Below are 62,100 nucleotides of genomic sequence, written 5' to 3' on the forward strand. Positions count from 1 at the left end.
AGAATGTAGTATAGATAGCTGTGTGTGTGTGTGTGTGTGTGTTTTCACCTCAGTGACGAGGAAAATCTCTCATATGATCCCTTACAATTCTCGCTTTGTTGTGCCCGCTCTCTGTATCTCGCTGTGCCAGGCCGATGTAAACAAAAGCCTGGAGTCAAGTGTGTGTGACAAATGTGTAAGCCGCTCCAATTTTTCCTCAAAGAATAAAAACCCCACCAGAGGGCTATTCCCTCGTCCAACTGGCCCAGGCTCTCCTCTGTCTCACTGTCACTTCTCTCTCTGATAGAATGGTCCAGGGTTCTTTCTCAGTTCGGTGGGGGGGGGGGGGGGGGGGGAGACGAGAGCACAATTAAACCATAGCCAACCCTTGCTTCACCCGTAGAGTGATGGACGAGGCTTCTCTCCCTGCTCCCAGCCTCCTCAGCCTGTCTCTCCTGCCCCTCCTGCCCATGGGATGAGGAGGCCCCATCTACCCCCCGAGCCCTTGTTGTCGAGGCTCCTCGGCCTTTGAATGGAGGTAAACAGACCATTCTAACATTCTCTCTCTGGTGACAGGCAAGAGTAAGGAAGTCCACTCGATGTGACTACGGTCATTCAGAGAAGTCTAAATGTCCCCCAGAATCCACTAAATGGAGTTAAAAGACTGGCTCTGGTGTAGAGAAAGCACTTATTTATGTAGATGTGCCTTCACCTTGCTGATGATCAGTCAGAAGGCTTTTTTTGTTTTGTTTTGTTTACTGAACATTTTGTGGGTTTACATGGTATCGTGAGAGATATTTGGTTAGACCATTGGAATGCTGTTTGGCAAATTCAGCGAAGACAAAATATATTTGTTTCACCCCTTAATGGAAAAACAACCTCTGCCACACACACACACTGAAACTCAAGGTTGCTGTGCAGAGATGTACAATAAAACATGAAAGGCATATTGTTGGAGTTGGAGAGGAGCAGACCGTAGGGAATGTTAGACAGTTATGGCCTACATGTTAATGTCATCATCATTTGTCCCTGCCATATTTCTCTTTTTTTGTTGAGTCTGTTGGCGTTTTTTCCTCTTTGTTGTGAATAGATACAACTTAATTGTCATTGCAGAGTACAAGTACCAGACAACGCAATGCAGTTCAGCATCTAACCAGTAGTGCAAATAGTTATATAAAAACATGCTATAAAAACATATAGATAGAGATAATGATAGGTACAGTATGGCAAGGACGGTAGTTTAGAGGTATATACAGTTATAAGCTATGTACAGTTAAGGTAACTTATGTACAGTATGTAATGTAAAGATGTATAAAAGAGGCTATATCAAAGAGGTACAGTATGTGCAATATGCAATAATACGGTATGTGCAAAGGTAGTAATTAATTAATTAATAATAATTTTGCCATTTAGCAGACGCCTTTATCCAAAGCGACTTACAATTACGAATTACAGGGACATTCCCCCTGGAGTAACTGAGGGCTAAGTGCCTTACCCAAGGGCACACTAGTAGTGGTGTGGCTTCAGGCGGGATTTGAACTCACAACCTTCCGATCACAAGTCCAACTCACTATCCACTAGACCACCACTACCCCACAAGGTAGTATTGTAGTGATTGTGACACATCAAACCCATGGCAGCCTCTCAACGTCCCTATCCTTCTGCTGTCAGCATACCTTTCATTGACTCATAAACTCCTCTCATGTCTCCCCATGGTTTAGTTTGAGAAGCTAACAGCCTAATAATGAACAGCCTATGTTGCTGCTGGCAGTTGATTTAATAAGAAGAGTCATTTTTCAATCTTTCTGCAGTGCTTGTTGCTAGTATATAGCCACGGTCTAGGCTTTAATACGTTGAAAATCAGAAAAATGCAGGATGTTTTTGAAGTCTCTGACATGACATTGCATAGCATGCCTGCTGCACATTGTTGCATAAGCCCCACTGTTCAGTAACTCAACTCTCTGTCCATGTCCATGCATAACTGGTTACTCCCTTTCCTTTGAACCGAGCCTGTCCTGGATCCAGTTCAACGGCGAGAGGGCCAATGAGGCGTGAGCTTCTGGGCCGAGGCAGCCTGATGTCAGTGGTATAATTTGGGGGATGTTTGACTGAACGATAATTGTTGTAATGATGATGAACATGGCTCTGTCCTTTCTTGTCTGGTTGCTGTCTGGAGGGTGTCCAGGGCGTCCCTCTCTTAGCGTCTACCTTCTGCCTCAGGGCTGGAAAACACACAGCCATGGTTACTGTATCATGGAGCTGGGATAGACATTCTGGGATGCTATGATGCTATGCAATATGCATGGTCCTCTGTGGCTCAGTTGGTAGAGCATGGTGCTAACGCCGCTTAGGTTATTATGGGTTTGGATCCTGCTGGGACCATATATACTGAGAAATGTACGCACTCACTGCAATGTAAAATAAAAGTGTCTAAATGGCATATATTATACTATTATATTACCATGGAGCGAGGATAGCCACTCTTGGATGCTTGGATGAGATAATATCAGGGAAGCTATGGCTGGGCCTCGTGAAGAATCTTTCACTTCTCATTGAAGTAGAATGGAACACATCCTGCAGAATAAAACTATTGTGCAGAATGATATTACTGGTAAAAAGTGTATATTTGATTAAAGAGGAGAGGTTTTATTTTTCTCTATTTTTTTTCTCTACAGGTGTCCTCCTGTGTTTGGCCAATCAGAAACCTGCATGTGTGACGCCACAGCCAGCAATGGAACCCTGGCCTGCAGTGGCCTGGGTCCTACTGCTGACGGTCATCGTTGATTGGCTGAAAACGGCCCAATCAAAGGACTTCACGGAACAAGACATCATCTACCTCCATCCTTCAAGTAAGAGTCTGCCTTCATAACTGAAGGCAAAAGCATTCAGTTATTTAATGGTGTCCCAGGAGGCTGGTTGAATTGGAGGACTGGCTCCATTCGCTGTAATGGAATGGAATGAGGAATGGTGTCAAACATGGTATAATAAAACACATTCCTCATTCCATACAATCCATTACAATGAGCCGGTCGTCCTCCGTTTTCTACCTCCACCAGCCTCCACTGTGTCGCATTCGTTTTCTAGAGATACCAGAGCTAAATTGGGGGGCAAAGCATCAAATCTAATTTACACTGTCCCTTTGTTTGTGTGGGTACTACATTTATTAGACTATCACTATACCAACAAGTCATTTAGAGTGAGATCATTGATGTCTGGCGCAGGCTTAGGCTGGCACGGATGCCCTGTAGATCAGTCAGAGATCCTATCCAGGATGCGACCCTCTATTATTCCAGCGGCCGGGTGTGATAAACATGAGACGGTCACGCCTCCTCCGCTATTGGTCCCGGGTGTTAAGCCCCTGACCCGACATCCATGTAGTCGAGATGTACTCTCTTGAGAACTAATAAGCCAGGGATAGCGTGAGTCCCCCCAGACCATCAGTCTCCGGTAAAACCTGTCATTAGACTGGGACTGTTATTATATACGGCAACTGTAAAGGGCCCCCCCCCCCCTTGTCCATCTCCTCTCTTTCTCACACATACGGGACACAGACACTACACAGACTCAGTCATACACACTTACACACCAACGCACTCCCACACTCATGCAGCAGGCACACACATACTTACACGCGCACACACACGCGAGCAGGTATGAACTCACAGACACACATACACAACAACGCACACAAGCAAGAACGCACGCTCGCTCGTGCGGACACACACACACACATACACACAGACAATGCACACACTTTCTCACCCCCTCGTGGTAAGACTGCTGTTAGAAGTAGCCTCTCTTTATTACATTTCCTATAATCACTGCTTACCCCTAACATGAACAGATCGCCCTATAACCCAAATGTTGTATGACGGACCCTTATGAGATATGAACCAGGCTCTCAAAGAGCTCTGCTGGGATAACTTTTAGGGGTGTATCCACTATCCAGTGAGCTGCTTCTGATCCCTAGCCAAACCAGACAGAGCCACAGCTGGTGCAGCAACTGTCTGTACTCTCCCCCACCCCACCCCTCCCCAACCCAACCCATCCCGTGCCCCTCTTTGAAGTACGGTATGGGGTCACGTGTCTCCATGCATAGCTTACCCAGCATGGTGGCCTGTGTCGTCACGGCCTCCGGCCCTTCTGCCTCCTGCCCTCTGCCCTCCTCTGTCTCATCCACACATCAGCTCCGGCTCGGGGCTGTTTTGCAGTGTCCCAGTTGTTGCAGTTGCTCACGATAGACACACTATAGAATGTTGGAATGATCTTATTTTTTTTTATTGTCGAAACTCGAAAGATAATCTAACAAGATTTTGTTTGTTGCTTCAGATTGAATCAGACAGGCTCAAACTAACACTATAGAATGTTGGAATGATCTTCTTGTTTTTTATTGTCGAAAAAGATAATCTAACAAGATTTGGTTTGTTGTTTCAGATTGAATCAGACAGGCTCAAACTAAGTTTTGATTGAGTTTGTCAGATCAAAGATTTGTAGAGTGTTTTTCTGCTCATAAGCAATTAAAGTAAGACAACAGTGATCCGACATGTAGCAAGTGAACCGACAATGTGACAATGACGATGGGGAACTCAGCTGAGGGTAAATTGATTAATTGTCGTCCTTTGGTTGGCCCTGTGCCTCAGACAGAATGTTCTGGCTGGGCTGAATGCGAACGGAGCCACTAGTTGGACCCCAGTGTCAATTAGATCATGTTCATAAGCCACAGGAATGGCTGCTCTAGTCTCCACAACATTGTACTGTACCCTCTCTCGCTGTTTTTCTGCCTCGAATAGACAAATAGACATCATGGTAACCACAAGTCTCGTCGCCACACTGCTGGTAAACAGCTCTGTTTTTGTTTTTTTTCTTCTCTTCAGTTGCTCTCAATAACCTTGTTATATCTGTAGAGCTTGTATTAAAAGGTTGTATTTCTGTTTCAATGGTTGATTCTCCCAGGTCCAGCCGTGTGTAGCAATCCTTTCCTTTGGTTAGACCTGCAGTGGTCCATCCTCACGCAAGTCAATAGCAACAGCAACAGGTCGGCAAACTGAAAGGCCTCCACTATGTGAGAGAAAGGGCACGCTAGGTAAACCCCCAGATTAGAGGTTGAAACAACCGCCACTCTCCCTAGGAAGCAGGCATGTGAGAGGTCAGCCCTCCCACGTTTATCAATTAAAAAATAAATAAATAAAAAACAGGACCCCACGTAGCCGGGATGAAAATCTCTTTAAGATCTGTGGCTCTTTAATCACAGAAAGGCAGAACTCCCTGGATCAGGTTTGCAACGCGGACAGCTTTCCGGGATACTGCGGGAGATATCCGTGTCTGCTCCAGGCCACCTCTCTGGTCCCAGTGGGGATTTGGTTTGTGTGTGTGTGTGTGTGTGTGTGTGTGTGAGTATGTGCGTCCTTGTCTGTTTGCCTGTCTCTCTGTGTATGCTAGTTCCTGTCTGTGTATGCCAGGTATAATCATGTGTGTCTGTGTACACATGTGAGCATGTGGACAGTTGTTTTGTGTGTGCGTGCGTGTCTGTCTGTCTGTCTGTCTGTGTGTCTGTGTATGCCAGTCAGTGTGATTGTGCGGGTATAATCATGCGTGTCTGTGTACACATGTGAGTGTGTGGACAGTTGTTTTGTGTGTGTGTGTGTGTGTGTGTGTGTGTGTGTGTGTGTGGGAGGGCTGTTAGGCAGCAACAACCGGGTAACTAGACATCCTTGGAGATGAAGTGGGGGGTTCATGGTCTAGGCGAGGAGAGGCCAGGCGTGATCATGGTGATTGGCCAAGCAGCTTTGTGTGTCCAATGAAGTTTTGCCTGACCTGCAGGCCTGCAGCTGTCACTGGGGATGGGCGGAGAGGAGGGAGGGAGTGCAGGGGGGAGGGGGCCAAACAGATTAATGTAATCGTGCAAAATTGGAAAGACTAACAGGCCTCGCCGTTTGATCACAACAGATGGCTTCTATGGACACATTCTCCATCCTCTGGGGACCCTGCATTGAAGGAGCACAACTGTGATGCAGGCTCTGGGTGTTGCACTGTGATGCAGGCTCTGACATTTTTTTGTTAGTAATTCATAAAATACAAAGGTTCCATCTCACAAAACATAATGGAATGTAAAAACTTTGACGCTCAATATCTCTGAACTACCCTAAACGGAGATAGAACCGTATAATTCTAAACTCACGTCTGGGTGTTGAACTGTGATGAAGGCTCTGGGTGTTGAACTGTGATGCAGGCTCTCGGTGTTGCAATAGATTAGGAGAGAGTAGCAAAACTGCAAACTAGCCACTTTTGATCATCCTGTGGAGAGCAAAAGAATGAGTCAGCACTCTAGGTTGAGGCATGGCACTGTATTCCCTCGACCAATGATCTCTCAGTTCATATTTGAATCTCCCTTTGAGACCTCCCATAATCTGACAGGCACTTATTGAATTTATCCAGTGTTTTTAGCTTTCGTTGGCAGGATGCCATAAGATAATATTACAATTCCCCTGAAGCTTGTTTTTGTGAAATCGTTCAACATTTCAGGACCTCTCTTTGATGCGCAAGGCTAAATAGATCAGTTAATAGTTGATGAAGTGTTCCAATGGTTTGCACTGTGTGATTCTCAATGTGTTTGTGTTTGTGGGGTCACAGCCACTCCATTCCCAGGTGGGTTCAAGTGCTTCACCTGTGAAGAAGCGTCGGACAACTACGAGTGTAACCGCTGGGCGCCTGACCTGTACTGCCCAAAAGGTAAGCAGACTAATCATGACGTTAGAATTATAAGGTTCTATCTCAGGTTCTATCTTTTTGTCAAAATTGAGTTTTTCACATAATCTGATCCATTAGGTGTTTATTAATGCCTGTGTGGTGTTATTTTTAAAATGTTGACATTTTTTTGTTAGTAATTAATAAAATACAACGGTTCCATCTCACAAAACATAATGGAATGGAAAAACTTTGACGCTCAATATCTCTGAACTACCCTAAACGGAGATAGAACCTTATAATTCTAAGCTCACGTAATACCTTATTCACACTACATAACCGAATGCAGCTGAGTCAGTCTGAGTCTGGACTGGGCCGGCCTGTTGACTCATTCACCATAGTTGCTGAAACAGTGCTGAAAAAGGAAAATAGGGAAATATTACAGCCAGCGCATTTCTTTTCTTCGGGTCGCCCCCCTCGCGTGAAGTCCCCTTTCAACACTGTTGATTAGTACGACTTGAAGCCTACTCTTATAGGAGACATAATGCTAACAGATTTACTTTACACTCAGAGACTCTTCTCTGTACCGGTATTTTAGATTTGGCATTATTTCAATCAAAGTGCTTCCATGAGATTATAAATGACTGCTCTGTTTGTACTATGCAGGCCTCTGTACCTGTTTATTATTGAATATAATTCACTTCTCTGTGGACATGTTTAGCTCATAAATAGCTGCCCTTATAAAGGGTTAGCTTTCCTCCGACCCCTCTAGGCAGATTTACAGCACCTTTCTAATGACTAAGTTACTTTCGGCCTAGCCCCGAAAAGACACATTCTTTCACATGAATAACAGTTTTATAGATTGTGGGGTGATGCAGTGCTGGTTGACCAAAAGGTCTGTGGAATGCTGCCCGGTAATGTGGTACGATTGGCATTTCTCATGCTTTTTCAACATGACACAAGTCACATTCATGACATAGCTTTAGGGGTTTTGGACAAGGATTACATCTCAAGAGTCTCAAGAGGGATTAAATAGTATAGTTACTTTTTCAAGGCAAGTTTATTTAACCTCCGAACAAAACAAATAACACCTTTTGCTGTCAGTTCTAAAGCTCTCCCTGAATGATTGTAGCTATCTTAGACTTTATTTTTAGCTAGCCATGATAAGGTGTTACAGTAAAAGATATAAGATTATTGGTCAATACTAATTATACAGTAATAATTGTGGACTTTTTATTGTCTCCAACAGAGGCCAGATATTGTTTCACGCGTCACAAGATGGACGTTGAGGGAGACAGTGTGTCCGTGACGAAGCGCTGTGTGGCCCTAGAGGACTGCCTCGCCACCGGATGCATTGAAGTGGACCATGAAGGAAACAGGGTAAAGAGGTCGACAGTTTAGCCTTGTGTTTGTGACGTTAAGAGTGCCATAAGTTTAAGTTGGTATTTAACTTTAAGTTGGTGTTTGCTGTTTAGTTTGGAGCTGTAGTAATGTCTAGGGTTGGCACAAACAAAGACAGGGACAGGTGTCACTAGTGTTGTCGGGGCTGCTAACAGGGTTAGGTCTCATATAATATACTCCATTTAGCTGACGCTTTTATCCAAAGCCACTTACATTGCACTGAGTGCATAACATTTTTCAGTATTATATATAGGTCTCAGCAGCAATCAAACTCACAACCTAGGCATTGTTAGCGCCACATTCTACCAACTGAGCCACATAGGACCACAGAGGACCACAGGTTCATGGTATGGCTAGAGCTTAGACTATGATTACGGTCAGAGGGTTACGGTCAGGGTTTGAGGTTAATGTCAGGGTCAGACAGGACTATATGGCCCTCTATACGGAGGGCTCTGTCCTAGTCAGCACCACTTAACTGAGCTTTTTAGTTAATCCAGAGATCCTCCAAAGTGGCCAGTCTAGATAAGATAAGGACCGGTAGTTGAACTAACCTCTCTCAGTCACTGTCTCCTCTAATCCTTGCTGAAAGGTCTGTGTCCTCACTACTGCGGAAGATTCCTCAGAGAGAGAGAGAGAGAGAGAGAGAGAGAGAATAATGGGAAACAACAGAGTTCAATTTATGGAGATTATGGAAAAGAAGACAACACTAAAAGAGTCCTAAATGGTTTGTGTGACCTTTGAACTTTGGTCTTGTTGTACTGTAGATGTGTACCTCCTGCTGCGAGGGGAACATCTGTAACCTCCCTCTGCCTTGGAACGAGACGGAAGCCGTGTTCGCCACCACCTCGCCACTCAGCGGCTCCTCCGCCGGGCTCTCGCGGAGCTACGCCCTAACGTCCCTCCTACCCATCCTCACCTTCCTCATCTCCAGCTACATCTGAGAGACAGAGACAGAGAGAGAGAGAGAGAGACTTCTTTTCACTTTTTTTTTTTCTCGAACAGTTTGAAGACCCAATCTAACTGATGATGGATCCAGTCTACTCCTTCTTCTTCGCTGAGGCCGGCGATGCCTTTTTTTGGAACGTTTTTTTCCCCCCTTTTATTTCAAAAGGGATTCTGTTTGACTACCCTTCAACGTTCTGCAGGGGGTATCAATAGAATGAGCACTTAGTACAGCACACTGATACTGCCTTTGGATCGCAGGCAGTATCTCAGTCGATCTTGAAGGATAAAACATAACAAAAAAACATGACACTATACTGTTACATCACCCCCCCCCCCCCCCCTACTAGTACTCTGCATTTCTGCACAAATCTAGAGGGGAAACTGTAGACCTAGACATTTGCTCTGGCGTGTTTGGACCTGTCAGTTGTAAAAGGGCTACAACATTTTTAGAGAGATAAAGAAACATTTAAGAACAGATACTTACAGTAACTTCTATAATGATTTATCTGCTTTAACTTCTCTTTTGTATGTTTTTATGTCACATTTATGAGTCAGTATCCCATGTTGTATGATCGACACATATGTACATATACATAGTATTTATTTTTTTATCAATCATTGTTGCTAGAACGTGAGTATTTGTGCAAGGTAACTCCTAGGTTAGGAGTAGGTTGTAGTAGCATGTACTGTAGCTGACGTGTGGACGACTGGACTTCATTTATTTTTCCAGATGGAACAGATAACAGGCTCTCATCTTTTTATGTCCGATGGCTGGAAAGTATTTTTATCAACATGGAAAGAAATCCTGGCGCCCATCAAACAAATGCTTAACCCTTTGCACGAGGTGTGAAAGCTATTTCCTCAAACCTTTAAAAAAAAAAAGACAGAAAGTGAATCACAGGACTATTTCGGTTTCATGATTTTCCGATAATTAAAAAATACCACCGATTTTTCCACATTGTTCACGAGGTTGCCCCACGCCATGTCAAAGCACGACACGTCTGTCTAGGCTTTGTGAACTGTCCTGTTTTACATGATAGCATTATTCTGTCCTTATCATATCAGTTTTTTAGTGAGAAGCAACAATGATAACTTACAAAGTGTGCACACAGTTAGCTACTGACACTACACTAGGTGTTCTCCAGAGGACTTGGTTTCTCTCCACTTGTTAATGTTTCCCGTTCACGTGACACTATCGTCTGCTGTTTGTGCTGTGGCTCTGTTCTGTGACACTTCTCTCATCCATCACTCCCTGTTTGGCGGTGTGGCCGGGCCAGAAAATGCAGCGCTTGCAAATACAGTGTTATTGTTCTCCAGGCTTTATGATTTGGTTAGGCTGGGCGCCCGAGACACAGAGGAGGCAGGTCACTTCCCTCCCTCTCTCACACGGTCTGTTCCAAGCCAACCAGGGTTAAGAGGAAAACAGAGGAGATGCATGTTTTACAGAAAAGCCTTACTTTTACCATACTGTAGTTTGCTCTGTTAACAGTTAAAAGTTCTAAGTAAGTATAAGTTTTTTGTTTTTTTTTGAGAGAGAGGTTAAGTAAAGGGCTGGAACAATGTGTGTTGTGTCATTTTGAATCAGGCAATAATAGATGTTCCTTTTTGTTGTGATTTGAGAACCAACATATCTTGCCAGATGTTGCCTTGACTCGTTCTAGCAAAGAGGTTGAACCAGCAGTGGAAACAGTTGTGGTGTATGATGTTATCAGAGGAAATCGCATGCCAATATTGTGCCAATTTGATGTGATGTAAATATCATCTCTGTTTTTATATTAGATTTCTGTAAATAATTGTATATAATATATGTGAATGACTTTGTAACTTCATATTAAAGACATGAAGACATGACCACTTAGATAATAATTTGTGGAAAGTGTTTAAAGATACTGAATGAACCACATTGTCTAAATATTTTAGACCTGAATAATCCCATTTAGGATTTTACCGTCACACAAAAGGACCAGCAAGTTATTCTACTGAACGGTAAAACTGTTTGATCTTCCCAGCGTAAACCACAATAGGGTTAATAAGTAATGGGTTTATTCCTGTATGATCATTAAATAGACCATATCTCTATATTCTACCACACTCCTCCTGCATTCCATCACTATTTATGCCACACCAAAACTATTCCAACTATTTTTTCCAGCTACCGCTTTTCCACAGATTCGACTATTCCACATTTTCCACCCAGGGGCCCGAGCCCCCCAGCCCAGCGGTGGCCATAAATCTACAGTGTTTTTCTACCTTCGACCTTTTTTGTGTTCATAAATATAAAAAGTGAGGGGTGATGACGTCTGAGACTGGATCATGTGACCCTGTTCAGAACCTGGCTCATCAGTAGAACCAGCAGAGGCTGCCAGGCCAGCGGAGATAAGGCCTCCCAGGAGAGTGTTGTTACAGAGACCTGTGACGCTCTCCCAGACACCCAGGTCGTGTATTTAGGGGTGGAAAAGCAAACAAACGACCTTTCACTTCTGGACAACCTCGTTCACCCCTTCTTGAGGAATGGCTGATCCCAGGGGCAGGGCAGGGGTACTAGTTTATGACCGTAGCCTGCAGCTTTTTTACTGGCTGAAGCCGTTCAGTTCCAGGGTCATGAGGGAATGGGATCCGACAGTACATACCGTAAAGACTCTTCACCCCATGATAATGTGTCCTTTTGAAGTCGTGTGCCATTCTTTTAAAAGCAAATATGATCAATCACAGTGTCTGAGACATTGAAAACAAAGTGTGTGGTGGTTTAGTTAAAAAGTAATTGTTCAGCTACAATACATCCATAAAGTTTGTTTGGACTAGTTGGATGTCTTGGGAGATTTATGGGGTTGGACTCAAGAGGGCTTATGGGGGGATTTGAGTGGCTTCGGAGCGCACTCCCAGAGTGAGGCGTAATTTGGAAACATGACCCCGGTTGGATGTCACTCCGGTGGTCAAAGGTTAATATCCTGGGCTCTTTGTCCCTTTTCGTGTCGCAGATGGACTCCGCAGCGAAAATGAAGTTGACTTTGTTGAAATTGTAAAGGCATTTGGTTTCACTGCGAGGTGGCGTCAGTGGTAGCCCATGGTCTTAGGTAACATCCTAATCTTGAAAGGATGTATGGGGCAGTGAGATGAAATGCCTTACTCTCTTACCTTCTCCTCTTTCAGGACAGCCAAAACAGCAATAGCCTTCTCAGGCTTTAGCCCCTGAAGTGTAATTTCCAGGCCGTTTCTTTCCAAGGGGATTAACCTCATTCTCTCTACCTCAGGGCCTGGAGGGTGTTAATTTAAAGGTGACCTGTGGTTGAATGTACTGTATGCTGCCCCGGAGTTCACCCCTCTCAGCCCTCTGTCTCAGTGTCGGTTGAGAAGGAGTGAACTGCCTACTTCTACCACCGACACAGGGGTAGAGGTCCCCACTTCTACCACCGACACAGGGGTAGAGGTCCCCACTTCTACCACCGACACAGGGGTAGAGGTCCCCACTTCTACCACCTACACAGGGGTAGAGGTCCCCACTACTACCCCCTACACAGGGGTAGAGGTCCCCACTACTACCCCCTACACAGGGGTTGAGGTCCCCACTACTACCCCCTACACAGGGGTAGAAGTGTTAACCTACCCGGGTAGAAGTCCCTGTCTACCCTTGCTGCCTCCAGGGGTAGACAGGGACTTCATGATGCTATGTGGACGGTATCGTCATCTTGTTGTGTGTCATCTACACACAGGCGTATTTACTGATGAATATGAATGACTTAACAGCGTCTTACATTTTCACAGACCACAATAACGATGTATCACCAGGTCTTTGATCACCAGGAAATTCAAAATGTTGCCAGGCCGGTCAAGTTCACCGTTGAGATCAACCGTAGCATGTTCATAATGATTGAGTGCCGTTTCAGGACTGGAGCAGAGGCCCGAAGAATGGCTGTCATTGTATGAGGGCATGGCTGCATATCCTGTTCACTGTGGACCTGCTTCGATTTTAATTACCTCTACAGCAGACTCACAGGGAAGAGGGGGGCTTCAATGGAAAACAAGTCCATTCCTCTCTCACTGCAGAGAAAGAAGCCTAGCCCTGCACATTGCTCTGTGTAGATACAGACTGTATACCTACCTGTACACTGAAACAAGTCACTGGTGGTACGGTGGACATGTCACAAATATTCAGAGTGGACATGGTACAGTGATACAAGCTGTTGCACCTGTTGTGTTGGGGTAGAGTTAAGCATGGTGAAGTAGAAAATGGTGCGTGCAGGACCATGACAGAGGTTTTTACTGCTGGTTGGTGATTCATGGGAAGGCTGACAGGAAAGGGGAATGGGTGTAGGGGGGGAGGGGGCGCGCCCTGGTGAGTGGCTGAGTCAGCTGTGCCCCATTATCCCACTGGAATGTCAGGGAAGGAGATTCAAAAATGTATCAGGATCACAGACCAGGTGAGATTACTGGACTGGAGTGTGCATGTGTCCGTGTGTCTGTGTGTGTGTGTGTTTTTGCGTGTGCATGTATCTGTGTGTGTGTGTGTGTGTGTGTGTGTGTGTGTGTGTGTGTGTGTGTGTCTGTGTGTGTGTGCGTGCACTTGTAGAATGGTGAACCTTTTATTTTACACGACAGCCATTAATTTATATGTGTGCTTCTGTAGTTCCCTTCCCCCCGCAGACAGACAGGCCTCCTTGGCAAGGAACTTCAATTTAATAACCACAACCACTGTACAGTCAACATTGTCTATTGAAGTTTCCCTCCAACTCCTTCCCTATATTCATATAATTGATGCCATTACAAACTCAACCTGACATCTTTATCATTTTTGGAATACATGACTGTCACTAATTCAGAGCAGGTCTCTTATGAAAGGCCAGGATAAATACCCTCTTGTTTATAATTTAGCTAACCAAATGATTAAATCTGATTTAAATTGAATCTGAATGAATAGCGTATGAGTGTACGTAGTGACTGAATAATATTGGCTCTGAAGAATGATCCCCTTGCTTTTTATCCATGTTATTGGACCCCAAGGACCCCAATTGAAATAAGCCAGTGGCTTTCTTGGGTTTTTATCCTGTTAGTTGACCTTGTATGTAATATGTACTGTCATGTACCTACTTCTGCAAATCTTCTAATAAAGCTTTCAATCAATCAATCAATCAATTGATTTATAGTTCACCTGACCTGGGAAAAGTCTTGGCCTTAGTTTTGAGTTACAGTATGAATAGGAGTGTTTCTGATTAGCTGATTAGCTATTAGGTCAAAGGTCAAACCCAACAGTTAAACATGTACAGTCTGTCATAAACTGTATATGATACTGTATCTGTCTGAAGAACCATGGCCCAATGATGATAAGGATGTCTCTAAATGAAGCTTCTGCCGTGGGAACAGGGTTAGGCCGGACAGTGACAGTGTGTTTGGGTGTGACTGACTGAGGAAACACTAGTGGACAGTGATGTAAGTGTGAAAGCCCCTTAAGAGGAAGACACTTGACAGCAAGGAAGTATGTTGTGAGAATCCCTCTATATTTATGGAAATCATTCCCGGGGTTTTGGAAGCACTTCAGGAAGCGTTGCTGCATTAGGTGGATCTGGGTGATTCTGAGTCATGGCAAAGTTGTTAAAGAAAGATCCTGATAGATGGATCGTGTGCTCTTGGCATTTTACAGTAAAAAAGGATTAACATTGTCAACACAGGATTAATATCTCAGAAAAACAAAGACCTTGGCTATAAAATTAGCAGATCATAGGGCATTAGAAAGGTACATAATTATGTGTATACATATACAAATCATAAAATGAATGCTTTTGTTGAATACCTGTCCTTCTCTATTGTTATCCAACTACAACCCATAACACATTCTATGCCTATCCATCTCCACGCTCCCGACGGCCCTCTCTGTTGTGGCTTTTTTCCCCGTCTCACCCTGCGTAAGCTGTGTTTGCTTTTGTCCACCCGAGACAAAGTTGTGTCGATCATTACAAATCCCTGTGCTAATCTGTGTCTTAATTGAATGAAATTCCTTGCGTGAAGGCCTAACAGGATTACTGTGGCATGGGGAGCTGGGATGAGCGGAGCAGCCGGGCCCAGTCAGACCAGGGATTACCCTTGGCTATACACTGGCTACACACTGGCTGTACATTGGCTACAACAACATGTCTGTCTGGGGGGAGAGGAGTGGTTTATATCAGAGGTTGCACGCACGCTTGCATGCACGCATTTACATTGACATCGCACGCACACGTCTAAGCACACACAAACACAAACACACACACACACACACATAAACACACACACACATACAAACACACACACACACACACACACAGACACACACAAACACACACACACACAAACACACAAACACACACACACACAGATACACGCTAGGGCGAGGAGCAATCTCCATCAACGGCCATGCACAGTCATATTGGAGATTACCAGCACATAATCAAATGACTGCTAATGAGTGCTAATACAGGGGTAACTCTGTTTGGGAGAGATAGGCTGTCCACTAATATGATGCAGATGAGGGGCTTGATTCCAACACAATGCAGTACTGTGTTCCTCAAACTAATTGCTTTAATGCTGCTTCCTAATGTGATACCCTTAGGTTAATGTTGATTAAGACGGTTGATGGAAACAGGAAAATGTCAAAGTGTGAGTTATGAGTTATGGATGTTCCTTGGTCTTCTATTGTTCTTGTAAGAAGAGAGACTTGGTGACACGGGGTTCCCATTCGCTGCACTCAAGTACAACATCCTGGCCTGGCGGTCACGGCTGACTCAGACATCTTGAAACAATACACTTCACAAGCCGGCGCATTAAAAGTGTGTAATCTTTTTAAGGCATCATCATCAGTCATTGGACCTACGGTAGATTCCCAATTTGTCACATTAAACTTTGACTCGATGGCAGAATTCCTTCCTTCCTTCCATCCTCCTCTTCTTGTCTCAATAATTCTTTACCAAAACTGTACAATGTTCTCTGTGTACAGAATGTACTGTACGTGTATGTAAAAACTATGAGTGTGTGTGTTGGGGGGGGGGCTGTTAAGTAATGTTAACCAACAATAAATGGAATTATCTTAACGTTAATTTCTTTGGCAGCACCAAACCAAAAATGAAATGGAGTGTAGTGTCTTGGTTGAGGACACAGCTAATGTATAAGTTTGTCAGACAGATTTTCACATGACAACACAGACCAACTGCTAGATAATAGCTTGTGATATATGTAGAGACACATAGAGAGAAACCAGCAGTGAAGAGCCTTCGGTCACGTCAATAATAAATAAATAAAATGTATAATTCACATTTGTAGCTTTTTGATCTGAATTGTTTGATTCAATCAAATTATTTGAAGGAATTCAAGTGTCCTTAGGAGCATTTTAATAATTCATACTTGCAAACTAACAAGCAAGCATTCTGACCTAGATATCAACCATGATTCAATTTTAATGCCGCAGATTTCCCCCCTTACAATATTAATCATGTTTGACAAATCCTACTACTGGCATGTATTAAGAACCCTCCTATTTATCAAGTTTCTTGTATTGTTGACAAGAGTAACACTGTGATGCATGTCAAGACAGAGATAAAGCTTGTCTTGGGAACCGTTCCCATTTCTATAAGACAGTAATGCCAAGATGGTAGACTTGTTATGGTGGTAGACAATACGCCATTTCACTCTCACTACAACCTCCTCCACCTCTGTTCTTTTTGGACAGGAAACCATAACCATAACAGTAATAATGCATTCACCCACATATGATTGTATCTGTATAATATTTACACTGACCCCCTGGTCACAGTGAGTGATTCAGGCTTAAACAAATACACACTGACTATTATTAAAGACATACTTTCAAACAATATTCCTTCAACACAACTGCAGTCCTCAAAACCATGCGGTATTTTGGCTAGCATGGGGCTGCATGGAGCAGAAACAGGAGAGAAAAAAATCTTCATGTTTGAACGGAGTCTGTCTGCGAGATTGACAGGCACACAATATGCACTAGTGTTGATGGGAACGTGTGAGGGAAATCTCTGGAGGCGATGATTTGAGAAGTCCAACAGCTCCAAACTCCAAAGTAGTTGCGTGATTTGGATTGTACAACTAGATTAACTAGTTTGCTCTGCGCTGCTAGCCTGCCATCTATCTCTGTGTCTGTCTGGAAGCCTGGGATGTTGACTAATTGTTGTGTACCTGAAGGCCTGATCTGTCAACAGCATGGGGCCCTGCTTCAAAGTTTTAACCCTTAGTGGTCTGAGAGGAGAGACTCCACAGAACTGAACAGGATAGGTTTCTGTAGTTCTAGAACAGGCTAGGTTCTGGAGTCCTTACGTATGTTGATTAGAACATCTGCAGTGTTGAGCGTGTGTTCTGTAATCCTGGCGTGGTTTTATATCCACCATCTAAACACCTGATGGAGAGACAATTGGTATACTGTGTGTTTCTTGCACTGGCATTGTCTCAGATATAGGGGTCCTGAAATGAGTGAAAAAATAGTTTGGGACTGACTTTTAAAGGACAATAAAGGCATTTTTAAAGGACAATAAAGCTGCCAAGTGTGGCTTCTCACAGAAGTTTCAACAACTGTCTTGAGTTATTCGGCAAAAAACCCCATCATGTTCACTCAGGGGCAATTAGAGCCTATCGGGAGTCATGTCAATCACTGGTCGCCATGGCGTGATACCGTGGATACCAACCATGTAAGGAGGCTGAAGCGATCCCTCAAACACGCAAACATTATCCCAGACAGACTCTGTAGCTGGCCCTGCAGGCTGTTGTCTGGTCCCCCCGCTCCTCTCGTGAGAGTCACACTCGTGACAATCACACGCAGGCACAAGTGGTTTGATGCTGTGCCCCCCGTCATGATGTCTAGGGAATCCCGGGTTAGTAAAGACTGGACCCTTGTTCTGGAGCTCACACAATCGTCTCCATCTTGACCAGCTTGCACACTACTAGCATATCAGATCGTGTAGGTTCAGCAGAACCTTGGGACTTGCTCACTGACCTTCCCTGTGTATCATGGGTCGGCTCATGGCATTCTTTATGACGCTCCTAGTCCCTCTACAATGTCTACATGCTGATAACATTCCCACGAGACTAGACCGGAGGTCAGATTAAGGTGACGTATTCGGCTTGTCAGTGTGATGGGCTGTCTTTTGTTTGGATGAAGTTGGTATATATACACACAGTGGCAGACGGGACAGGACTTATAAACCTCACTGCATTTCATGAGCTTTTATTTTTTTTCTAAATGTTTGATGTTTCCCCATTAGTTACAGGACAGTCCTCCACTATCAGATGAAATGTATACACAGAGCCTGTTTACATTGACGAACATCTGTTTGCATTTTATTCTACAGCTCACGCAAACTATAAACACACACAACCTTGAGGTCTCCACTCATCACCGAATATCCATCAAACCACCAAAGTACTGTATACTATCAGGGATTGTGTTACAGTAAGATGCGTATCTCTCCTTTTATGTTTACCATACAGGGAAACATACTTTTCTAAGTACTCTGCCTGTTCTTTTTCACTTGTTGGACCTGTTGGACTAATAAGAAGGCAGGGGGTGTTGGCCAACCAAGTATGTTCCCTGCTGTGATATAATATGGGGACAGAGCCCCACTAGTTGTACAGAGCAGTCTTACGCAAAAGTCTTGTTGAACTCTACAAGCCCATTCGCATGGCTGGACAATAGTGCACTTCTCATCACGGTTAAATAATTAACTGTTTGGCCACTAAACCTTATCTAACAAACCAAATTAAACCACACTTTAATTCTATCCCCTGACCAACCAAATGGATGCAGCCATGGTAATGATGTTCTTCTTGATGGCGCTCTCATGTGATGAGGAGCTTGGTAGGCCTAGATCTAGTAGATAACTTAAGGTAACTATTTAATTAGGTATTGTGCACTTAATAGAGTCAAAGTAAACATAACTAGAGTTGTATTTCTGTGTCACCTATATACAGTAACATTACTTTACATAATGCTAGGATCTACAGGAGGAACTGGACCACCACGTCCTACTGTAGAGAGATATCATTGCACGCAGACGACTTATATAGCTGGGAGGGGGGGGCGCTGGTGAACTCTGAACCTTGGCTGACCCATTCGGTTGTTGAACACGTGTGAGAATTCACAGTTGAACAGGAGGTCATGGTCACCCAACTTACTTATTGTTTTATGTTCTATCTTCTTCTGTGTTGGTGTAAATCTCTGCTATCCCCCCCCCCCCCCCCCCAAGATGAACAAGAGAATGTTTTGTGGATAGAAACAATATTGTTTGCTTTTTCAGTTTTGATTTTGGTGCAGAACATGTGTTCATCTGTCTATAGGCTTACAGTACATAATAAAGTATTCTGTTTGCGTGACTATCCATAATGTACTGTCCCTACACAGATAGGCCATAACTCACTAACTTCCAAAGAATTCGGAAAACACTCACCACCTAGAGTGCCAAGTGATTTATGTGGTAGTTACCTAGCAACAATACTTGAACAATACATACCTAGCGACAAAATGAAGCATCAAAATGCATGCATTTTTGGTAAATAAAATGTGACCCGTGGCACCCTAGAATATTGACAATTTGGGTGACTTAGTTAAGGGTGAGGAGGACATCTGGCCATTTCATTCTCAAATGGGTACATATGGCAATGGACAACTGCAATTAATTGTACATCGTGTGACAAGGGAGCCTTACTAAATTATGCTCCCAAGTAATGTGGGTGTCTCCTCTTTAAGAAAACTGATTAGGTCCCATCTGCTGTGTGCTAACTGGAGCAGCGTGGGCTAATGAATGCTAATAGTGCCCCAGAGACATTTACCCCTATCATAGGGTGTCTTCATACAATGGCCCCTAAAACAGATATGTCCCCATTCTGGCATATCAAGTCCTGACACATGCCTCTAAACTGTAAGTCTACCCTAATGAATAAAGGCCTGTGGTGAGGCTGTAATATCTTCAATATAATAGTGGTGTTATAAAGCTATCTTCTTCTCTATGTCTTTAGTGGTGTTGTGGGCCATTATGGGACAAGTCATTTCAAATGCAAAGCTCTTTTCCAGATCATAGGTCTACAGTGTGTTTTTCCGTTAGACTCACAACATCTAGCATGAGCTCGTATGTATATGTTTCCATTTGTGGTAGGCGCCAGTATCAGTAATTCGATGTGATATCACCATTAATTATAGGGTCAATTGACAACTGTTTATTCACCTTGATGCTATCCACACCAGAACAAAAGGAACGCTGACAGAGGAACAGGGTGATTCGGTTTATTGCATGTTATGTGGACCTCTCATACAAGCTGCCACAAGAAGAATCACTTTCAACAGTGTTTCATCCTGTAGTTGTATGATAAAGACCATGTTGTTGATTACGTACAAGGTTACAGAATTGTGTCTTTATTACATCAAGGCAACACGGATAAAAAAATAGTTACTGAGAAGAATTCTTTGACATCAGAAAAGCAAATCCTTCTCTTCTGTTGAAAATGAGTTGGACGACTGAGTTCAAAAGGTATCTGCTCCCCTTACACAGTCCCTTCTACAGAACTGCATTGTCACACAATGTCAATTCATCCACCTTAACGAAATCACCTATTTCACATTCATTCAGTCCTTCACTCTGAAGGGCAAAAATCACTGTCTGGGCTTATAGACAGAGAAAATAAATATACACTTATGTTAAACCACCCCATTAAAACTTTTGAGGAACATGGGTGTGGGTATCTCTACATAACACTGTACAACAGTACAGATAAAGATAGGAATTTGATGTGTTTTTTTGTTGGTGAGGTTCTCTATACAAACATGAACAACAAACAAACAGCTCTAGTAGTGAGTGACTCTCCTGTGTGAGGAGGCATTAACAGTGACCCCCCCAGAAATGAGACACTCATTTTGAAGCTTCTTCAAGGTTTCCAGCATCAGTTTCCTTGTAGTTTCTTCATGATAAGGCTGTTCGGAGGTGCGTTAGTGCAAACTGTCCCCACATAAACGTGCGCTCCCCACAGTGTGTGGCGGATGACTTTGCAGCAACCCAGGTCCTCTATGCTGAAGCCCAGGTGCCGGTACCTCTCGTCTGTTTCGAACAGCGTGTTGTTGGTGTACGCCCCAAAGAACTGAGGGGGCGAAAACAAGAAGCAAAAAAATCAAGAGAAATGTGGATCCTAAACATATACTTTAATTAACTGCTACTGGTAAAAACACTGTGGGCCGGTTTCACAGACAAGGCTTAAGCCTAATCCTAGACTAAAAAACATCTTCAATGGAGATTTTACATTGAAAGTGTGATTTAGTCCAGGACTAGCCTTAAGCCTTGTCTCTGAAACCGGCCCTATATCTATGAGACAGCAAACGTCCATATGGCGATCATTGAGTACATATTAGCTATATCTTACGGCCAAGCCTGAGGACGGGTCAATGAAGTCTGCCCAGAAGCCTTCTGTCCGAAGGGCATAACAGATCTCCTTGGCGCCAGCGATAAACTTCAGCATGGGAACAAAGAACCTAATTATCTACGGGCAGGTCATTCGCAATCATGTTGTAAAGTTAATATCAGACGGGTTAAGATACCTGCGTGACCCATTATAGGCTAAATCAGAAAATATCACACACGTCAACACAAGTGAATATCTGTTCAAACAGACCGTCATTCATAATCGAGATTATTCCCGAATCTTATCGGACACATGAGAAGTGTAGGCAACAAGTGCTGATTAGGCGTGTATTCTGCTGAGACACTAGAAGAGGGTGCGTGTCTTGTGTAAATGAGTGCATTCAAGGAGGTCAGACGGACAATTAGACCAATTCCCAGCCAAGGGTATGTTTACCAGACAATGAGTAACGCACATGGTCACAAGCAAGCCCCTTTCTAACACACACACTACCCTCCCTCACATTCTCTAAATGCCCCCTCTGCCCCTCTTACAAAATGGTCAGAATATGGCATCAATCCTGTAGGTCTAATGCTTAAAATATCAATCACACTTCAAATCATCAGTTGAGTGTAAACCTGGGATTGTGCCTAAACAGTAAGGCTGTAAAGTTTAGTCAGTACATTTTCCATTCCTTTGAACAAAAGTAAAATTTCGGTATGTGGTTTTTTTCCCTCTCAATTATGACTTTCCTTCAGTAACGGGAACGTTCCATACTAGTATTTGAGACGCCAACTCACCTTGTCCAGCATCGCCTCCCTCTCCTTGTCCACCTCCTCACACCACCCTGTCATGTCGTTCTTGGTCTTCTGGGTCACCGTGACAACCATCATGCCACTGGAGGGGGCCTCCGGAAACATTGACTCGAAATCTGTTGATTTGAAAACAACACAAACAGAAGAAGAAATAGTTCATATGGATTTGGAAACACACAAAGAGAAGATTCATATGGTTGATAGAGATTGGTTAACAGAGATTACAATCACAGTCATGGAGAACTGCTCACATCTATACCCATAGTGTGAGTGCCCCCTCCAGTGGATACATGTATAATTGCAATGCGAAAGTTCAGACAACATGCAGAGGTAGATGCTCCCTCTTCTGCTACCTATCTAATGTACAGTGCTGTGAAAAAGTATTTGCCCCCTTCTGAATTTCGTCTGATTTTGCATGTTTGTCACACTTAAATGTTTCCGGACTTAAATCCGATTGAGATGCTGTGGTATGACCTTAAACAGGCAGTTCATGCTCGAAGACCCTCCAATGTGGCTGAATTAAAACAATTCTGCAAAGAAGAGTGGGCCCAAATTCCTCCACAGCGATGTGAAAGACTCATTACCAGATGTCGCAAACGTTTGCTTGCAGTTGTTGCCGCTAAGTGTGGCCCAACCAGTTATTAGGTTTAGGGGGAAATTACTTTTTCATATGGGTGATATATGTTTTAAATAACTCTTTGACCTTAATAAATGCAATGATCATTTAAAAACTGCATTTTCTATTTACTCAGGTTATCTTTGTGTAAAATTAAAAATTGTTGATGATCTGAAACATTTAAGTGTGACTAACATGCAAAAACAGACGAAATTGGGAAGGGGGCAAATACTTTTTCACAGCACTGTATGTTTTGGATACGATATGTAGATATGGCTACAGACAGCATATCGATCTGTTTGGAATTATAACTGCTTAAGAAAATATTCTAGAACGTGTAAAGAGGCTTGCAAATGTATGTTTCGTCAAAGAAAAAAACACTAATAATAATATAACACTAAATAATAATCATAATTAAAAGTATACCTTTCTTCAGCAGCTCAGGACAGGACTGTATAGCACACTCTACATTGGACTTGTCAAAGTACTGTTCCACTCTGTTAATCTTCTGTGGTGAGGGAGGGGCCTCTTTCCCCTAGGAGAAGTAAACAGAGCATGTCCTTCAGAAAAGCTAAAACATTAGGCCTACTCATTTTTGCACTGTATAATAAGACAAGTGCATCAAGGCATACTGCTATTTTACATACATAGCGCTTGTACCCATGATTAAGTTCCAATCGGCAGACAATTATTATAGTGTAGGGATAGTGGAATAGGGATAGTGGTGTCCTAAAACTGTCTGCTGAATGGTAAAAATGTAAATGTAAATATATTTGTACACACTCCATATGTATTTAAGCAGACTTACTTGGAACTCTCCAACGAACTGGGCCAGGATGAACTCATGCCTCTCACCACTGGAGGGGGTGGTGAGGATGTCGGGGACCGTCTGGTGGACCATGGGTGTCTTCTTCTGGTTGGCCGTGCCCTCCAGGTGGCTGTCGAAGCCCACGTTACCAGGCAGCTGGAAGCGCAGGTCCTGAGGCCCGAATGGACCCATGGTCTCGTCAGGCCACACCGTCCTGGGCCCTGACCACAACAACAGCCACATGCTCAACGATGACAACAAGCTCAGTGTTTCCTCCAGAATTTTTCACATTAGTAGCGGAGCGGTTATCTTTCGCGCACTGGCGCTCAAAACAAAGACGTAGTTTCACCCAAAACTAGAGGGTGGCAACAATTATAATTTCTTAAATAGCGGTTAAGTCATTAAAGCCGAGCAGGTGATTTTATATAGAAGGTGATCAAATACCAATATATCCTACAGCTGCAGCGGAACATGCGGAACGCGCATTACACACACACACACAGAAAGATCTATACGAAGTAGGCCTACATGACAGTACACGCACATAACCGGCTAACGTTACTCATTAACTGTTTACACAAGTAAAATCACAGTGTGACAGTCAGATGGAGCATTCGGTAAACAACAACAGCAAGGTAATGCTATCAGTTGAGTTAAAGAAAACCAACTCTTACCTTTGAGGACACCAACATGAGACCTGCTTACCCATACCTCCGCCGTTCTGTTCGTGGTGATTTTAGAGGCAATAGATAATTTTTGCCCCGCGCTTATTGCTATGAATAGTTCGAAGCTAGGTGCTTGCAAGTTAGGTGCGAGAATGCTCGGTTAACCCATTAGCGGGAACATGATTTGTTTCACAAAATAGGCTGATTTAATTGACCATGAACATACATTACGAATGTTCATTTAAAATACTCTATACTGAGCACTGGTATAAGAACATGAACCAGAGAACAGCAGTGTTATGTACGACAGTATGTCATTGCAGCACTTTGTTGCACTTTACGACGTCACGTTCTGTACGTCCGTTAGAGCTTTACGACCTGTGTGTGTGTGTGTGTTGTCAGAATGAATGGCACTTGACAGTAAACGGAGCTCAGTTTGTATACCTGTGTGGATCTACATTTATTAGCATAACACAAACATAATAAGCAGTAAATGCAATAACCCACAGTCGTCGCTGATGATGTTGCATTTTCGATTAGGATACGGGATTAAAGCCACCGGCGACGGGCGAAGAGAGAAATCCAAATGTCCCGCTAAATTCGGACCAATCACAAAACTGTTTTGAAAGCGCGTCGCCTCGCGCCGCGCGCCTGTTGAGAGATTCAGTCTCGATTGCAGTGCGACTGCGAACACAAACGACGAGGTTAATTGCAACATTGTAACATATTGTAACTAACTACGCCCTAAATCGTAACGAAATGTTGGTCTGGAAGCGGCCTAAATCTAGCTTCAATCTGCTTTTTTTCTGTTCTCCGGTCATAATAACTCGCTGCCTTTCTGCGCAGCCTGAATCAAAGTGGACTGTCTGAATCAATTAGTGGCGGAGGAAATTCATTCGTGGCGGGGAATAAATGCATATAGAGGAAACACTGAAGCTGTTCAGTATTTTTAACACACAGCAGTCGATGTCCATAAGGGCATGTGAAATGACATCTACACATTTTTCTAATGGTCTTTTGATTGAGTTATTGTGCTCTGGTACATGTTGCTATGAAAACAACATACTATAACTTTATTTGAACGCAGTTGACATTACCCTAGCCCGAGTGGACCTCACAAATGTACATATGTGGGGGTCTGAAGGCTCCCCTATGTTGGCTGCCGAGGGGATCAGATTACATGCAGTTCAGTTACCTCCAATTCCGCCCACAACGAGTGGAGGCAATTCATTTTGCAGGTGTGCAGTGGGCATCATTCCAAATCCCAGCGAAACTAAGTCCCTCCACCCGTTGCGGGCGGAACTGGAGGTACACAAGTGAGGGATGTTTGAGAACTGAGCTGCAAGGAGTGTACAGGGATGTATTGTTGTGTGGATTTTCTTTTTAAATGGCAGAGTAACGTTGTAGCCTATATGTTGCGATCAGAACGTTATTTCTGGGTAGTATGGAAGTAGAGGACTTTAGGTTCACACTGAGGTAGGAGTCAAGCAGTCAGTTGTGAGGCCCGCTTGGGCTAGAATCTCCATAGTTGGTCGACGACACTAATAACATTTTGATATGAAGCCATTGTGACAAGAGGCTTAGCTTACCCATGTCAGGGGGTGTGAAGGCTACATGAGGTTCATCAGAGCCAGAGGCTCCAGAGAAGGTCCTGGTCCCAGCGATGCGGCGCACCAGAACATGAAGCCCAGGCAGGTACGTCACCAGCCTGGCTCTGCTACAGAGCACCTGGGGAGCACAGCAACAATCTCCATTAGCCTAGGAGAGAGACACTCACCCTCACCCTCTCTCTCACCCTCACCCTCACCTCTCTCACCCTCTCTCTCACTCACTCTCTCTCACCCTCTCTCTCACTCACTCTCTCACTCACTCTCCTCTCTCACCCTCTCTCTCTCTCTCTCTCTCTCACCCTCTCTCTCTCTCTCTCTCTCTCTCTCTCTCACCCTCTCTCTCTCTCTCTCTCTCTCTCTCTCTCACCCTCTCTCTCTCTCAACAGTGTTGGGCGCAAAATACTTACACTGGCCATCCTGTTGGGCCTCGCTATTTTATTGTCCACTTGTATAACTGTAAAAAAAGAAAGAAAAGAAAGACAGAGCAAGATGCACATTAAGTCATGCTGGGGCATTTGGGTTTAAAAGCACAGCGCTTAAAATTGACAGTGACTGGTGGTGTGACAAGTATCTTAAGTGGCAGTGACGCAAGTGCATGTTGTTAACTAGCTTAGCTGACAAGATACAAACAGAGCATTGAATGACATATCGTGAGCTTAGAATGATAAGGTTCTATCTCCGTTTAGGGCAGTTCAGAGATATTGAGCGTCAAAGTTTTCACATTCCATTATGTTTTGTGAGATGTAACCTTTGTATTTGATTAATTAGTAATTACTAACTCAAAAATGTCAACATTTAAAAAATAACACCACACAGGCATTAATAAACACCTAATGGATCAGATTATGTAAAAAACTCAATTTTGACAAAAATTGAGATAGAACCTTATAATTCTAACGTCACGTGAGTAGCAATCTAGCAACCACATTGCATAATAATAACAGGCAGATACGTGAGTGCTACTTACAGAGTTAGCTCCAAGACAGACGGTTTCTCTAGCTTAGTTGATCTCACACAATCGTAACTACGGTTATGTTTTAACACTATGCGATCAAGGATATCCTCTTAGATTAAACATGAATAGATAGAATCGATCGATGGATAAGTTCACTTCTTATCTGTTTCAAGTTGACCTGAGCTAGCAGGAAACTAGCTATTCAACCTTTCGGTATGCACATGCGTAGGTAATGTATTATCGACGGAACCCTCCGAGGGACAAAAACAGTCGGCATTTCCAGAAACATGCAGTAATTCTTTGGACACTAGGTGGCAGTATATATCTACCAATAGATACCTAAAGGATAATACATGATATTTTGAGGCTGTGCATCATATGTGTCCATCTTATTGGATTGTTGGCTCAAAGGCACTTATATTGCTGTAAACTGTAATAAAACTACTGCGTGATGGAAAACCGTCTGACCCCCTTACTCTGTCTCGTCCTCTGAAATCATAACCAAGAAATGAAATGATTCAACTATTTTGCAGGCCATAGGCTACAGCCACTGAAGAAAGAGGGGAGTTCATTGAAAACATGGTCTCCTCCCTCAGAGAGGTCACTCAGGTCAGGGTGTTATGGAGTAATCAGGGGAGAGAGGCAGAGAGAGAGAGAGAGAGAGAGAGAGAGAGAGAGAGAGAGAGAGAGAGAGAGAGAGAGAGAGAGACAGAGACAGAGAGAGAGAGACAGAGACAGAGAGAGAGAGAGAGAGACAGAGACAGAGACAGAGAGAGAGAGAGACAGAGACAGAGACAGAGACAGAGACAGAGACAGAGACAGAGACAGAGAGAGAGAGAGAGAGAGAGAGAGAGAGAGAGAGAGAGAGAGAGAGAGAGACAGAGACAGAGACAGAGACAGGAGAGACAGAGAGACAGCTGAGAGAGAGAGACAGGGAGAGGGTCCAACGTGTGACTGACCTGCCCAGATTAACCCCTTGACCTTCAGGCTGGCCCTCCTCCACAGCAGGGGGCGTTGTCATTAAACCCAGGCGTCACACTGGGGGTCGTTGCTCTCTCTCATCTCAGAGCTTCCCCACTGACAATTAACCTGACAAGGCGTCACTCTGAGGAGCATCAGTCTTCACTGAGGTTCAGACTCTCTGTGACGGGAGATTCAAGTTGACTGTCATCTGTGATGCTCTGCAAAGTGTGTGTGTGTGTGTGTGTGTGTGTGTGTGTGTGTGTGTGAATGTCTGTTCAAATGACCGTATAGTAGGACTTAAACTCACGTTTTGATGCTCTTCGGTCCTCTGCAGAACTCTCTTGCCAGATTAGCTTGTAGTCTGTTTATGGTCACTGTTGTAGTCTGATCGATAGGAAAGACAGGACAACATCTGTTAAAACATCTGTTAGACCAGATCAAAGCCTCTGTAATGGAAACCACGTAACATATCCACCATATTTTGGCGATGCTTCTCTAGAAATTATTTATAACAGAGAGATCAAACGCTGTTTTTGACAGGTCGCCAATGAGAGGGCAAAAAAAAGATCTGGATTAGCCGCATTTCTTTCTTGGTTTTTCACTGAATCTTTAGAAACATTTAATCATATCTCTTCAATATACAACATCTCTGACCATACCAAATACCAATCCTGACCAAATAGCCAACAAACCAGATGCACATTTTTACTTGTAACATAATGAGGTTTATGAATTATATGCACTGACGTTGATTTTGACTGTTTATCATGCATAACCATTAATGTGCCTTATTGCAGCTTAAGACCCCCAAAGGAGTCACTCAGTCAGTCTTTCCCACGAGGCGATTGAATACTCTGTCGTAAAAAACATGCAGCATTCAATTAAATAACTGAATGAAGGCTTTAGTGTTCTCAAAATTATTGGGAAGACCATGTGTGGAAAAATCTGCTAAAGCCTTGAGCCAACAGGATATCGCCAGCACACTTTAACACAGGAAGCTGGTTCTATGATTATATGCAACATAGTCTATGCACTATGCTGTTTGTATGGGTTTGGGTTAGATTTAGATTTGACTAATTCAATACACAGAGCTCTGGTTCTGATCCACCTGTTGAGAGACTCATTGAGAGTCTGAACCTGAGAGGAGATGACATCACTCACCTGCATTGTTCCACAAGCTCAGTACACAGTACAGAGTCCCGCAGACGGTACTCAGAGACAATGAGTCTGCACTCTGAGAGAGATGCTGCACTCAGTATGGAGGACCTTGACTCAGTGAAATAGCTTTGAAATGGCTTTTATACCAAGCCCATGGTGCAGATGGTTGAAGGTGAAGGGATAGGTCACAGACACTGGAAGGCACAGTGATATGGACTGCCTGCCCTACAGTACCAACAGATAATGCTGAACTGTTATTAGCTTTGCTGGGAAAGAAGGGTCACAGAGAGAGGTTATCTTTTAGACAGATCCCTCCAGTATAAGCCAAACGAAATAATACTGACCTTAAATATAAGAGTATATCTTATATGTGACAGCAGCTGGTGTTTTGGGAAACAAGTAGCAGAGGTCAGTTTTTACAGATTCTGGAAGGACAGATAGTAAACTTTCAAATGACGTGTCATACATTGAAATCAGAAAAAGGTTGAAGAAGATATGTGTATTTGAATGTTGGGTACACTTGAAATCGCTAAGCAGAGAAAAGTCACATAATATAAGAAAAAACTGAGCAACATTGTTGTATGCAGCAGTAAGACTGGGCTAATTTCCATATGAGACATGTCAGGTATAAATAAACACCAGACACGAGGGGGTGGTGAGAACGCCGAGGTTATTAGATCTCACTGTTTACACAATTACATTTTATTGGCCTTTGCTGAATGTCACCGTTAAAGCGTGAATCGCAGGGGTGTGATGCTTTTTCAGCTTTATGCAGCTCAGTGGAGTGATACTAAAATATGGTGTGTATGTAAAATGGTGGCCATTAACTGCAGGTGTTTCGACAAGAGGTGTGAAAGTCAGTACCCCCTGACAGATGTTATAGAATCTGTTATTCGAAAAGGATATTTTGTTAAGCAGATTATGTTAAGCAGTAGATAGACACCATCCTAAAACCCATCTTTTTAATATTGCCTTTACTGTAAATGACTAAATAATTAAATGAAGATTATAAAAACCCATCCTTTTAATATTGCATTTAAGTTACAAAATAATGAAATTACGATTATATAATGATTAAAGCACTTTGAGCTGCAACGTTTGCAGGAAAAGCGCTATACAAATAAAGTTATTATTATTATTATTATTATTATTATTATTATTATCCTGACAATGCAATGCATACTCATAAAGCAGAGTTTCTGTCTATAACCACCAGCAAGGAGAGAGAGAGAGAGAGAGAGAGAGAGAGAGGGAGAGGGAGAGAGAGAGAGAGAGAGAGAGAGAGAGAGAGAGAGAGAGAGAGAGACAGAGACAGAGACAGAGACAGAGACAGAGACAGAGACAGAAGCCAGCACTAATGACAGCTACAATCTCAATCTTATAAATTGAGGCTCAGTAGTGCCAAAAAAAGCATTTTCTACAGTGGCTGTTTGATACTATACTGCAGCTCTGTCTGCCGGTGTCTTTCAGGAGCTCTGCATCTGGAAAGATAAGACAAACTGGGGAAAACATATCTCTAACTCTGGCAGCAAGTCAGAAATGGTTTCTTTCTTCGATAATTAGTGTGTCGATACCTAAATGGCATACTTTTGTTGTTGCCAATGTGGAAATTAATCTAACCATCAAACTTTGAGGATTATCTAACTATGCTTTTATGGATTAAGAATGAGTTGTATTTCTGGAGGCAGAGAGATTTATGGTAATTATATAAACAAGCTAAAAATTGTTCAACAAGAAAATTAAGAAATTGTTCCTTTTCAAAAAGCAATCAGATTATCAGTGCAGTGTTTTTTCACACTGTGTTGGAGAAGATCTCCTCAAAGCAATACATGTGTGTGTGTGTGTGTGTGTGTGTGTGTGTGTGTGTGTGTGTGTGTGTGTGTGTGTGTGTGCATGTTTGAGTGATGGAGGCTTATCAACCCCCTCAGCCAACAGCTCTCTTTCCCCCGTACCTGTTGTAATTGTTTTGATAGGCTCATTTGCGATATTTGAGCCGTGACAAGGAAATGACTGGCCTTGCTTGTCATTGGGGCATGAAAACCCCCTCAAGGAACCGTGAGGGAACATGTGTCATCCATTACATTGGCCAGGGTGACATTAATGGCTGTCAGCCATTGGTCAGTAGAGACTAATAACGGTCTGACACAAAATGAATGACAATAAAAATAAAATAAATCCACAAGACATTAAAGACCTTGACTGGTCTTTAAGGTCTCGTGGAAACCATTTACATCCATTTTGTGTCAGACCGATATGTCATTTTGGGGGGAAAGAAACAAGACAATTAGAGGAAAGATGTTAGGACTATGCCAGTTAGTCAATGGAATGGGATCTGCTATTCCAGGCTATTTGAGAATGGAGGGCATAAATGTCAGAGGCAGTTACTGTAGCTAACACAGTTTGTCTTGAATGAATGAATGAATGAATGAATGAACGAACGAATGAATGAACGAATGAACGAATGAATGAATGAATGAATGAATGAATGAATGAATGAATGAATGAATGAATGAATGAATGAATGAATGAATGGTCTTTATTGTCATTTATACAGTACAGGTACCATACAACGAAATTTAGGAGGGGGGGCTCCCCTGGTGCTAGGAAAAAAATACTAAAAACAAGAAGGGAAAAAGAGCTGGTTTACATAAATAAAGGCTATATACACTATCCACTATACTATACTATACAAATAAAACACTGTGCTGTATTCTATGCTATGCATATGGACCTATACTATCTGGGTGATACCCCACATCAGTTAAGAGTGAAACCCAGAATGTTAGTACTATTTTCAGGAGATGCATCTGGGGATCTTGGGTATTATTGAATCAACACTATGTGTTTGTCTGGGTTTTATTCCACTTGATGAACCCTCGAAAGGCTGCCTGGGTCAGGTCAGATCAAACATTTTCGCTGACCTCCAAAGAGATGCTGAAAGTAATTATAACAACCAATTAGCCTGGTGTATCGGGAAGGACAGAGAGCACAAGAAAGTCTAATGACAATTGAACGCATTAGCAGGCACCGATTCAAAGATATCAATACTGGAATGCATTAAGCTTTTTGTGTGCTTTGACAAGAATGTAAAATGTTGTGGTTACGGTTATGTTGTCCATGCTCAATTCAATTGGTTACCATTGTTATTATAAACAGTATTATTTGGCTTTTGTTTGTTATTCACTCATCAATAGTACACTATATGGACAAAAGTATGTGGACACAATTATCGTCTGGGGCTGTTTTCATGGTTTGGGCTCGGCCCCTTTTAGTTCCAGTGAAGATAAATCCCCTTTGTCGGAAGCCTGAACATCCTTTCTGGCCCATTGAGGGCGCTCTAATATCTGCCAGCACAAATGACCAGTCCTGAACATCACCTCATCCCTCAGCTCATCTTGCTCATCATGGATGTTTCAGTTTTGCTCTTCCCCTGTCAAGTCAACCACTAAATCCCTTTTCCAGTGGGTGGGTGGCCTCGTCCTCAGGACAACTTGCTGGAATTTTACACAGCTGCAAATTAGTTTTCCTGGATGAATCATCATCAACATCCTCTCAGGTCCAGATTCCACGGCTATTTAGAACTGTTTTGGTTCAACCCGAATCAAAATGCAGAGTGTGAAGTGAGGTGGATGATGAAGTGGATTGGATTAATGGATCAAATTAAACTGTTTATTCATTAATCATAGAATCATAGAAAGGTCACACAATGTTTCTCCCAAGTGCTCTGCGACTGAGTAGCATGCTCACACCATAAAAAAGGTACTGGGAGACATTAGGTCTAAATCACACACAGTGTCTTTGAGAAATGTTTGAGTTCTCCCACTGTGGTCTCGTTGGGAGTTATTGATCTCTGAATTGAGAGTTGAGAGAGGTCGTTCTGAAACATAATCATCATAAAAACATCACCAGAGGACCGATTATATCCGGTCAAATCCGGTTTGGTATAGCACAGCATGAGTGACATGTCTGTGACTCATTGCACAATGTACTCTAGTGCAACTCATAGCAAACTAAACACTCCCCATTGGAAGATCAGCAGATTTCAACATCAGACATGTTGATCTATCCATTGTTTTATTCAGTTATAATTGAATCCGACTTTTGGACTGGACCGTGAGAGCAGGAATTATGCTTTGCATTATTGTTCTGACTGTACAAAGAGCATAGCTTATTTGATCATACAGAAATCTATTTGAACTGTAATTGAATGGGAAGATATACATCTAAAGGTAGACTCTGGGTGAAGCAACATTAGCAGGGCTACGCTGCCAGAGACTGGCAGAAAAACAAAGATGCAACAGACTATATAATGTACACTAGAGTAGAGTTGGATGAGAATGGCACATGTGCTCTCCCATCTTGTATCAGAGGGCAGGGAAACAAGTAAATGCTCTTGTTTGCTCGTCTTCACAACATCTTTGATGAAAGTTGCTCTGTTTTCACGGGCGTGACATCATATCCCACAGTCTGCCTCCATTTGTCTCCAACATAAACACAAATTAGCTTTTTTGGAATCACTTTACAATGGAGGACCAGTATGATTTGGCTCTAATGTTTTTTCTTCTGGAGATTGATTGCCCATTCCCTCATCGTGTAAACTAAAGGATATAAAATGCTAATTTGAAGTTGATTGTGAATGAATTCATTTCGTAAACAAGAAGACAGACAGACACATCAGGTCTATGTGGTGGATATGTTCGTGGGATCATTCCACTTACTAATCATCTGCAAAAAACCACAAAAGTGAGCCATGGGTTATGTAAGCAAGTAGTCAGTGGTCTCTCCACCTCTTTCCAGTGTCCACACCTCTTCAAGCTTTAAGTAGCTTGGTACTTGCCTCCTCTCCACTCCTCTCCTCTCCTCTCCTCTCCCTCTCCTCTCCTCTCCTCTCCTCTCCTCTCCTCTCCTCTCCTCCCCTCTCCTCTCCCCCCCACTCTCCTCCCCTCTCCTCTCCTCTCCTCTCCTCTCCTCTCCTCTCCTCTCCTCTCCCTCTCCTCTCCTCTCCTCTCCTCTCCTCTCCTCTCCCTCTCCTCTCCTCTCCTCTCCCCTCCTCTCCTCTCCTCTCCTCTCCTCTCCTCTCCTCCCCCCCCACTCTCCTCTCCTCTCCTCTCCTCTCCTCTCCTCTCCTCTCCTCTCCTCTTCTCTCCTCTCCTCTCCTCTCCTCTCCTCTCCTCTCCCTATCCTCTCCTCTCCTCTCCTCTCCTCTCCTCTCCTCTCCCTCTCCTCTCCTCTCCTCTCCTCTCCTCTCCTCTCCTCTCCTCTCCCATCCTCTCCTCTCCTCTCCTCTCCCTCTCCTCTCCACTCCTCTCCTCTCCTCTCCTCTCCTCTCCTCTCCTCTCCTCTCCTCTCCCTCTCCTCTCCTCTCCTCTCCTCTCCTCTCCTCTCCTCTCCTCTATCCATATGTTGGGCCCTCAGGCTGCCCTGTGCTCTGACCTCCTCCAGGCTCTGTCTATCTTCTCTGGGCCCATCTGGTCCCCTGCCTCGCCTCCTCTCTGGTGCTCCTCCAGTCGGGGGCCATGCCAAATCCTTCCCTGGCACCCTGTTTCTGGCAGTCGACCGTCTAGTCTTCTGCTCTGCCTCATGTGGATGCTGTCAACTTGTGCCAGTCAATGCTATTATCTGTGTGTATCTATTTAATGGACTGCTGTTGGTTGCCAATGGTCTTGGCGCTGCCTTGAGAAGCAGTATGCAAATTCACAACCATGACCACTAACCACCAACCTCGCCGAGAGTGTGTGTGTCTCTCTCTCTCTCTCTCTCTCTCTCTCTCTCTCTCTCTCTCTCTCTCTCTCTCTCTCTCTCTCTCTCTCTGTCTCTCTCTCTCTCTCTCTCTCTGTCTCTCTCTCTCTCTCTCTCTCTCTCTCTCTCTCTCTCTCTCTCTCTCTCCTTTTCTCCACTCGACAATATAGGGCAGGGATGCCCAGTGGCTCAGTACAACCTACAGTACTCTGTCCGTGTCTCTGAGTGCACTTTACTCCTTGCTTTTGCACCCGCTACATAGAGGATCCCAATATTCAACTCACTCCCTCGGTTTATCAACTGTAAGTGGGTGGGCCAGGCTGTTAGAAATTACAGAAATTACCTCACTCATACTTTAATGAGGACAAGAGCGTCGTTACACTCTTTTACTAATCTGGCATGGTAGTGATAGAAACTAATTTGACCTTGAACCATTTACAGTTCCTTCTTTGCATGTGACTTACCTCAGTAACCAGAGCTGCGTGTCATTATGTGGTGGAGCATCTGGTTGTGTTTTCAGTGTAGACATGTTTAACTCATCATGTGCTCCTCCCACAATGTCAACAGTAGAAACCGCTGACTGGTGTGAGACCAACCAAACAGACAGGTAGACCACCACACCCTGAAGTCCTATCATCATATTAGTCATGTCTGGCACTAGACAGTTAGACTTCTTAACAAAAGAAAGGTAACCGAATGTTGCTAAAACATCAATAAATGTCATCTGAGCGGCTTAGTATGCTTTTGTCTTGGCTCTTCCAATATGATCTTGAGGTGATTAGATTAGATTAGATTCAACTTTATTGTCATTGCAGAGTACAAGTACCAGACAATGAAATGCAGTTTAGCATCTAACCAGAAGTGCAAATAGTGATAATAAGAACATGATATAATCACATCATATAAAAACATGACAATGATAGCGATCGGTACAGTATGGCAAGTACGGTAGTTTAGAGGTATACAGTTATGAGCTATGTTAAGGTAGCTTATGTACAATCTGTAATGTATTGGATCTGTAATGTATTGGAGCTCTGTGGTGGGGACCGGGCTGGACAGCCTAGAGGTGGTGGCAGAACAGAGGATGGGGAAAAAACTGGCGGCCATGCTGGCCAATCCCTCCCACCCGATGTACTGCGAGCTGGCGGGGATGAGGAGCAAGTTCAGCCACAGATTTGTTCTCCCCCGTCAAAGTACAAAAAGATTTGGACAGTCCTTTGTTCCAGCTGCACTCCGACTCTACAACCAGGCCCTGCAGGGTGGGGGAGACCTGGAGCTGGAACTTTGGAACTTGGAACTTTTTACTTATTGAGCCTTCACTGTTTTATGTATTTTATTGAATGTTTTCTGTTTTCTGTATTGAATGTTTTCTGCCCTAACTGAGCTGTTTGACAACAAAATTTCCCCATTGGGGACAATAAAGGTTTTCAATCAATCAAAAACTTATAATAGAGGCTATATCAAAGAGGTATGTGCAATTTGCAATATTACGGTATGTGCAACGGTAGTATTGTAAACAGCAATAGTGCAAAGGGTAAAGAGTGATAACATTGACCAAGGGTGACCACTTAACACTTGACACGACAGAGAGAGAGAGGGCACTCAACCCTGCCAAGAGGATGAAAGTTCCATTAACCAAGATCCTGTTCATCAATCCAATGACACAGGACTGGCCAATGGACTCTGGTCCCCGCACTGTAGCTACAGGGGCTCTCACTGTCACTGACAACTGCAACAACAACAACAACAACAATAACAACCAGGGCGAGAGAAGAAGAGAGCAACGGCACTAAATGGAGCGTGTGGCTGGTTTGTCATACACAAAGACTCCCTGGCAATGCCCTGAGGTTGACTCCACGCCCCCTCCCCCACCACTAGTGCTCTTTTCGCAGCACTTTTGACATGCTTTTTGGCCATGCCATTTTCCTTGTATTGCTATTGGAGGTTAGCTTGCTGGGAGTGGGAGATGCTCCTTCCAAGGGCAGGTCACTTTTGGAAAGGGACTGTCACTTTCAATCACACTCCAGCATCCAGGTTTTGCATTTTCCACCCCAATTGACAGTGCAACATGTGGAAAGAACTTTAGGGGCTGTGAGCTAGGAAAGGGCGAATGTTATTGTAGACCAAGCATGTACAGTATACAGGGAAATGTTTTTAGTTATTTTTTAATCGCTATTTAACACTTTTGATCTGTTAGGCATCGGTTTAAATATACTTTGATATTAGGTAACATCTCTTGAGGCCTTGTTTGTTCTTCCTTAGGTAAATATTGTACTGAGCTGTATGGCTGTGTCACCCCAACATTACCGTACCCATGAAGGCAGAGGAAAGGTTGAACATGTTCCCTGATCTTTTGACATTTACAGCCTGTCCCTGCATATTTCATATTGCTGCACTTGACATTTTCTGGAATTTGTTCTAAAATGGATTAAGGGAGTATGACTCAAATGTGTTTTTGTAAGATATGAGGTACCATTAAAATGAAATCGCAAGCCAAGCGTTCTAATATGGCGTTATTTTTTTATTCATTGCAATACCAACATGGATCAAATATAAGAGGATTTAAGTCTGCATCACTTCAAATGAGAAACATTAGGCAGCGTGAGTCAGCTTGCCTAAGCGTTTTACTGTATATACAGTAGTAGGCCATATCTAATATTATAAACAACCAATTTAGGTTTCTAGGCCTCTACATATTCAATAAAACTTGAACTCAACTAACTTTGAGGAAAGAGTACATTTTCCCGGAGTAGGAATGTTGTAAATAAAAGTACACTTTTAACACACTTTTAACACTCTTAGCCATGTCATAACACTGTAATTGACATAATGTCAATAACAATAATAATGTCAATAACGGTGTAACAATATCATTATTTGTGAGCTTAGAATTATACGGTTCTATCTCTGTTTAGGGTAGTTCAGAGATATTGAGCGTCAAAGTTTTTACATTCCATGATGTTTTGTGAGATGGAACCTTTGTATTTTATTAATTACTAACTCAAAAATGTAAACATTTAAAAAATGAGGCATTAATAAACACCTAATGGATCAGATTATGTAAAAAACTCAATTTTGACAAAAATGGAGATAGAACCTTCTAATTCTAACGTCACGTATTGTAGTAGCAATTAGTTATTAAGTTAATGTGTGGTGATTTCCACCCTGTTAAAACAAGGTTCACAGATCTGATATCTGAATGCCTACAGTAACAGCCTGAAGTGGTACACAAGGCCAACATGGCTAGCTATATAGGCTATATAGCCCTCATAGCATCACACGCTGCTACACATCGCCAGAGGGGATGATATAACGAGAGCTGCAAGTGACCCTACACTAATACTGAGTTCACCTCTATCACTAATGGATAGCAGCACGCGACAACCTCATATAGGTGTCAGATCCAGAGCGGAGTGAGCGGCCTTCAATGCCTCCACAGCCGCCAACGAACGGCATATTAAAGTTAAAATACTATCATAAAAACACTGTCTCATACATCCTTCATGGTTCATGCTGTCTTGTCTATTTTTACCCATGTCTTCCAAGCAGAGCTAGCAGTGGCCCGGGGAAGGGGGGGGGGGGATGGGAAGAGTCAGATGTGTCAGAATGACCTCTGGGGTCAAAGTCACAACAGCCACAGAACAGCACGCTCCATCTGTAATTCTAAAGCCTCACTCCTACGCGGAGGGTATAGGCCTGTGTGGTGTGTCAGCAGCATAGCATCCTGTTCAACTTCCCATCTGTTCCTCAAATCTTGCCTCTTATGTAAATGAGGCCAGTCTTATGGGTCGCACATGTCTTATGGGTTAGCATCGTCGAGGAAACTGGCTTTATTTTCCCTTGGATGCTATTTTTGATCCTATAGAATGTGTTCATTAGCCTCTTCATTTAGCCGTTTCTATGCGTAACTCCCATACTCTGGAGAGGTAGGAGTTGAGGAGTGTGTTAGATTACACCCTATTCAGAGGGGTGGTCAGGTGGGACGTCCTTTTTTGGACGTGATAAAGTCTCACGCTCTACAGCATGACGTCAGTAATGACAGTTAGTGCTAAAGTTCTACTTCCTTCCTTCCTTCCTTCCTTCCTCCTATCCTATAATATTTTCTTCCCAATGACCTCACAGGACACCACGCCAGATCCTGGCCAATCAACTGCTCCAGGGAAAGGAAGCAACGTGTTCCTCTGGAGAGATGATTACGCTACAGTACGAGTTTCAAAGTCACCAACAACACTGGTTTGAAGCACTGTGGGGTTAATACACTATGGGCTGACTTTCCCGGACACAGATTTAATCGAATCCTACAACTAAAATTGATTTGTCAGTAAAGATTGAACTAAAATATTATTTAGTTCAGGGCCACACTTAATCTGTGTAAGGCAAGCTGGAGTGTTTCCTGGGACTGTCTCTCCAGATAATGAGGACTGTGTAGGGCTTTAATATTAATGTATCAAACTTCCTTCAAGCCAAACAAGGGAGGGCTGCAGAAGCTAGCTAGCTTGTTCAGTTGTGATGGAAATCCTCTGATGTACTTTAAATTTAGCTATCCCCCCTTCTTCCTTCTCTCTTCCCCTCCTTCCGCTCTGCAAATAGAATAGAGGACATTGAGAGTCCACGGAACTCTGGGGGCAACACACTCTAGAACTAACATGTGTCTATCAGGAGAGGCTGGTGGAGGTAGAAATCGGAGGACAAGCTCATTGTAATGCATGGTGTGAAGAAAAATTATGGTATCAAACACACAAGTTCATTGTAATGGGATGAGGAATGTTATCAAACATGGGAGCCCGTCCTCCGATTCCTATACCTCCATCAGCCTCCACTGATCTTTATAGTGAAGTTCTCAGGACATAGAAAATTAAAGGCTTTATCTGTCAAAGCTTGAGAGTCTACAGTGTACAGTGTGAGATCTACAGTGTTGACGACAAAACAAGTACACAGAGAGTGTAGTGGTGTGAGCAGCGTGACAGTGATAGTTGGTTTCCAAGTACTTGAGAAAGTGTGTTGTGTGTATGTGCGTGTGTGTGTGTGCCGAGAAGGTCTGTGTTAGCCTCAGGTGCTTTGACACCCCCGAGGGACTTCTTCCCTCACTGAACCCGTTACCCCGATGACACGCTCAGATGGAATTACCTGCGACCTACCTACACTTCTAAAACAAGGGTTTTGTGACTTCCAGCCTGTTTCCCCCCCAAAAACGAGGTCTGTAAAACGACGACATGACCAAAGCATATCATTATTGTTTGCGATGTCTGTTTGAAGGTTCGGATAAGGTAGCAGCGTTCACACTGACGGTGGCCTTTCGTCGGTAAGATAAGGACAGCTGCTGCAGGGCTGAGAAGAGGACTCACACGGATTAATCTCAGTTGATGCTGGAATAAAGGGAAGTTATTTTCAGAACTGCACTGACTGGACCCAATGGCATACATTGGCACAGTGCTCAACACGTGTGGTCTAAAAATACATGTGTGACGTTAGCCGCTTGTTAAGTCTGACGTCAAAAGTGACGTTTAACTATTTCCGGGTCTAAACCAGAAATTCCCCGCACCAGAGTACCTCTGAACTACAGCGGTAGAATGACAGTTTTGTTTAATCGTTTTTTAGACTCGGATCTATTCATACAACAAGGGACACAATACTTTCCCGTTTTCTCCATATTGTCAGGGTATTTGAGCCTCGGAAAAGCGCTATATAAATATAATTAATTATTATTATTATTTCTCCATTTCGAAGACAGCGCCTCAGCCAACGTTGGGACCCGGAAACACGTCACGACTTAACAAGCGGATAGCGATAGGCTGACTCCCTTTATATATAGAGGGATAGGTTTTAGTATCCTTTTAAGATGGCTAAATTGATCTGAATGGACATGTCATTAATAAGGGTGATGGATTATCTTTTACTTTGTGTGTGTTACTAAACATTTAGCATTTAGCCAAAAGCTTTTAAGAAGGGTCTAGTACACAGTAGACAGTTAGTTATAAGGATGAAAAACTGTTTTATTTTGTGTAACTGTCAATTAGCCTGCTAACACTGAGACCTGGGGTGAGCGTTGAGCTGCTTTCCACTTCAGTAAGAATCCACCTGCTGTGAATCTTGTCCTGGGGCATTGTTTATATTTGAAGGGAGGATTGAGGAAGCTGACTCTGACAAACCTTTCCTGAATTCCCCCTCCTTCTCCCAAAGCACAGACTGGCCCTTAAAACCCTCATGGAACATTACTAGACTGGAAAGTATACACCTATTCATCTTGGCTAATCCCAAAGTGCATATGTGGGTGAACTACAATGCACAGACAGGAAGTCTTTTTTTTTTTTAATTTTTACTCATTTTCCAAGCTAGTGCTGCTGCAGCTCACGTTTCAAAAGCAGAATGGTGTGTAAACATTTTCTTTTTACATTCTTGGCTGAGATGTTTATGTTCGCAAGTCTTGAGTCATTTTCTGCTCAATGAGATGCTTTTTGATCGGCATCTATCCCATTTATAACTATTGGTCAGCTACAGAATACTTTCATAGACCACACTACTTGTGGAATTTACCCTAAAAGATTGTCCTAAGACTGCATGAATGAATTTATTTTCCATGGCGTTAACAATACAGTGAATGAATAACAGCCCTTGTTTTTGTCTCATAATAACAAGCTGAAACAGCACAGCACAGTGTGTCCATGTCTGCCTTTGAAACTGGTTCGGGGCGGACATGCATGAAAGAGAAAAAAAATACTTTAAACGTGTTTGCTCAGTTATAGGCCCGCAAGGTGTCTGACAGGAAAAAACACACACACACACACACACACACACACAGACACTATTACAATAACAAGCGGGGCTAATTTACTCTTCTGTCCCGGGTCTCATTGCTTGTGCTCAGAAAACACGGAACAGAACAGAACATCAACTTGAGAGTTTCACAAATTATTACTTTCATACCGTTGGGGCTGTAGATCCACAAACAGCACCACTGTGTTCTCCTGCCACAGGCTTAACTGTCTCTAAACACTGCAACAGTACTTGTCTCGAGCGGCAGTATACACAGCAAGGAGAATTGATCAAACACACGCGAAGAACTGGGAGAGCTGATCTCTTTATGCACATACACATGAACGCTTGCACACACGCACACATTCATGCATGCACGCAGGTACACACACACGCAGGCACACGCACGCAGGCACGCACGCACACACACACACACACACACACACACACACACACATACACAAACAGTACACACATAGTACACACACAGTACACACACAATGCCAGGCATCCAGTGTGTTGGATGATTTGGATGACTTCACCTCATGTCCCTCTACATGTGTAAAGTCATCCAAAGTCATCCCTCCTCATCATCGACACACTCCAATGTCATTGTGACATTTGTTTCGTCCCCTCTAAGGGAGCTTCACGGGCTCCACAGAGTTGAGGGGAAAAACAGATTTTATGTTCACACAATGTGACAAGTACTTCCAATGAGCATCACCAAGGGAGAGAGGCCAACTATGTGTGTGAGAAATGTGCTGCTTTGCAGTTGAGAAAAGGAGCTTTTGGTAAATGGATCACTTTGACAGTACTTGACATATCTGGGTCTCCACTGCAGAGAAATTCTCACACAAGTACACACACACACACATAGCTTTGAGAAAAGAATGGTACATTTTACAGCGGAAAAAAACACTAATAACAACTTGACCAAACGTCATGTGTAATAATGTCTGTCATGCAAAGCGTGTGGGCGCTAGAATTACAAAGCACTGAAAAGTGTTTCCCCTAACACCAATCTAACTTGATCCTTAATCAGGATTACGACACAAAGAGCAAAAACTAGCCCCTCGTTTAGTGCAGTATAAGCTGTGATGAGCTCAAATGTCCCTCGGCTGACTTCTCACTGGGCCAACAGTGTGTGTACAGTACAGTCGTATCTAATAGGTCTAATGAGGAAGGAGTTACATTTGTATAATGAATAAATCCCACACTCGGGGCTCGTTTCATGGACACAGATTAAGACATTAATCCTAGACTAAAAAGCATCCTCAATGGGAGATTTTTTTTCCATTGCAAGTGTGATTTAATCCTGGACTAGGTTTAACCCCTTGTCTGTGAAACCGGCTCTTAATGTCTTACATGAGAATAACATTGCATTTGATTAAGTGGTGTTTGGCCTAGTCCCCAGTGTGGTGTGGGTTCCACTTGAGCAGACATGCCTGTCTGGCCACAGTGTAAGTAGGAGAGGAGGCAGGCAACAGCGGGCTTCATGCCAACATTGCTGTTAGGAGTCAGTAACAACTTAATGGATTTCAATTGTAATTTACGAGAACTTTGACTCGAAGATGCCCTATACAATACCGTATTACCGCAAGTGTTCAACAGACACGTTCACATACTGGACCAGGTTTATTTTTTTACTCTGTATTACTATTCCCTTCTTAATAACTTCTTTTACTGTCCTCTTTGTGACCCTGTGTACTTGCTTGTACGTCTACAGGCGGGCGGCCCACTAAAGAGGTTGAGTTCCTAACAACAGAGTTATGGCAGTGCTGTTGATCTTCATTATGGCTGCCTTGTCACACATCAAACAGTGAGAACAGACTGTTAAAACTGTTCGTACGTGTCAGATGGTTAAAATAGCCTCGCAGACATCAGCACATTAATCAACTAAATACACACACCAATTAGAGTCCTTCGGAACTGTGTGTTCTCTCCTGCTTTACTGTTATTTTATTTTATTTTATTTTATTTATTTATTTACCAGGGACAGGACAGTGCACATTAATCAACAAATCAGTTTCCACATCAATGTAAATGCGCCAGAGTTAGCTCATGAGCTAATTTCCATCTGTAGTCCCTGAGCAGGCTATTACAAAATGAATGGTGTAGTGTCATTAAAAACATCATTAAGCACAACAAAACGACACAACAGGCAATACACTACATGACAATACAAGACACAGCAAGACAATACAAGATAAGCAGGCACAGCAAAATGACGCAACATTGCAATACAGTACAAAACGAGATAGTACACAGATACATAACAAAGTGACGAATATAATTAAAAACAGTGTTTACGAGCAGTGCTTGAAATTAGTATGATTACTCATGATCACAAATTTGATTTAGTTTAAGCCACCCCTTAAGTTTAAGTTAGACCAGCATATGAAATATTCTTTTGTTTCAAGCCTTCTGAATTTTACAGCACACACACACACACACTCACACTCACACGCACACGCACACGCACACGCACACGCACAGGTATACAAACAGACACATACACATGCACACATGTACACACACACACACACACACACACACACTTCCTTGTCGGCCTCGACTGCTGTCACTGTCAAACACAGCGAGGTGCTTCAGGTAAATGGCTTGATAGACAGAAAGCACATAACATAAATACAGGGTTGGCATTGGCCTTGCAACCTCAGTGTAATATAAATGCAAATACATGAACTAACGGCTGCTATGATTCAAATGTTATCACTGGAAAATGACTCCTCATCCCATCGATGACATAAGAAATAAGTGTTGGCATTTCAGAGAGGGGGCCCCTGTCGTCTATAAGCGACATCACAGCATTTAAAGATGTTAATTTATTCATTAGATGAACATTGTATATCTTGGTGACTTCCTTATGGGCGAATATAACATGTTGTCATAAAAAACACAGACGAGGTTATCCTAGTTTAATGCGTGACAAGAACAAAAACTGCATTCCTGGCTTGGATACTATTGGGACACTGTATCTGACTCATATCTAACTCTGATATGCATGTTGACAACACTGTATGTAAAAACTCCACACTGTGGAATTAGCATTTGTTTTGTACACACGGCTGTGTCTGAAGCCAACTCATGCCCTGTAATTTATGCCCTGCCAGCAGTTTGTGGGGCAACAACTGACTTCAAAACAACAATGGAGTTACAGGAACTGTAGGAGGACACAAAGCCTGACTAACTCTCTCTCTCTCTCCCTCTCTCTCTCTCCCTTTCACCATCAACTGACAATTTACGTACAGTATTACTTTGAGATTTGTTTTGTACACATGACTGTGTCAGTGTTTGTAAGGCGAGAAATGACATTAAAGCAACAAAAGTGGACGGAGGTACAGGAACTGTAGGAGGACACACAGCCTTGACTAACTTCCCTGTCAACACCCAGCTATAGAATAAACCACTTAGTATTCAGGGCATCTCCTCTCTGCCGAGTCACACAGCATTAAAAAAAGCAAAAGTGTGTTTGCCCCTTTAGACCTAATTCTGTCCGAGACAAAGAGGTCCTCTGAAGACAGTGGCCGGGCATTGAGGGTGTCTGAGCATTAATGATGTTTGCTCTCCTCTCTCGGGTATACAGAGAGCTGGTGAATAATGCAGGAGGCGAGGTCAGCGGAGAGGGGTCGGGTCGGAGTGGCTCAGCTCCCAGGAGCCCGTTTCCAGTCCAGACTCGGTACGGAGGTGGAGAAGCAGGGGACTAGAGGGGTAGCGGGTGGTACTGGGAGGGAGTGTGCTGAAGGCTCATACTTGCACTTGGGGATGACCTCTGTAGTTCTTGGAGTGTGTGTGTGTGTGTGTGTGTGTGTGTGTGTGTGTTTGTGCGTGTGTGTGCGTGCGTGCGTGTGTGTGTGTGACTGTGTGTGGCTGCCCCGGGGGAGTCGGTGGCATTTCACACACCGATAGAAGAAGCGAGGGATGGATGGAGGTAGAGAGGGAGGAAGGGAGGTAGAGAGGGAGGGAAGGGAAGGGGGGAGGAGTGGAGCAGAATGGGTAATGAGTGTCACCTCAGGGAGGTCACTCTCACAGAGCAGCTCAAGGTCTGCTGCTGCAGCTGAAAACCACTCTGAAGCTAAAAAAGCACAGGGCCGATTGTCCATACAGTAAGTGCATTCCTTTGTGCGCAATGTCAATGCCAGAGATGCATTGAATTCCAATAAAAAGATGTCCACCCAAATGTAAGTAATTGTCGTGCTCTGGAATTCAAATGGCATCTGAAAAAACCTCATCATTGTTTGTTTCATGATGAAGTGTTAGCTTGTTATCCTGTCGATATTTCAAAGGCTTGATCGTCACAGTCGTCATGCAACATTCATTCTTTATGTACACACTTAGTGCATTTGGGATTCCACCCGTCAAAAGGGAACCGCTCTGTAAAGTGCAAAAAATACGATTCGTTTCGAGTAGCATTCAAGGTCACTTGAATGAGATATTTTTCATGACGGTATACTGGGTTTCTCTAGTCTAAAATGATTTTTCAGCCAGTATATTTTCCCTGGAACGGTTTACTGTACACTGTGAGCCCATATTAAAGTTGAAAGTGTCTCTGAAGAGTCTAGACTCCAAAGTTTCACTTTAGTTTCCCGAGACCATGGGCTGCTGATGGAGCATGACGGTTTAGGAGCCGCTGGGTTTGGCCATACACATGAAAGACTTGAATAAGAGCAAACACTTCAGAATTTCCTGAAGGAATGAAACTGTTCCAATTCAGCTTAGCGCTTGAACAACCCTCACTGGCACTCAGACTTGTCAGATATCTACATACTGCATACTGTACATGCACATATATTCTCTTGTGTTTTTAGGTACCAGTACAGTAGCTATACTATAGTTCATACTCTAAGTGAATCCTTCAAAGTGCATGTCTCTCTCTCTCTCTCTCTCTCTCTCTCTCTCTCTCTCTCTCTCTCTCTCTCTCTCTCTCTCTCTCTCTCTCTCTCTCTCTCTCTCTCTCTCTATTTATATATATTTTTAATGATTTCAGTTGTTTCAGATGTAATCAATGGGAACAATAATATTGTTATATTATAATCATATTGAAATAATAATTAAAACCATTTACATTCCTTGGATGTCAGATACTTTATCAAGGTTTTAAACTAGAACAACAAGCCCCTGAGCAAACCTGAGGCTCGATGTGAAACCTGTCAGCTAGTCTTGGAAGACAAAATGAAGGACACACAACAAAAACAAAAATCATTTTGGCTATACTGTCTTCAAAAGCCTTGCTTTTAGGTTTCTAATGCCTGGTTGCATGGCTTTCACTTCTCTAGGATGCACCCCTAACCCTGTGTGCTGAGTGGGCCCTCACCCGTCCCACTGAGTTCACGTTCCCTCCCCCCTCTCTTGTTGCTGTTAATAGATGTGAGATGGTATATATGTATATATACATCATGCCTAGAGGGAAACAAAAGACAGGGGCCCTAGCAACAGAGACACAGTGAATACCTCTCGTTGCTCAGCTATTGTTGACACGGCAGAGTACCGTAATAAGGCTCTCCAGCTCCAAGTTAATCAAGAGGTTTCTCATCATTGCAAGGCTGTCATCCCTACAGTGCATTTCAGGAGGAGAATCTAACGTCGGCCTTCCTTAATTATCTTCATGATGAAAGCCTCGATTGTTATTGAACAGACTACAACACCAGGCAGATAACAGCAGGGAACTGGGAGAAGAGAAAGGAATCAAAGTGTGTGCCATGTAGCAGGCAGGCTCTTTGATAACATTTCTGTTTCTCTAACCATTTCTGAAAACAAAGAACGTTCATTTACACTTCACACAGTGCAATCTTTTTGCATCCTTTGAGATGATCATCCACTTCGCAGGGTTTCCACCCCTGTGATATAATTTACAGTACAAGAAGCCGGACACACACACACACACACACACACACACACACACACACACACACACCTGAACATCACAGCCTAACGTAATTGTTTTATACTGTATGCTTCACTGAACCTGTTATGCACGTATATGACATTCGAAAGCAATCTGTTTGGTTATGTTAATGTCACCTCAAAGTGTGGCAGATGATGAAGAATGTCCTTGACAGCTCCTGAAGTATGTCAGTGATGTGATGTGTGGTTTAGCGTGGGCAGATGGGCGAGGCTGGGTGGGGGAGAAGTAGATGAATATTCCTCTCGGCCCTGCGGGCGACAAAACATCTGCTTGTGGACATCCTGACTGGCGTTGTTGCCATTATTCCTCTCATTTTCTGTTTGTTGTCATCCCCTCGGCTGTAAAGCTCTAGTGAAGATATGTTTATTCAAGCCAATCTCCCACATTGTGACAGCGGTTTAATTAGGCTAGTATCTATTATGCAGGTTTTATGAATGCTGTCAAAGAGGTTGACAGTGTGTGTTTGCAACTTTTCCCTATGAAATAATATAGCCCTAAATACAGTACCTACTGTATGGCTCTGAGCCCATGTAACTTAATGCACATGTTTATGTACTACTGTACATGTAATATTCCCAGACAGAGAACACACCACTAGTTATTCTCTCTATGTATCTAAACCCCCCAAGCTAACTGCCATTCATCTCTTAAATATAATGCCAGTAAAGTGCAATAAGAAGACGTAGCCCACCTATTGATTTTTTTTAACATCCCCAAATGTATTCTGCTACTCCATGGCTAATAGTCAGTGATGTAATTTCATTATAATGACATCCAGGCCGAGTTATATGAGCGAGGAGTAGATAGACTACAGCCTCAGCATAATGGGAATGAGAATGTTCTGACATTAGTGGTGAAAAAGATAGTCTGGAATACCTGTGATAACTCTGTTAGCTTTGTCATTGATTTGCTATATTCTACAACCTTATTCCATTATGCCATGATTGAGCCTTTTCATTTGGCCATGCTACACTGTATCTGTGTGGGGAGAGGAGATTAGTACTTTGTTTCGATAAGGTTGCCAACAAATTAGGTACAGCGCTGCCTGTGACGGTTCTGTCCAGCACGGCGGGCAAAAAAGCAGGCCCCTTTGTAGTCGTTTACCATTCTCTCTCCGAATATTTCTTTCTGTCAGGACAGGAAAGTGACCATCATTCACCACCACGTCCGTGATACTATTGTTCATTTACAGTACATCATCAGCTTGATTCATCGGGCTTTCGATCTGCTACCTCTCTAGTGCAATCGTCTCTAAGGGCATGGCATGGGCTGACAGGGACGGTACACCCTGTGATCTATAGACATTGGACTGCTCTGTTGTTGTCTTAACCCATTTAAAGGAGAACCGTCCTGGATCGTACCAAAGACAGGGTGGATGCGCCGCCGCCGGCTCCCTTGTGAGGTCATTAACTCCATTGTGCCACTCTGGGCCCATGCCCTTCTTCCCACCATTTGACGTTTATGTTTGATCAAACTACGCATTGCCTTGTTGCTACGGAGATGATCTTAGTGGGTTTATGTCAGGCGTTGTGTTCCAGGATTCCTCCCTGTATTGATCCGCCCTAGTATTTTTCCCCCTGAGTGACCCGGGTGGCTGAGTCGACAGCAGCCTGCTCATGACAGGCGAGGATAAATCACTGATATGTATTGATCCCAGATGCTGGGAGGAGATGCTACTTTGACATGTCGGGGCTGAAGCCAACTCCTGTGATCTAGGGGAGGTGACTTTTTTCCCTTCAGAAAAGAAAGTGGATTTCATTTCCCTCAATCAAGAATTCATACACTCTATGGCTTGTGTATATATTATGTATACACTATATGGACAGAAATATTGGGACACCCAAACATCTCACCCATATGTGCTTGTTGAATTTCTCATTCCAAAACCATGGGCATTAATATTTAGTTTAGTTCCCATCTTTGCGTCTATAACAGCTTCCACTCTTCTGGGAAGACTTTCTACTAGATTTTAGAATATGGTTGCAGGGATTTGCTCCCATTCAGCCACAAGAGCATTAATGAGGTCGGGCACTGATGTTGAGCGAGAAGGACGGACTCGCAGTCTGCGTTCCAATTCATCCCAAAGGTGTTCGATGGGGTTGAGGTCAGAGCTCTGCGTGCAAGCCAGTCAAGTTCTCCCAGACCAAACTCGGCAAACTATATCATTATGGACTTCACTTTGTGTATGGGGGCATTGTCATGCTGAAACTGGAAAGGCCCTTCCACAAACTGTTGCCACAAAGTTGGAAGCAGACAATTCTCTAGAATCGCATTGTATGCTGTAGCATTAAGATTTCTCTTCACTGGAACTAAAAGGGGCCCAAACCATGAAAACAGCCCAAGACGATAATTGTGTCCACATACTTTTGTCCATATAGTGTGTGTGTGTGTGTGTGTGTGTGTGTGTGTGTGTGTGTGTGTGTGTGTGTGTGTGTGTGTGTGCGCGCGTGTGCGTGTGTGTGTGCGTGTGCGTGTGCGTGTGCTCTCCTTCCCACCCCCTCACTCTTGCCTCTTACCTTCGCCAACTCATTCACAGCCACTAGTTCCATCCATAATTAAGTATCAGATGGTAGTCTGGCACTAGCCCAGCCCTGTGAGGAGAGAGTGAGAGAGAGAGAGAGAGGGGGAGAGAGAGAGAGAGAGAGAGAGAAAGAGAGAGAGCGTTAGCTTAGTGAGTGTACAGGTGTTGTTCAGAGATTCTCTTTAATGGCTGGATCAGGGGCAGAGGAGCCGCATTAGTGTCTGTTAACCTGACTCTGATCCCCCCTTGCCTCCCCAAACCTGACAAGACACGGTCACACCATATTGCTGGAGGTTGAGCAACAAAGTTAAGTGCTTGATTTTCCTGTTACAAAAACCCCCTATTGTCTTAGCCAACCCCTTTCCCAGTTTACATGTAGTCCAAGATTTTACTTTTTGCCATTTGAATAATATGTGTGACACTTATTTCATGGAATGAGGGCCTTGCCTTGCATGGAATCGATTCCAGATGTAGTTTGAACAGAACTGCCTGTATCATCAACTCATTGTCCCACTCAAGGGATGAGGATGAATAGAGCTGTAAAGGGAGACGGCTAGTTAATCTATTTCTACAGCTCTCAAGGAGAAGAATCATGGCTGTTCAATAGGTAATGACTGCTTTGGGAATTAAAAGAGCACATTGGCTGTTAGGCCCAGAAACCTGGCTTAAGACTGGATGGGGAGAACCACAGCACTGTGAGGCTATTGTTTACTGTGTCTAGTGAGGTGAAGCAGTATTTCAATTTAATGACCATCGCTGTTTCTTCCTGAAAGACGTGGGCATTATTGGTAGACATAATAATGAACAGGTCCTGCCAAGATTGAAAAAAGCAGTTGGTAAATGGAGAACTAAATGCCATATCACAAGTAATACAAAGAAAACACTTAGTATAACAATATTTACAAAGATAATACTGTACTAGCCATATAAAGTACACATGTATGCAGCATACCTTATGGTTCTTGTAGGTTTTGTGAGGTTACTGTAGCCATACTTCCAAATCACACCATGTTCTCATGCCTCCTTTTGAAGGTCTGGAAAGTGTTAGCCGATCTGGCTTGGGTTGAACTGGACGGGGCGATGGGATAATGTGCTTGTGATTTCATTGGATGTTACATTCCAAGAATATACCAGTAGAATGGTTGTTTGTTCTTAAGTGTGTTTTCTTTTCCAACCAGGGGGGTATTCCATTAACGTCGCCATATTCGCCATATTCCATCAAAATCCAGGCTTATTTTGATAAGCCTCGCGAGACTTAGACTTTAATAAGCCTAGATTTTCCTTTAGCGACGTTGATGGAATACCCCCCAGGTAGGACTATTTTGCAGAGAGTCGTTGCCTATGCTAACTTGCAATACTGCAGAAAATGGAAGAAAACCTGAAGGACCTGAACTGAATTCTGTTTTTTTTTTGGAACTCCACCCAAGCAAGGTATTTGATTGGTGTCACCAGGTGTCACTTATTTCAAACAGGTTTCCAAGCTCTTTTTAGCTACTTGCTGCAGACGATTTCCCCAGGTTTTCCGAACTTGGAAAGCCTGGTCTCAACAAGGTTACTGAAAACATAAAAGTGACAGCTTAAAGGGTCCAACCTGAGCCTTTGTTTCTCACTATAGAGTTAAAACGTTCACAGTGCCACAAAACCTTTTACCTAACATTTGTGTGATAGTGTACGCCTCGAATTTGTAAGCTTGTAAGGTAGCTTGGCCTGCTTGCTCAATGGAGCATGATCAGAGCTTAGGTGACAGGTAACATGGGTACCAGGACAACAGACACGTAGATGTCCATGTTTGGGTGACTTGTAATCCCAGGACTTTACATAACATCCTGACATCACCCCTGTACAGCATGGATATCTCAGGAGGCTTGAAGGGTATACAGGGAGAGAGACATTTGAGTATCAGAGCTCTGTAAACACAACCTGGCAGCATGACATTATTGTACCTGCCCTACATGGCATTCAAATGTAAGAATTCAGCTGTCCAACAACAATTGCAGGCCCAATAATGTTCAAAGGAGGTTAGATAACACATACACACAGTTTCACAGAACTTTTCAGCTTCAGTTGGTTTTTAATGCTAATGCTGCCGGTTGTACATTGGTGAACTAATTTACACTTGATTAGCCTTTAAATAGAGACATCCAGCACGGATTATTTACACTGTTATTATTTACCGGACACCTAAATAGATGATGATGATTCTGTACAGTACCTGAAACAGATATCAAGGCCATAAGAGGGAACATGTGAAGGATGCTTCAGTTCTGTCAATGTGAAGAAAATACAAAACTAACACTTTCCTTTTGACCACATACAGTAAAACACTAGGCAAATGTCACAAGAGACCCCCAACAAACACAGACTAACCTTCAAAAGCGTTCATCTCCAGGGTTTAAAACATTCAGTGTTTTGTTCCCCGCCTTCCCCCACACACACACACTCTGGCTGTGAATTCACCACAGGGACGGAGGGTGGTGGTGGGCAGTGGTGTAGTCTACGTGATACGCAGGACTACGCCGTAATACCCACTAGGAAAGGCCAAGGATTTCCGTATACCCACTTAAAAATGTGTGAGGATACGTAACAGCGTTTTGTGACAGAACTTTCATTTTCATTCATAAAATTCACCCCGTCTGTGTTACGAAGCACTTGACTTTTGGACCATTGGGACTGACTATAGCGTCATATACCATCAACGGGGGGAAATGCGACATGAAATATGTCAAAATGCAGCACTATCATGCACAGATCAGCCTTATAACATGAAGATTATGTTAAAGATAACTGAAGATGTTATGAAGATGTGTCCAGAGGCATCAATGTATGTACACAGTATATATATATATATATAACATTAGACAGGGAGCGCAGTTCCGAAATGAACGATATGAAAAAAATCACAGTATACCCACTACAAAAAACTAGACTATGGCATGCGAGGTGACAGAAGTTACGCCTTGAAGGTCTCTCTGTGCCAGAGCCACTTTAATGTGTCCTCTCATCCTTAACTGGGTCTGAGTGATGGAGATGTGGCCTGACAGCCTGGTGGGAACCCTGGGATTGGTGCCCTACAGAAAAGTGATTTTTCATCCCTTTCTCTCCTGTTCTCTAGTTACGTCCCTGGACGGCCTGCGCCGCCGGTGGGTCGGTCAGATAGCATTGCGTTGCCACGGCAATGTCACCGCCGCTGGTGACAGATTATGGACAGAAACAGAGAAACTCAGAGAGACGAGGGGGACAGTGATTCAAGTGCACGCACGATTGTGTCGTGGAGCGAAAAGGTCATGTTTTGCTGATCGAAAAAGGTGTATGACTGTGTGAGGTTAACCTCTGGTGTGACAGTGTCATACTGTAGAAATCACATTGATCTGACAATCAGGATTGGGTTATTTTGTTATTGTTTTATTACCCTTGAACTCAGTGGCTCCACTCCTTTTTTATAATGAGGAGAAAGAGAAGGCAGTTGTTTTTCTTTGTTTCACAACAGTCATTGTGTAAAACGCAAGGCAATGTTTAATACCTCAATTAGTATGCATGAGCATACGCACAGATGTAGCCACTTATTTTCTCAAAGTCTTAAAGTAATCTTTCTGGCATAGTAACTGGGTGAAATCATGTGTCGAGGAACACTTTTTCGGCCAAATGCATAGAATAAGTCAAGTCCAATTGTGAAAAATTGGTAAATCTCCAGGGACAGCGTGTGCTGCTTACACATAAAGTAAATACTTATCTTCTAGGTGGTTAAACATTTTGACAAGACAACACTGCAGTGAGTCCTTGAAGTGAGTCACAAGTCAAATGTAATCAGGGAAATACAGTATGTCAGTTTCTACTGACGACTCCTCAACCTTCAAACATGCACAGAATTCACAGCCTGTCAGATGACAGTCAGGTGCTATAGAAAGAAGGCTGTCATGTTATACATATATTTTCTGCATTTTATCTTTGAAGAATTTGACATGCTGGAAGACATTCTTTGTATTACTGTACATGTTTGCTTGTAGAGCCCTGTAGCTCTTATTTGACTGACACATTATTTGTGAAGTTGATTGATTGATTGATTGATTATACTTTATTGTCCCCGAGGGGAAATTTGTCTTGGGCATGGTACTTTCATGCTTCAAGTGCAACAGAGACGATACATACAACATACAGTAGACAAAGTAAACAACAGGACAGCAACAAACATTGAGTGACATTGGCAGCAGTTTCCACCTGGACATGGCATCATTTGGTATAAATATATATTGCACATAACCCTTCAAGTGGTGTTTTCGAATATTGCACATGGCCCTTCAAGTTATAATGTTAAACTGATTATTTATGATTACCCTAAATGAGGACCCATTATAGAGAGGCTATGCCAACAGTCTATTGAATTTCTTACACTAGAACTTTGACGACACAATCTAAATGTTCCAGGATCCCCATTTAAAACAGACTTGTACCACGTGCCCTTAGTTGGCTGTAAACACAGAATCCAAACATCTAAAACCAGTGGAGCCAGACCTCCATTATGCAGTCTGTATTTATCTCATTTCAACGATGCCTAGTGAGCAAAATAAACATGACATTGTACAATCAGACCCGTGATTGGATGTAATTAGCTGTATCAAGACATCACAGCCTGCTCATAGCCGTTCCTGTAGAAGTGCATTGTATGTGGATTCTATTCAGCATTGCCTCCCCAGAGGGACTCGGTCTCAGTATTCTAGTATTTGTGACCGGGTCTGGTGAAAAAGTGCCCAGGTAGGGCACGGTAATGTTTTTGTTTTTTACAGATTATGAAAGTGCAGATTGTAAGTTTTCATATGATGTGTCAAACCAAGTACCGCAGAAAATCGCCCTGAATCAAAACAGACACCTTTGCTACCATCACCTTGGTAGCTAGGTAGCAGCTAAGAAAGAACATCGCTATGAACATCTAACTGCATATTTAACACAACGTGCTGGTAGAACATCAACATGCTAAAAACACATAACTACACATAAATAAGTAAATAAATAAATCATACAGTCCTTTTGAGCTTTTGAACACATCCTAAAACATACTAAAGCAACAATGTTTACAAGCCATGTATCACTAACCCAGTAGCCGACGGCAGACCATACAGTGAATCCAATTCACAAATGATAAGTATTTAGTGATCCTAAAACTGTTGTTTGTTACATTGAGTGGGCTTTTTTCAACACTTACATTTTCATAACATGAAAAAAAACAGAAAACACTTTCACCCCCCCCCCCCCAAATTTTTTTTCAAGGTGGGCTCCCACAGCGAGTCCTCCGCAGCCCCCAGACCAGATATCACACAGAGAACAAAAGACATAAAGAAAGAAAGAAAAAAAGAATGAAAGAAAGAAAGAAAGAAAGACCCCCTTCACTCGTCTGAAGCAGTGGCTGCTGGGAAATCCACTGAGCAGATACCCAACTGCTCCAGTCCTGCTCACCTGCAAAATCCAAACTGACAACGTTTTTCTAAGGGGGAAAGACTCCCGCCACAAAGGAAAGCACATGCTCACACTTGGCTCGGGCTTTGACATTCTTTGGCCTCTGCGGTTTTATTATTGTGAACGTTTTGGCCGACATTGGGAGCGGGTCGGCAGCGATGGAGGGTGGGAATCATTCCTGGTGGTGCCTAGTGTATTATCAAAGCCATATGTGTCCATTTACCAGTGAGGCGTGGCCTCGCCTCTACCACTGTCACAGACTTTCGATTCCAAATGCAAAACAGGCGTTTTTTCTAGGCGTCTGTCTATCTGCCCAAAACAAAAATTCACACCAGCTGCGGATAATACCCTAAGAGATTTTACTAAGACACAGACACATTGGACATGACAAAAACATACTGTCCTCCTTCACTTTCCTTCAAATCACTGGGGTATTAACAGTAAAGCAAAACTGTATCTTGATGATGGGTAAACGTTGACATGATGACTGTGCACTGTGGGGTTGAACAGTGGCCCAATGGTTCTATAGTGGACCGTAAAGCAAGAATGATTGGGGTTTTAAGGCCTGGTTTCTGCTGTGTAAGCCCTTTTCCCGGGTCTCTTACTGACTCCTTCATTCGACAGGTCATGTATCTTTTCAAGCGATCCTGGACAGGGCTGGTACTCTTTGGTTGGATATACAGAAGAGTTATTGGCTCGTGAAATGTAAATATATAAAACCTGCTGTGTTGAGTCAAGGTCAGGAAGACAGTCAAGCAGCATTCCTTGTTAGAGTTGTGTCTGGCTGGCCACGTGAAATGTTGTTTTGAGAGAGTTGAGTGTAGCTTTCTGGTGCTGTTGTACATACATAACACAATCATGGATATATAGAGTAAATGTAATTCTTTATTAGTTTACACAATGTATCAGTCATTACTGTTGATGATACAAACTCTGCCATGTCTTACTGTGAATTTCTCTCTCCTCTCTGGAAACCTTATTACAGTAGTGTTAATAATAATAATAATAATAATAATAATAATAATAATAATAATAATAATAATAATAATAATAACTTTCTATAGCGCCTTTCAAAAAACCCAAGGACGCTTGTTGTTGATAGGACAGGGTTTGTTTATAGAAACAAGCGCCATACATTGCAGTCTGATTATTATGTATTCCGGAGGAAACTGGGCTGATGAACTTTCGGAGCATTGGTTCAACAAACTCCAAGTGCATTCTTCCAGCTGAGAAAGCAAGGTGGTCAGACAGAAAAAAAACTTCAATACTCGTGGTCTAGGCCAAAAATAGTCCCCAGTGAACTTGAGAACAGCTGAGGCTTACATCAGCATATAAACAACCGAGGGGTCATGACCTCTGTAAGAGCCTAGGTCAAAGGTCACGAGTGTCAGTTGTGTTATGTCTGTGTTTATCTCCTGAGAAATGCACAACACAGACATGATTTAATCACATGGAATCAGTGTGTGTAAAAGGACTAAAACCCACGTTTCATGATATAACTGGAGCTTGAGCGATAGAGTGTGCCATTGATTTAGTAGACAACAATAATGTCTCCTAGCTCTGTAAATTAAAAATGTCACCCTGAGATACTGTTCATCCTCGAGGTTACAGATGACAGGAGGTTGTACTGTATCCCGAATCCCTGTGTGTTCGACAGAATGTGCTCTAACCTCACAATGAAGAATCTCCCAGGGAGGAAGAAATAGTAATCAAAAATTGCTGATTCTTGGCAAGGTCTACTATAGCCTGACAGAAAAAAGCAATCAGTGAGGTACTTGAGTCATACTGTCGCTTTCCTCACAAGAAGAAACTCTGTTTAACCCAGTCTAATCTCGCTGACAGTGCTGCTGTCGCTTCATTACTATGCAATACAATGTTCAGTAGGCTGTTTCTTTACAGTGAAACTGAATAGACTGAGGTTAGTAGAGCGGCCTATTGAGGCATAATCATATAGGCCTATAGACTAGAGCACTATAAAACACAACCTCTCTCAATCTATCAAAGTGGAGAGCTTGCGAGCGAGAATTCTATTGTTCATCTAACATGCGCTCCCTTGTCTCCTAGTGCATTTGACAATAACCCTTGAACTTGAACTTTAAGATCACCAAACAGGCACAACAGAAGAAGTAAACAAAATAATTACGTAAAACAATCATCATAAAAGTGCATAATGATGCTACTGTACATTGTGTACTGATCTCTCATCAGTACTCTCATCTCAAGGAGAGAGCAGCTTAGATACAGTATACCTGCCACAGATACTGTGACCTCAGAGCTCGTTATAATTCCCCTCATGTCAGTATTAGGATGAATCTGCTGAGTTCCCTGTTGATTTGGTGCAAGACAATATGGCAAGCAAGGAGAAGGGGATCTCCCATCTCAGCATGGAAGCACACAGACTCCAGCTGCTTCTCCTGTTCTCAAGGTTATTGATATGGACAAGAACAAAAACACAATGCCAGTGCAGGTTGTCTATGAGAGTGCACTGCCTCTCCTTTAAAGTAGTGTATATGAACGGAAACAAAAGATCTCATCGATTTCAAAACATACAGTACAGTGCGTTTACATTTGATTTGATTTTAGTAGCCTAAAGAACTCATGAAAATGTATGTAGACATGAGTTTGAAATTATGTAGCCTATAAGATCACATAGTTCTAGTAGCCTATATCCTCCTTGAACAGTTTGTAAATAACTGCTCTAAACTTGAATTTCTTTTGTGGCAATAAGATATTCTGAATATTGCATAGCTTTGTTATCCGTTAGATAAAAAAGACTGCTTCGTGAGAATTTCATGAGGGACTCTTTCATGAGGGAAGTCTTGCGCAACGCCCTCCCCCCCTCGTCCCCCAAGTCTTGAAATAGGAGTGCGTCTCTGGAACAACTCAAACTTGCCTTTAGTCGTGGACCGTTACTGCGTCTCCACATCTGAGCTCTCGGAGCAGGAGATGACTGGTTTTATGGGACCACCACACTTGGATGTCATCGATCGTTTTCTCTCTTAGGGGATCAATGTAAATGATTGAAAGGCGTTCTATTTTTAAAAGTTTTGGAGCTCTCGACGGGACAGTCTGGATATATTTCCGCAGTCGATGCAGTTTGCTCATCTTTCTGGAAATCTTATCAAGGAATGTAACTGAACTCCGATCGTCTTGTCTCTGGATCCCGACCGTTTCGCGTGGACACATTTCTTTGAAGGAAAAACAGGGGATAATCTCTCAGTCTCAGGATGGATTCAAATTCGGGCGTCAAATGTAAAATTGTGGTTGTCGGGGACAGTGAGTGTGGTAAAACATCTCTACTGAATGTCTTTGCAAAGGATTGCTTTCCAGAGGTAAGTTTAATTTGAGGAATTTCGTGACAGGTTTTTTTGCTGATGGCATGACTATTGCGCGTAAAGTTATGGATTTGTTTTTTGTTTGTTTTGCATTTCAGCTCATGCTGCTAAATTGCAATGAATGTAAAATGGGAATTTATTGGTGTTTTTTATCTGTAGGTTTACAATCCCACGGTGTTTGAGAACTACACGGCGAGTTTTGAAATCGATACGCAGAGAGTTGAACTCCGTCTCTGGGACACCTCAGGTAAGGACACTTGCGCGATGACAATTCGTGAGCTTAGAATGATAAGGTTCTATCTCCATTTAGGGCAGTTCAGAGATATTGAGCGTCAAAGTTTTGACATTCCATTATGTTTTGTGAGATGGAACCTTTGTATTTGATCAATTACTAATTCAAAAATGTCAACATTTTAAAAATAACACCACACAGGCATTAATAAACACCTAATGGATCAGATTGTGTAAAAAAACTAAATTTTGACAAAAATGGAAATAGAACCTTATAATTCTAACGTCACGAATTAACTTGTAGAGGCGAAATGTATTGTCTTTAAAAAAAAACTGCATTAATGCATTATTAGGTGGAGCCGGTCTATATTTAAGATAAAATAAATGTAAAAGAAACGTTGAGTTTCTGAAGAAGTAAGGCATTAATGACGAGCTTGAGCTTCCAGATTTGAAGAATTGGCTATAGAATGCGATTTTACAGCCAGCCCCCTTCAAGGAGGAACGCTCTTACGTTCCTTCTCTGGAATGCTTGGGGCAATAACGGGTTGATCTAGGCTAGGGAGTCAGATGTGGTACTATGGAAACACAACCCTATATAGGCTACCACTCTATACACCAGAGGGCCCACACACCTTCACGCCCTTGAACACACTGATGTGGGAACACAGGCGGCACAGGTGTTGACTGTAGAAAAAATGAGTCTTGGGAAATCACCCATCTGTCACTGCCAAAAGAAAAAAGGGCTGAAAAAATAATAAAAATAATACTCAAACCTTAACTTTGGCACCGGATTTATTCCACTGTATCAATGTGTAGAATAGGTCTTCACTTCAGTACAGATACATTCCTTGGCTTTAGCCATCTGCGAGCAGAGAAAAAGCTGACTTGAAGGCAATAACGAGACACTACTATTTAACTTTGACCAACATACACAGTTCACACTACTAAGAGCCTGGCCTGTCTGTCTCCTCCTGTTACTTGCTTTAGAAAGCCTCTCCCACTTACACAGCGAACAGGAATCCTTCAGGGATCTCCAAGCCTGGGGTCTGGAGGTAATTACCTCCTATAGCCTGGCTGTGTGATTGGGTTTCTCTACCCCCCTCTACAGCTGCCCGGTGCCCGGCCTGTGTGCTGCTCTAGTGGGGTGGAGAGAGGGGTGTGTAGACTAGAGGATTTGTGTGTGTGTGTGTGTGTGTGCGTGCGTCTGTGTGTGTGTGTGTGTGTGTGTGTGTGTGTGTGCGTGCGTGCGTGCGTGCGTGTGTGTGTGCGTGTGTGCGTGCGTGCGTGTGTGTGTGTGTGTGTGTGTGTGTGCGTGCGTGCGTGCGTGCGTGCGTGTGTGTGTGTGTGTGTGTGTGTGTGTGTGTGTGCGTGCGTGCGTGCGTGTGTGCGTGTGTGCGTGTGTGTGTGTGTGTGTGTGTGTGTGTGCGTGCGTGTGCGTGTGTGTTTGTGTGTGTGTGTGTGCGCACGTGCATGTGTGTGTGTGTTGGAGGGATGGGTGCATGGGTAAGGGCTGCCTCTGTGACCTGAAGCTGATTGTGGCGTCCCACCAGGGTCCCTCCAGGACAGACTCAGTGATGATGACACCACAGCCCAGGAAGAGCTGACCTCACCAAACACACCAGAGCTAACTCAGTGGTGGCTGGCACACATCTAAAGCATTCCCACCGGCAATTGTTAGGATAACTTGTGTGGATATTGGGCAACCTGTTTTTGCTTGTTGTTGTTTGTTTTGATGGCGTACTGGATGAGTCTCCATGGGGATGTTGAGTTTCACAACAACCACATGGATCTTTCTTACTTCCTCACATGGCTTTTACTTTTACGACCTTCAACACTTTGTCGACAATTGATTCCACACGAATTCTTAATCACACCACATTCATAATCCACACGTTCATAATCCCACTTCATAATCCACATGTATGCACTGAGTTTGGTCCCATGTGTTGATGCGATGATGCATTGGACAGCCTAGAATACTAGATGATGGTGGCCTTGCTGTGTGTTCATTTGTGCCATAGAGTTAGTTTACCTTACCTTTATACCCATGACATTAAGAGGTGGTCTGGTTTCAGAAATAGGCCTAACACAGATGTTCCTGTCTGGCCCTCTCACCATCACATCCCTGCTCATTGCATCAGACCTTTCTGGAGCACATACAGTACCCGTCAAAAGCTTGGATACAACTTTCCCATTCAATTGAGTGGGGAAGTGTGTCCACACTTTTGGCTGGTACTGTACATGCATGATGAATTGCACCTGAGAATAGCTGTGTTAACCCAGTTCACTGAGTGAAGGTGGATCAATGCTACACTGAGGAGAGGAGATGAGAGGAAACCCCCCAGAGAAAAATGTCTGTGGTCAAGGAAGTGGTGGTACAGTAACACACTCATACGCACGCACGCACGCACGCACGCACACACGCACACACACACCCACACACACACACACACACACACACACACACACACACACACACACACACACACTGTTGTGTAAAGCACAACTTTATGTAACAAGTTTGATTACTGAGATCAGTGCACAGTATCAGACTAGTGCATGGGTTTCCAGTAGAGCTTTGTACAGTAAGAGTAGGTAATGTGTCATCGCATTTTGTTGTCACCTGCATGAGGAAGTATCTGTGTGAAATATATATTTCCTTATCATGAACACCTGTGTCAGGGGGACCAATACAAGGCCTTTCTAATATCCGCACAGCTCTAAAACACCCATATCTTCTGACAGTCGATTGTGTTACTGTGTAAATCCTCCATTTCCATCAGTTAAATCAGACCACACTATTCTCACATTCCCATGGAAAATCCTTCATTCCGGAGTTAGGCATTCCAAATCCCTCACACGGAGCGTTAGAGACTTCTTAAGGGCGTTGATGCAGGGCTATGAAAATAGGGGCCTCAGCACTGTTTGTTTAACATAAGAAATCGGACTCACCAGACGTGAAAATATTTCATCATTGTTTATATCTGGCCCGGTGTGGATTTGTTAATGGAAAAAGTGTAGCGAGGGCCGTCAAACCACAGCATAATGTTTAGGAGCTCTACCGTGTCCAAATCGGCCTCTCTCCGGTACAAAAGTAAACTTCTGAGAATTTTGGCTGGATTTCATTTGTGTTTGGGTAAATTAGAGTGAAAATTGAAAGAGAGTGATGGTGTCATTGGAGT

General features: G+C 43.2%; 3 protein-coding genes across 3 annotated transcripts in view; 2 read left to right on the top strand and 1 right to left on the bottom strand.

Annotated features, from left to right (window-relative positions):
- Positions 1-2,710: 2,710 nt before the first annotated feature.
- lypd6 (LY6/PLAUR domain containing 6) lies at positions 2,711-9,005 on the top strand (the record flags this gene model as incomplete). Its single annotated transcript, XM_080536966.1, has 4 exons — positions 2,711-2,828; positions 6,610-6,708; positions 7,913-8,043; positions 8,829-9,005. 4 exons carry the CDS (start codon positions 2,711-2,713, stop codon positions 9,003-9,005), a joined length of 525 nt encoding a protein of 174 aa, XP_080393092.1.
- An 11,266-nt stretch (positions 9,006-20,271) lies between these two features.
- Positions 20,272-27,011, bottom strand: mmadhcb (metabolism of cobalamin associated Db). Its single transcript, XM_080535599.1, has 8 exons — positions 26,860-27,011; positions 26,300-26,346; positions 25,872-26,010; positions 23,618-23,838; positions 23,236-23,344; positions 22,179-22,309; positions 21,403-21,489; positions 20,272-21,123 (listed from the first exon to the last, which is right to left on the bottom strand). Exons 2-8 carry the CDS (start codon positions 26,306-26,308, stop codon positions 20,929-20,931), a joined length of 891 nt encoding a protein of 296 aa, XP_080391725.1. The 5' UTR covers positions 26,309-26,346; positions 26,860-27,011; the 3' UTR covers positions 20,272-20,928.
- A 31,568-nt stretch (positions 27,012-58,579) lies between these two features.
- The window catches only part of LOC308161782 (rho-related GTP-binding protein RhoE-like), a gene marked incomplete at both ends in the record, with an annotated part of 6,358 nt that continues 2,837 nt past the window's right edge, over positions 58,580-62,100 (top strand). Inside the window, 2 exons of the mRNA XM_080535853.1 lie at positions 58,580-58,684; positions 58,847-58,934. Of these exons, the coding sequence (XP_080391979.1) occupies positions 58,580-58,684; positions 58,847-58,934 (193 nt within the window). The remainder of the gene's footprint in view (positions 58,685-58,846; positions 58,935-62,100) is intronic.

The sequence above is a fragment of the Nansenia antarctica genome, assembly GCF_963989245.1.
Source record: "Nansenia antarctica genome assembly, chromosome: 7".
NCBI lineage: Eukaryota > Metazoa > Chordata > Actinopteri > Argentiniformes > Microstomatidae > Nansenia > Nansenia antarctica.

Excerpts from the sequence above, each read along its gene's own strand:
- mmadhcb (XM_080535599.1), bottom strand. Across the intron at positions 23,839-25,871 it reads CTTCACACCCCCTGACATGG|GGCCCAGGACGGTGTGGCCT; the intron begins GTAAGCTAAGCC and ends TGTTGTGGTCAG. Across the intron at positions 21,124-21,402 it reads ACCCGTCCTCAGGCTTGGCC|TTCTTTGGGGCGTACACCAA; the intron begins GTAAGATATAGC and ends TCGCCCCCTCAG.